Here is a 72,089-nt window from a genome sequence, read left to right as displayed (position 1 = left end):
TCACAGAATTGGAGAAAAACTACTTTAAATTTTATATTGAACCAAAAACAAGCCCACATAGCCAAGAAAATGATAAGCAAAATGAACAAAGCTGGAGGCATCACACTATCTGACTTCAACCCATATTACAAGTCTACAGTAACCAAAACATCATGGTACTGTTACCAAATCAGATATATAGACCAATGGAACAGAACAGAAGTCTCAGAAATAATTCTACACATCTACAACCATCTGATCTTTGAAAACCCTAACAAAAACAAGTGACAGGGAAAGGATTCCTATTTAATAAATGGTGTTGGGAAAATGGCCTAGCCATATACAGAAAACAGAAACTCAATCTCTTTCTTATACCTTTTACAAAAATTAACACAAGATGGATTAAAGACTTAAATTTAATACCTAAAACCATAAAAACCCTAGAAGAAAACCTAGACAATACCATTCAGGACATAGGCATGGGCAAAGACTTCATAACTAAAACAACAAAAGCAACAGCAACAAAAGCCAAAATTGACAAATGGGATCTAATTAAACTAAAGAGCTTCTGCACAGCAAAATAGAGTATCATCAGAGTGAACATGCAACCTAGAGAACTGGAGAAAACTTTTGCAATCTATCCATCTGACAAAGGGCTAATAACCAGAATCTACAAGGAAATTATGGAAATTTACAAGAAAAGAAAGACAACCCCATCAAAAAGTGGGTGAAGGATATGAACAGACAGTTCTCAAAAGAAGATATTTGTGCAGCCACGAAACACATGAAAAAAGCTAATTATCACTGGTCATTAGAGAAATGCAACTTAAAACCACAATGAGATACCATCTCACACCAGTTAGAATGGCAATTATTAAAAAGTAGGAAACAATAAATGCTGGAGAGGATGTGGAGAAATAGGAACACTTTTACACTGTTGGTGGAACTGTAAACTGGTTCAACCATTGTGGAAGGCAGTGTGGCAATTCCTCAAGGATCTAGAACCAAAACTACCATTTTACCCAGCAATCCCATTACTGGGTATATGTGCAAAGGATTATAAATCATTGTACTATAAAGACACTTGCACACATATGTTTATTGCAGCACTTCTCACAACAGCAAAGACTTGGAACCAACCCAAATGCCCATCAGTGACAGACTGGATAAAGAAAATGTGCAACATACACACCATGGAATACTATGCAGCCATAAAAAAGGATGAGTTCATGTCCTTTGCGGGGACATGGATGAAGCTGGAAACCACCTTTCTCAGTAAACTAACACAGGAACGGAAAACCAAACACCACATGTTCTCACTCATAAGTGGGAGTTGATCAATGAGAACACATGGACACAGGGAGGGGAACATCACACACCAGGGCCTGTTGGGGAGTGCAGGGCTAGGGGAGGGATAGCATTAGGAGAAATACCTAATGTAGATGATGGGTTGATGTGTGCAGCAAGCCACCATGGTACGTGTATACTTATGTAACAAGCCTGCACGTTCGGCACATGTACTTAAAGTATAATTTTAAAAAAATGTGAAAGAATTCTGTGACCAAATGTGTGGTTTTATTCCTCCACAAACCAAGCAAGCAATGAGTTTCCCAACACAAACCTGTTGGGTGTCCTCTCATTCAATTCTGAGACAATCTACCTAGAGATAGCCTCAGATTGTACAGGTTGACACACAGACCCACAATATGGCCCCCAAGTTCTAATGCCAATTGCAAGCACTAGGATGTTTTACCTGTGCTTCTGACACACCAGCTATAAATTGGATTTCATATGACTTTTATTCGGGTTCAATTAATTTGCTACATCACCTCACAAGACTCAGGGGAACATGCACATTTATGGATTGATTAAAACAGGATATTAGAAAGGATGCAGATAAAGAGATACATGGGATAAGAAACGGGGGAAGAGGCAGGGAGCTTCCATGCCTTGCATGGGCATGTTGCCCACCATGTGTTCAGCTAATCAGAAGCTCTCTGAACCCTGTACTTTTGGGTTTTGATGGAGGTTTCCGTTATTGTTTAAACTGATGGCCTGCCATTGATGATCAAATTAACCTTCAACCCCTCTTCCTTCCCTGAAGGTTGGGGTTGGGGTTGAAAGTCAGAACCCTTAGGCGTGCCCAAGATGGCCGAATAGGAATAGCTCCAGCCTCCAGCTCCCAGCATGAGCGACACAGAAGATGGGTGATTTCTGCATTTTCAAATGAGGTACCGGGTTCATCTCACTGGGGCATGTCAGACAGTTGGTACTGGTCCACGGGTGCAACCCAAACAGCAAGAGCTGAAGCAGGGTGAGGCATCGCCTCACCTGGGAAGCACAAGGGGGAAGGGAATTCCTTTTCCTAGCCAAAGGAAATTGAGACACACAACACCTGAAAATTGGGTAACTCCCACCCTAATACTGCACTTTACCAAGGGTCTTAGCAAATGGCACACCAGGAGATTATATCCCACACCTGACCCAGAGGGTCCCACACCCACAGAGCCTCCCTCATTGCTAGCACAGCAGTCTGAGATCTAACTGCAAGGCAGCAGGGAGGCTCGGGGAAGGAGGCCTGCCTGTCTCTGTAGACTCCACCTCTGGGAACAGGACATAGCTAAGCAAAAAGCAGCAGAAACCTCTGCTGATGTAAAAGTCCCTGTCTGACAGCTTTGAAGAGAGCAGTGGTTCTCCCAATATGGAAGTTGAGATCTGAGAACGGACAGACTGCCTGCTCAAGTGGGTCCCTGGTCCCTGAGTAACCTAACTGGGAGACATCCCCCACTAGGTGCAGACTGACATCTCACACCTCACATGACTGGGTGCACCTCTGAGATGAAGCTTCCAGAGCAAGAATCACACAGCAACACTTGCTGTTCAGCAATACTCTATCTTCTGCAGCCTCCACTGCTGATACCCAGGCAAACAGGGTCTGGAGTGGACCTCAAGCAAACTCCAACAGATCTGCAGCTGAGGGTCCTGACTGGTAGAAGGAAAACTAACAAACAGAAAGGACACCCACACCAAAACCTCATCAGTACATCAAAATCATCAAAGACCAAAGGCAGATAAACCACAAAGAAGGGTAAAAAGCAGTGCAGAAAAGCTGGAAATTCAAAAAATCAGAGCACATCTCCCCCTCGAAAAGAATGCAGCTCATCACCAGCAATGGAACAAAGGTGGATGGAGAATGACTTTGATGAGTTGAAAGAAGACGGCTTCAGTCGATCAAACTTCTCAGAGCTAAAGGAGGAACTATGTAACCAGCGCAAAGAAACTATAAACCTTGAAAAGAGATGTGACGAATGGCTAACTAGAATAACCAATGTAGAGAAGTCCCTAAAAGAACTGATAGAGATGAAAACCATAACATGAGAACTACATGACAAATGCACAAGCTTCAGTAACCAACTTGATCAACTGGAGGAAAGAGTACCAGTGATTGAATATCATATGAATGAAATGAAGTGAGAAGAGAAGTGTAGAGAAAAAAGAGTAAAAAGAAATGAACAAAGCCTCCAAGAAATATGGGATTATGTGAAAAGACCAAATCTACGCCTGATTGGTGTGCCTGAAAGTGACAGGGAAAATGGAACCAAGTTGGAAAACACTCTGTAGGATATCATCCAGGAGAACTTCCCCAATCTACTAAGGCAGGACAACATTCAAATTCAGGAAATACAGAGAACACCATAAAGATACTCCTCGAGAAGAGCAACTGCAAGACACATAAATGTCAGATTCACCGAAGTTGAAATGAAGGGAAAAATGTTAAGAGCAGCCAGAGAGAAAGGTCTCACAATGTTAAGAGCAGCCAGAGAGAAAGGTCCCACAAAGGGAAGCCCATCAGACTAACAGTAGATCTCTCGGCAGAAACTCTCCAAGGCAGAAGAGAGTTTCTCAGGACTAAGAAACTCAATCAAAATCGCTCAACTACATGGAAACTGAACAACCTGCTCCTGAATGACTACAGAGTACATAATGACATGAAGGCAGAAATAAAGATATTCTTTGAAACAAATGAGAACAAAGATACAACATACCAGAATCTCTGGGACACATTTAAAGCAGTGTGTAGAGGGAAATTTATAGCACTAAATGCCCACAGGAGAAAGCAGGAAAGATCTAAAATTGACACCCTAACATCACAATTAAAAGAACTAGAGAAGCAAGAGAAAACACATTCAAAAGCTGGCAGAAGGCAAAAATAACTAAGATCAGAGCAGAACTGAAGAAGACAGAGACATAAAAAAACCCTCCAAAAAATCGATGAATCCAGGAGCTGGTTTTTTGAAAAGATGAACAATATAAATAGACCGCTAGCAAGACTAATAAAGAAGAAAAGAGAGAAGAATCAAATAGACGCAATAAAAAATGATAAAGGGGAATATCATCACCAACCCCACAGAAATACAAACTACCATCAGAGAATACTATCAACATCTCTACACAAATAAACTAGAAAATCTAGAAGAAATGGATAAATTCCTGGACACATACACTCCCCCAAGACTAAACCAGGAAGAAGTTGAATCTCTGAATAGGCCAATAGCAGGCTCTGAAATTGAGGCAATAATTAATAGCCTACCAACCAAAAAAAGTCCAGGACCAGATGGATTCACAGCCGAATTCTACCAGAGGTACAAGGATTGGTACCATTCCTTCTGGAAGTATTCCAATCAATAGAAAAAGAGGGAATCCCCTCTAACTCATTTTACGAGGTCAACATCATCCTGATAACAAAGCCTGGCAGAGATACAACAAAAAAAGAGAATTTTAGACCAATATCCCTGAAGAACATAGATGCAAAAATCCTCAATAAAATACTGGCAAACCGGATTCAGCAACACATCAAAAAGCTTATCCACCATGATCAAGTGGGCTTCATCCCTGGGATGCAAGGCTGGTTCCACATACGCAAATCAATAAATGTGATCCAACATATAAACAGAACCAAAGATGAAAACCACATGATTATCTCAATAGATGCAGAAAAGGCCTTTGACAAAATTCAACAGCCCTTCATGCTAAAAACGCTCAATAAATTCGGTATTGATGGAACGTATCTCAAAATCATAAGAGCTATTTATGACAAACCCACAGCCAATATCATATTGAATGGGCAAATACTGGAAGCATTCCCTTTGGAAACTGGCACAAGACAGGGATGCCCTCTCTCACCACTCCTATTCAACATAGTGTTGGAAGTTCTGGCTAGGGCAATCAGGCAAGAGAAAGAAATCAAGGGTATTCAGTTAGGAAAAGAAGAAGTCAAATTGTCCCTCTTTGCAGATGACATGATTGTATCTTTAGAAAACCCCATCATCTCAGCCCAAAATCTCCTTAAGCTGATAAGCAACTTCAGCAAAGTCTCAGGATACAAAATCAATGTGAAAAATGACAAGCATTCTTATACATCAATAACAGACAAAGAGAGAGCCAAATCATGAATGAACTCCCATTCACAATTGCCTCAAAGAGAATAAAATACCTAGGAATCCAACTTACAAGGGATGTCAAGGACCTCTTCAAGGAGAACTACAAACCACTGCCCAGTGAAATAAAAGAGGACACAAACAAATGGAAGAACATACCATGCTCATGGATAGGAACAATCAATATTGTGAAAATGGCCATACTGCCCAAGGTAATTTATAGATTCAATGTCATCCTCATTAAGCTACCAATGACTTTCTTCACAGAATTGGCAAAAACTGCTTTAAATTTCATATAGAACCAAAAAAGACCCCGCATTGCCAAGACAATCCTAAGTCAAAAGAACAAAGCTGGAGACATCATGCTATCTGACTTCAAACTATAATACAAGGCTACAGTAACCAAAACAGTATGGTACTGGTACCAAAACAGAGATATAGACCAATGGGACAAAACAGAGCCCTCAGAAATAATACCACACATCTACAGCCATCTGATCTTTGACAAACCCGACAAAAACAAGAAATGGGGAAAGGATTCCCTATTCAATAAATGGTGCTGGGAAAATTGGCTAGCCATAAGTAGAAAGCTGAAACTCGATCCTTTCCTTACTCCTTATACGAAAATTAATTCAAGATGGATTAGAGACTTAAATGTTAGACCTAAAACCATAAAAACTCTAGAAGAAAACCTAGGTAATACCATTCAAGACATATGCATGGGCAAAGACTTCATGTCTAAAACATCAAAAGCAACGGCAACAAAAGCCAAAATTGACAAATGGGATCTCATTAAACTAAAGAGCTTCTGCACAGCAAAAGAAACTATCATCAGAGTGAACAGGCAACCTACAGAATGGGAAAAATTTTTGCAATCTACTCATCTGACAAAGGGCTAATATCAAGAACCTACAAAGAACTCAAACAAATTTACAAGAAAAAAACAACCCCATCAAAAAGTGGGCAAAGGATATGAACAGACATTTCTCAAAAGAAGACATCATGCAGCCAACAGACACATGAAGAAATGCTCATCATCACTGGCCATCAGAGAAATGCAAATCAAAACCACAATGAGATACCATCTCACACCAGTTAGAATGGCAATCGTTAAAAAATCAGTAAACACCAGGTGCTGGAGAGGATGTGGAGAAATAGGAACACTTTTACACTGTTGGTGGGACTGGAAACTAGTTCAACCATTATGGAAAACAGTATGGTGATTCCTCAAGGATCTAGAACTAGAAATACCATTTGACCCGGCCATCCCATTACTGGGGATATACCCAAAGGATTATAAGTCATGCTGCTATAAAGACACATACACACATATCTTTACTGTGGCACTATTCACAATAGCAAAGGCTTGGAATCAACCCAAATGTCCATCAGTGACAGACTGATTTAAGAAAATGTGGCACATATACACTACGGAATTCTCTGCAGCCATAAAAAAGGATGAGTTTGTGTCCTTTGTAGGGACATGGATGCAGCTGGAAATCATCATTCTCAGCAAACTATCACAAGAACAGAAAACCAACCACCGCATCTTCTCACTCATAGGTGGGAATTGAACAATGAGATCACTTGGACACAGGGCGGGGAACATCACACATCAGGGCCTGTTAGGGGGTGGGGGAGCTGGGGTAGGGATAGCATTAGGAGAAATACCTGATGTAAATGATGAATTGATGGGTGCAACAAACCAACATGGCACATGTATACCTATGTATCAAACCTGCACGTTGTGCACATGTACCCTAGAACTTATAGTACAATAATAAAAAAAGAAATTAATTCTGGACAAAAAAAGACTATAACCTTCCTAAGAATACAGTTGAGTCTTCTTCAGTAGGCTCTTGGAAATAGACTAAAAACTACTTTTCAATGTGTATGGTCTAATGGAATGGTTCAGCAGTGTAGAGTTAAAAACATTTAGGTAATTTCTTCCCTAAATATGGAGTGCTTCCTTGAAATTCAGAAGTTCTTCTAATTAACCATCAGCAATTTAGAAAAGTGTGTAAAAAATACTTATGTCGACTACTCATGAATTAGTATGTTATGGTCTTTGAACTTTAAATCATATCATCTGATGTCTCAAGGCAGAAACCTGTAACCTATGATATGGTTAGAGGTGATTCTATCATATGTGCCTTCAATCTAATTACACACAGTAGCTCATGAAGACTAACAGGAAGACAGGGATCATGCTTAACACAGGCATCTTACACCCACCTTCAGCATCACTGACTTACATGCATGCTCCCTACTACATCAGTCACAGAAACCTGACAGTCTTTTGCCATTTTATTATTCAGTCATTCAAGGGTTCACTGCAGAAAGCGTTTAAATTGCAATTATTCTTTAAGAGCCAGAGAAATCAGAATTTAACAAAATCCAAGGATAGTCATTTACGTCTCCAAACAGGAAAAAAAAAAAAAATCAAGCAGGTTGCCCACTCATTTTTTAGGAACCATGAAATCTCAACTCAGATATTATAACTGGAGGGAAACTGATTGTTATGAAAAATCATATCTTTGTATTATATCCAACAGAACATGAAAACACAGAAATCAACCTTGAAACAGATTTTAATGTATCTGATTTGCATTTACTATTTTCTATAATAGAAAAAGATGGGTGTAGAATTTATGGAATTCACCCAAAATCTCACAAATTATGTTAGATCTGATACTAGAACCTCCTTCAGTACTCAGCATATTTCACACAAAGTAGTATTACAAATGTATTATGTATTTATTAAAAGCAGAAATTAGAAAATAATCTGAAAATTGTTCGCTCTTGGTTATAGTCACAAGTAAGAAAATGCTTTCATATTTGATGATTCAATACAGCTTTGACCCAATTTGTTTCTGTATCTGATAGTGTTTAAGTCTTCCAGTCAGGCATATGGGGTAGGAACAACTTTTCAAGGAAAGCCTGCATTTGAATTGTGTTTTAAAGGGGCAGTAATGTTCTCTCTTTTTATTATCAAAAGTATAATATTGTGAAAAACAGAAAACACATAATTTTGCCTCTTAATGGATAGCATACCTCCTTCTGGCATTTTAAATTGCTCTAATTTTGGCAGAATTTTCTCCTGGAAATCAGGACCATCTCTGCATTCATCCCAGTCTTTGACTGAGACAGTTCCTGGAGATCAATTTCCAGGTCAGGCACTAAAAGATACAAAGGTTATTGATTAAAACGGGCAAACAAGAAAGACAAAAAAGGAAATGATAGTATTCTTTTCCTCAGTGTTATGAAATAAAAGCCTGTGGACTACCGTGCTAATAAATGTCATGTAAAGATGTCACACCTTTATTTTCCTGTATTATAAAATCTTATATTAAATGACAATCTGAGGATAAATCACACCACACCTACATTTCCCATATTTTACCATTGTGTATTATGAACAGTGAATATCGACTAAGAAATCTGAAGTCTCCCTGAAGTCTGGATAGAATTTTAATCATAAATGAAATGTAATTTTCTAAAGGATTAGAACAATGTATTGGCCTGCTTATGAGAAATCTTACAATTGGACACTCATTCCTTGTTGAGGTAACTTGAAAATTATTTGGATAAAGTTAATTAACGTTATGCTTAGGTTCAAGGGCCCTATATGTAACTTTGTATAAATAAGTCACATTTAGAATAATGTACCAAAATAACAGGAAAGTAACTGTATTCCAGTGAAGGCATAGGAAATTGAGTGCAAAGAAATTAGTGGTCATCATTGACAGTCATATTCTGGAAACCTCTTAACAATGAATTGCTAAAATAATCCATGTCCCAAATTCTGCCAATGTTTAGTGTGAAAATGATATCCACTGAGTAAACAACTTCTGATTCAGGATAAACTTATGGTACTCTGAGTTTTCTAATTATGAAAGTGCTTCAGCAACTTTTAAAAGCCCCTTCAAAATCATACTAATATAGCTACCTGTATGCCAGTGTCTTGAATTAGCCACCTTTTACCAAACATCTTGAAAAAATACCAATCAAAGGATACCACTCAAAGAGTGGCTGTCATTTATTGAGCTCTTTTCTGGAGTTGCTATTCTGCTTCATTGAACTGTGTTTTGTCCTGAGCCCAATACTGAAGTACCTTACGGTACACACACATTCGAATAATAAGTATCTTAAGCAAAACCACTGACCTTTTCTTATTACAACATGGATAACACAAACCTTGGGACAAAATATGAATTTTGTCTCCATGAGTCAAGTGTTCTTGGTAAACCTCAATCCCTGAGCCTCAATTTTCTTATTTATAAAATGGGGCTAACATTCCTATGCAAATGGGCTTTATTCAGGGTGTTACAAAGTAGGATGACTTGGCACTCTATATGCTATTAAAGGGTGTTTATAGCACTGTTGACGCAATGACTTAGAAGATCATAAAACAACATTCTAAGAAGAACACATTAAACTAGTGAAATACTGCATATGTTTATACATAAAATTAAACTGCTTAGTCTGATTTAGCAAGGACTGTATTTTCAAGCATACAAAATATATCATGAAGAAAAAGAAAAGATTCATTATATCCAGGGACTGCATGAAGCTGCAAACTATACTGTTCACTTTTCCAGCCAACTTTCAGCAAGTGTTTGAGATCCTTTCCTAATGTTTTCTTTCCTCCCGTTACTGGTCATGACGTAAGGCATGATGCACATGTAGGTCTCCTCCCCACTGTAGACATTCTTTCTTTCCCTTCCCAGCACCTTGAATCTCAGCTGCACCCTGATCTCTCTCCTGACCAGGTGTAGGATCCTAATTTTCAGTTGGTGGTTCTTCTTGTTGGGGGTCCTCATCACTGTGCTCCTGGGATCATGGTTGTGTGTGTACAAATAAAAAGTTTTGTTGTCAATATATGTCAATAATGTAAATATATAGAATACATAGATATTTCTGATCATAAGTAAGTCTAAAGACATTTCTCCAACACTATTCCATATACGTATTCTTCATAAAGTTATTCTTCCCACAGAGAGGTTACTCTAAGACAGAATTACCCTCAAGGGCTTTGGAAGGTGATTTAATCTATGTTGAGATGGATGTGTGCAATCTGTTATGAATAAGCATACAGAGGAAGTCATGGGCAAAATCTGGGGAACACAAGGTTATCCATCCAGGCAAAACCAGAAAGTACGCCAGGCACAGTGGCTCAGGCCTGTAATCCCAGCACTTTGGGAGGCCGAGGCATGTGCATTGCCTGAGCTCAGGAGTTTGAGACCAGCCTGGGAAACACGGTGAAACTCTGTCCCCCATCTCTACTAAAATACAAAATGAAATTAGCCGGGCATGGTGGTATGCACCTGTAGTCCCAGCTACTCGGGGAGATGAGGCAGGAGAATTGTTTGAACCCAGGAGGCAGAAGTTGAAGTAGCTGAGCCTGGGCAACAGAGCAAGACTTTGTCTCCAAACACACACACACACACACACACACACATACACACACACACACACAAACAACAACAACAACAACAGAACATAATCCTCTTGGATCAGTCTTTCCTTCATGAGATGCCATTTTTTTGTCAGCTTGGAAGACCTTTAACAGTGTATGTATACTAGTTCAACAACACTATCACAAAAAGAAATGTCTGTTAATAGAAAACAACAAATGTTAAAGCACTCACAAGCATAGGCCCAATCAGCTCAGGAGTTTGTAAACTTCATCTTGGTCTAGGCCTACATGTTGATCTTCCTCACCAGATTATATTTCACTCTGCAAAGAGAATGCAAAATACTGTGATTGGGAAAATGCACTTGACAGGATAGCTATATTTGAGCACTTCCATGGCCAAATGTTAACTTGTTATTTTTTTAAAGTTTGGAAATACTTTGAAGGTAAGTCCCAGGGCAAGTATAAGTTTGTGTGCCTTCTGAATAGAATGCTTGCACAGTCACTTAAGGTGGCGAAGCTAGCAAAGTAATGCCTTAAGGCTCCTGGCAAGAGACACTGGATATCTCTGATGTGGTTTAAGGCATTTCTGGGACTCAGATACCTCCAACAGCACCTGCAACACGCGCCCCATTTTAACCCTATCCCCTCCGCGCCAAGGCGCTCCTGCCTCCCTAGTTGTAGCCCTGACAAAAAAGAAGGCCCATGGCTGTGGTGCCACATGAAAAGGATGAAGACCTCCAGGCCCTTCTCCCTCTGAGTCTCCCTCCCCCTGACAACCCTCTGGAAGCCCACTGGCTTCTCCTCACCCTCACTCACACTTCAACTCCCAGTTGGATTGGACTGTGGACCTACCTGCTGCTTCTCAGTAGGAGAGAAAGAATCCAGACCTCAGGAACTTGACCCCACAGCTCCGAGGCATTCACCACGTGGGCGAAGAGATAGAGTAGAAGACACCCAGTGAACACGTGCACTGAGGTGGGCGCCCAAAGAGCATGCGCAGTGAGATGTGTGCTTGCCTTAAGGGTTGTGGTGTCCCTCCTTGTCCCCCCCCACCCCGCTCTTTCCTCTATCCCTTCCTAGGACCCCACTAAGGACTTTGGAATCCGTCCTCCCTGTGTGGCTTTTTTTTCATGCCTCTGAGACTCAAATATCTCAATATCACCGTTCAAAACTCACTCCATGTTCACCTGACCCTCCTCCCTTCTACGGCCCTTGTTCCTCCCTTGTCCAGGCCCTCAAGGGAGCAAGTGCATGGTGGTGTCACTGATCTCTAGTAGAAGGATCAGGATCTCTATCAGGCCATGGACCAAGTGGCCCAACCCATAGGAAGTCTGCCCACTTTCCCTCACATTCACTCACACTCAACTTCTGGGAGAACTGATCTGTGGACCTATGTGTTATAGTTAGCAAGAAATAAGTCACAACATTTCCTTCCACAGCCCTGCAGGGACAGAAGGCAGACAGCAAGGCCCATGGGGAACAGGAATTTGCATAGGAAGGGACATGCACACTGAGCCAGAGACTTTCAGGGAACACCAGAGTTTTCCCTCTGTCACTGTGATAGCAGCAGCCACTGCCATCATACTGGCTGCAGCAGGGAGGCCCAGCCAGGGCTGCATGCTCTGTGGAGCCAGCAAAAGCCAGGGACAAGTGGGATCCCCACCTTTTACGAGTTGAGGAGGGAGCCTCTGGGTGCCTCTGCAGCCACCCAAACTGCAGCTGTGGACCCAGAATTCCCACTCCATGGAGCAGGCAGGAGCCCTGCCCTCCTGGGCGGGACTGCAGCCACCCAAATTGTGGCTGCAGCTCCAAGCCTCCCTGTGCTCTTGGGGGGACCATGAGCAGGCAGGATCCCTGCCCTCCTGGGTGCAGTTGTAGCCACTGGATCCATGGTTGTAGACCCAGGGGCTTGGGACAAGTGGGAGTCCCAACCCTTCAGAGTTGGCGGGTCAGGAGCTCCTTGGGTGCAGTTGAAACTCCCCTCCCAGGGGCAGGACCCAGATGTGCCTGCAACCTGCACTCTCTGAAACCCGGGAAGGTCCCCACTGTCCCTGCAGACTCAGAGGTATCTGCTCCCACTACTTGATCCCTCCCTGCTCCCAGCACCCACTCTGATTTCAGAGCAGGTTGTGGGCTGAGCCCCTGCACTGTCACAGCTCAGCTGGGCTTGCACATGGGCAGGTCAGCACTGGAATACCAGCCCTCTGCCACCCCATACCCTTCCAGAATTTCAGTGCCAAGAAACATGAGAGGGGAAGCCAAGAGAGTGCTGAGGGCAGCTGGGCAGTGGCCTGCAGGTGTGAGCAGTCTGAACACCATGGACTTCAGTGGGAGGCAAACAGGATCCAGAGCAGAAGGGGGTGGCCCTAGGTAAGTCCCCACCTTCAGGCCAGGGATGGGCCAGGCTGCCAATCCCAGAGACCAGAGTGTGGACTTGTGGTGCCTTTTCTGGGTACACTCATGGACCAATGTACATGCACTTTCTCCCCTCTGAGGTCCATAAATGCCTGGAACTCACCCAGAGCAGAGCAGAGGATGGAGAGACAATGGGACAACCAGCTGCAGAGAGGAGCTACCCTCTCCAGGGCCTCCTCTCTGCTGAAAGCTGCAGATGTTTGAAAGACCTGCCTGCAGAGAGGAGACACACTCTTCAGGGCCTCCTCTCTGCTGAGAGCTGAACACTTGAACTGACAACCTGCCTACAGAGGAGCTACTCACTGGAATCTCCTCTGAGCTGTTCTAACACTTAATAAAGCTCCTCTTTGTCTTGTTTACCCTCCACTTGCTTGCATGCTTTATTCTTCCTGGATGCATAACAAGAACTTGAACAAAGGCTCCACCAGCCACAGAGGTTTCCAGCCAGAAAAATTGACTCCCCAAAGATCCCATAACACCCGTACCCACATCCACAGGGCATTTTTTTAGTAAAAAGAAAGGGACTTAAGAGAGCTTTTCCTTCTTTGCCCAATCTCTTGCATTGAGAAACACTGGAAACACAAAGTCCCATGTCATCCTTATTGGAGGATGTATTTCTTTTGTGACAGAAATAAGGAATTTTATGTCTGTATTTACATATGCTTTTTTCTAAGGATGTTACTCTGTTGCCAAGGTGGAGGGCAGTAGGATGACCATACCATTCTATGCAGCCTCCAACTCCTGGGCTCAAACAATCTTCATGCTGCAGTCTCCCAAGTGGGTGGTACTACAAGTGTGGACACACCTGGGCAATTGATTCATTTATTTTTTAGAGAGTGGTCTCACTATGCTATCAATGCCAGTCTCAAATTCCTGGGCTCAAGCGATCCTCCCACCTTGGCCAATTTTTATACATGATTTGATTAATGACTTTTTTCTGTGGTTCTGGGTTTTCTGCCATGCTTCCAGTAATGTAACAATAAAAGATCTTACATGGCAGTAATCCTCCTGCATTTCTAAGGAGACTAACAATTATTACACGTCAGATTTTATGTCACCATTATGCTTAAATGACACATTGACCAAGATATAAAATGAAAGATTCTGAGATTTTGATATTTTTTTTTATTTTTTATTTTATTTATTTATTTTTTTTTAAATTTATTTATTATTATTATACTTTAAGTTGTAGGGTACATGTGCATAACGTGCAGGTTTGTTACATATGTATACTTGTGCCATGTTGGTGTGCTGCACCCATCAACTCGTCATTTACATCAGGTATAACTCCCAATGCAATCCCTCCCCCCTCCCCCCTCCCCATGATAGGCCCCGGTGTGTGATGTTCCCCTTCCTGAGTCCAAGTGATCTCATTGTTCAGTTCCCACCTATGAGTGAGAACATGCGGTGTTTGGTTTTCTGTTCTTGTGATAGTTTGCTAAGAATGATGGTTTCCAGCTGCATCCATGTCCCTACAAAGGACACAAACTCATCCTTTTTGATGGCTGCATAGTATTCCATGGTGTATATGTGCCACATTTTCTTAATCCAATCTGTCACTGATGGACATTTGGGTTGATTCCAAGTCTTTGCTATTGTGAATAGTGCTGCAATAAACATACGTGTGCATGTGTCTTTATAGCAGCATAATTTATAATCCTTTGGGTATATACCCAGTAATGGGATGGCTGGGTCATATGGTTCATCTAGTTCTAGATCCTTGAGGAATCGCCATACTGTTTTCCATAATGGTTGAACTAGTTTACAATCCCACCGATTTTGATATTTTTAACAAATCAACTTGATAAATACACAATCATGGAATATCAGGAAAATTCTCCCCGTGAAGCTCATGTAGGATAGGCAAGCCCCAAAGTTGGAGCTTATTCCAGGAGAGTTCCTGACTTTGCCTCAGAGAGAATTTAAGCATGAGCTGGTGATGTTAGACAACAATACTTTTACTGAATAGTACTGTTCCTTTCTGAACAGAGGTAACCCACAGGCAGTGAGTCAGCAGGCAGCAACCTATGGGCTCTTGACAACTGTATTTATACTCATTTATACCCACTTTCAATTCCATGTAAATGCAGGAGTGGGTTAATGCAAATTGAAGGGTGAATTATTTAGAACTGTCTAATAATGCAGGGGGCAGAGGAGGGTGAACTTCTGGTTCATTGCCATGGCAGTTGTAAACTATCATGGCGCTGGTGTGAGCATAATGTGCTAGTGAGCAATGAGGGCAGCTAAAGATTGTGATCATCTCTATCTGTGGGTTCATGTGGGTTCCTTCACCTTATCCTGTGGGGACCGTGATTTAAGTCCTATCAGGACCTGGAATTAAGTCCTGTGTGTTTTCTACTTCAAAACTACAAGAGAATGCAGGGTTTTCTTTCTCACTAAAATCAGGTGTCCCTTTAATCATCCCAAGCATATTTTTTATTGCATACAATCATTCAAAGTTTGCTTTTTCACAAATGCTTAGCCTAAATCTTCTATTGAGCTTCAGTTTCAGCTTAGGATGTTTAGGAAGACCCAGCAGCTAAATTCTATGCCAACAAGATTGGCATCCCCATACTACTTTGGCATCCCTATACTACTGGCATCCCTATACTACTTTGTGATTCTGATCATTCTTATGTGACCATCATATTTAACCAATAACACTTCATCAGTACTATAAACAAGCCATAACATTTGGAGTCATGGTTATCATGTGAACTTCCTCCTTCAATAATAGGTAATATTTTATGATGTAACTTTGAATAAAAATCTATTTATATGCTTAATATATTGATATACTGCTAGTCAGCGAAGGTACAAATGTATATTAATCATAGAGTAATAATCTGCCATAAGTAATGATGATTGTAAAAACTCCTAATATTATGTATAGAAACAAAGAATAGTCTTTCAGATGAGTAGTTAAGAAATAGATTGAGAGTTCAATAAAAAGAGAGCATACATAAGCTAGAAAATATCTGGAAGAATGTTATATTCTTCTTGATTAGACCCATGTTTATATAAATGTATACATTATAACATAAATATGTCTTTACATTGATACAAATTCTTGGTAAAGATAGTGAAAAACATTCATTTGTATCAAGTTTTTAATTTTGCTTGTTGAAAAATTACAAAACACAGAAAATCATAAACAAAAATTTCAGCAATGGGAGATTTATAAAAGTGCCCATTTAACTGCAGCATTATGAAGAATATCCATGGATATTCCTTGTTTATTCAAAAATAAGTGTTTTCTAATTTGATGGAGAAAGTTTCAATTCAAATTTTGCTTTATTTTTCATTCTGAAATTGCTAGAAGGTGCATAAGTGTTTCTATATCTTTATAGTTTGAACTGTTTTGGTGTTAATTTTTCATTTTATTCTTATATTTATTCATCATGTTATATCCATACTATTTTAAATTTTTTCATCTCAAAAGTTTTTGTGTGGACAAAGAATGTTAACTCTGTCACGTTATATAAAGAAGAATTTTTCTGTTGACATATTGTTTCAAAATTGTTGATGACTTTTATTATTTTTTCTTCTTAAAAACGTTTACTTAACTAATAATTATACTTATTTATGGGAACAGTGTGATAATTTGATATATGTATACAACTTAAGATATGAGTGAGTTATAAAAGGGACTGGATAGACATGCAACAAATGGTTTACCTCACACCGTGAAATTGTGGCTGTTAGTTTATATTCTGCTATTCCATATTTTACAATTTTCTATAAAAAGCACCTACTACTTTTTGATTAGAAAAGAAATAGTATTTTACATCAAGAAAATTAATATTAAATTCCTTTAGAGAGGATATACAATCACATATCTTTGATAAAATAAATAGTAATATGCTATTTACTTTATTATGGTGAACTTCTGGTTCATTGCCATGTCATTTATAAACTGTCATTATGCTGGTGGGAATGTCCCATGCTAATAAGCAATGAGGGCAGCCAGAAATCACCCTCACGGTCACCTGCTGGTTCCTGCCAGTTTCACTATCTGATCCTGTTTGGATCCGATCCTGTTTTAGTCAGTAGGGTTATGACCAGAAAACAAGTCCTGCTGGTCTCCTACCTCACATATATGTTTCTGTATTCACATGAGCCTTGGGCCAAGTTTCCCCTGACTGAAATCATGGTATCATAAAGCTGGATGATTTCTTGAGAGGATATAGTAAGATAAGAAAGTAATCCATACTTTTCAGTCTGTGAGTAAATAAATTAAATAATGGATGAAAAATGTATACAATAATGCAAAGCAGAATAATACATATTAAATTAATATGAGGTTGCAGCAATTTTTTCTTTATCAGGCCCAATAATAAATATTTCAGTCTTCGTAGGCCACGTAGTTTCCATGTCATGTTGTTGTATTTTTTAGAAATAATACTTTAAAATGTAAAAAGAAAAAAAAATGCTTATCTCAAGAGCTATGCAAAAACAAGCCATAGGCTGGATTAAGCTTTCCAGTCACAGATGGCTAGCCCCTGGATTATCTTTAATTCAAATACTTGAATACCGTATTTTTGTACCAGTAGTCAAAATATTAACAAAGGAGAGTTATACCCAAAGTAAGAATTTGAAAGTCTCAAGAGAAAGTCACTCTAGCCCTGAAAATGAGAAAAAGCCTAATAATCTGTAAGAATATAGGGGGTTTTTAAGATCATGATCTAAAAAAAGATCATCAAGGTAACAAGGCAGCCATAGAAACTTATACAAAAGGGTGACTAGTCCCTCTAAGGAGAGATGAGGCACACAAACTGCATCACCTCTGGCAGAGCATGTGTGGAAGAAGTGCCAGTCATAAAAGTGGGTAAGAAGGAAACAACTGAAAATGTAACAAATTCATAAAGGCCAAACACAGGCACTTGAGAGAGCTGGAATCCCTGGAAGTCTCAGAGACAAGTGGAATTCGCATCCACAGGCAGAGTGAGATACCTGTCTCAAAAAAATTTTTTCTGAGTTTATAACACTGGATTAAAAAGGAAGAACGAAAATAACAGATGCTGGTGAGTTTGTGTAGAAAAAGCAACACTTGCATCCTGTGAGTTGGAGTATAAATTAGTTCAACCATTGTGGAAAGGAGTGTGGCGATTCCTCAAAGACCTAAGAATAGAAATACCATTTTGACGCAGCAATCCCATTGCTGGGAATATACCCAAAGGAACACAAATCTTTCTATTATGAAGACACATGCACATGTATGGTCATTGTAGCACTATTCACAATAACAAAGACATGGAATTAACCTGAATGCTCATCAATAGTAGACTGGATAAAGAAAATGTGGTACATATACACCATGGAATACTATGCAGCCATTTTAAAAAGCGAGGTCATATCCTTTTCAGGAACATGAATGGAGCTGGAGGGCATTATTGTTAGCAAACTAATGCAAGAAATGAAAAATAAATACCACATAATCTCACTTATAAGTGGAAACTAGATGATGAGAACTCACAGACACATAGAGGGGAACAATATACACTGGGGCCTATTGGAGGGTGGCGGGTGGGAGGAGGGAGAAGATCAGAAAAATACTTAATGGGTACTGGGCTTAATACCTGAGTGATGAAATAATCTGTACAACAAACACCTGTGACACAAGTTTACCTAGGTAGCAAAAGTGCACCTGCACCTCTCAACCCAAAATAAAAGTTTCAAAAAAAATCACAAAAAATTGTGAAATATTCTGATCTTCCTACTGAGAAAAAAAATCAGTTCATTTCTTTTTATTAAGGAAGGAAGGAAGGAAGGAAGGAAGGAAGGAAGGAAGGAAGGAAGGAAGGAAGGAAGGAAGGAAGGAAGGAAGGGAGGGAGGGAGGGAGGGAGGGAGGGAGGGAGGGAGGGAAGGAAGGAAGGAAGGAAGGAAGGAGGGAAGGAAGGAAGGGAGGGAGGGAAGGAGGAAGGAAGGAAAAGAGGGAAGGAAGGAGGGAGGGAGGAGAGAAGGAGAAGAAAACAGAAAAGAAAAACAGGGCTGAAAAATGTGGCTGTCTCTATCCAATGAGCAGGCACTTTGAGCAACTTGAGTGAGAAGTAACATAAATCAGAGGGTCACAAACAGACTTTCAAAAGTTATTCTGGCTGGTTTTTCTGAGTGATTCAATCCTGCCATGGGCTCCATTGAATCTGTGTATTGTCCTGAAGGGCACCTCTTCCCTGGATTAACAGCCCAGCTGAGGACCAACAGAGACTGGTTAGTTTAGGAAAAAAAGGAAAAGAAAAATACAGAAGACCAATATTTCCCCCTCCCCCATGATATTGTTCTCCTTTTTACATTTCCCACTCAATCTACAGAAGGAGATTTGAACACCAAAATGTCAAAGCTAAGAGAGCTCTGAGAGATCATCCAATAGAGTGGTTTTTCAAAGAACTTTTAGCAACAGAACACTTTTGTAAAATGAAATTTTATCCAAAACCCTATTGCAGAAAATGGGGGGGATAGAATGATATTTTTATACAAATATATCACTTTAGTTTCAAGTTATCTTTCTATAAAGGCTGTCAAAGAGTTTGATTGAGGTTCTTTTGCAGAACCTAACAAATTATTCTGTGGATTTCTGCATAACACTTGAGTTCCATGTTAACTTCTGCATCTAATTTTTTGGTAGTATAATTGTTGTGGCACAGCTGCCAGAAGATCTTGATTTTTACAATATATTTATCAGTAATCCATATCTTGAAAACACCCCACTTTAAAAATAAGTAAGTTATAAGTAAAGGATAGAAGAAGATATAACCCCACAAATATGAATCAAATAAAAACTGGAGGTATTAAATTAATACCTCACAAGACACACTTTATAGTGGAGATTATTACAAAGGACAAAGTGGGACATTACATAATAATCATAGAGAGATGCATTGATTCATACGACAGAAACACCATGAGTATGTATGCACCTTCGAAATACATGAGGGAAAAACTGATACATCAGAAAGAAGAAATAGACACATACGCATTTATAGTAGAAGACTTCAACACTCCTCCCAGCAATTGGTAGGCAACGTGTACCAAAAAAACAAACAAACAAACAAACAAAAAAACCCAGGCTATATAAATAGAAAAGGCTTAAACAACATTATCAAACAACTTGGCCTAATTGATATTCATAGAACAACAGCAGAATCCACATTCTTCTCAAGTGCTCATGGAATGTTCACCAAGATAAACCATATTATGGGCCAAAAAACAAATTTCAACAAATTCAAAAGGAGTGAAATCTTATAAAGCATGTTTTGTGACCACAAAAGGATTGAAATAGAAATTAGTTGTAGAAAGATACCTGGAATCCATGAAATATTAGAAATTAAACTACACTTTTAAGTAATGCAGGGATAAAAGAAATTGTAGGGAAAATTTTAAAATGAAAACAGAACATATCAAACTTTGCAAGATGAAACTAAAGCATAGGGGAAAATGTATACCATTCAATACTCACATCAGAAAGGAAGAAAAGTCTTAAATTGGCCGGGAGCGGTCAGACACAGTGACTCACACCTGTAATCCCAGCACTTTGGCAGGCTGAGATAAGAGGATTGCTTGAAGTCAGGAGGTCAAGACCAGGCTGGTCAACATAGGGAAACCCTATCTCTAATTTATTTTTTAAAAAAGCATCATAGAACTAAATGTAAAAGCTAATGTTACAACACTTCTAGAAGAAAATGTATGAGGATCTGTGGCATCATGTTAGACAAAGATAGGATACAAAAAGCACAAATTATGAAATAAAAAATTCATACTGTTTTTAAATTTATATACATATGTCCTATCATTATTCAGTGACTACTTACTTCTCAAAGCATTATACAAACCAAATGAAGAGGTCACTAGAGGTATGATTGCCTAGAGAAATTTCCATGCAGATTTTTCCTACAAGCTCATGATGACTAAACTCTACTTAGGTTCCACATTACCCTTTAAGGAGAGCTGAATATTCATTACGCTTAAAAAAACAAAAAACAAAAAACAAAACAAAAACAAACAAACAAACAAACAAAACAAGAAAAAGCTATGCCCTCCCCCAAGCCCCACAGACTCAATCCTTGAGTCCCTGAAGAGCTGAAGAGATAATCCAAAGATCAGCCAAGGGGTCAAAGGTAGCCTTGACGTTGTATCTCTGGAACACGCTCCAGGAAAATGTGGAAACAGCAAATATTAACGGCAAAAAAATAACAGCTAGAATTGATTGGAAACTTACTATATGCCAGGAACTGTTCTGACAACTGTACTTGTCTTCACATAGTCAGTGCTCTAAACTGCCTGCAAGAAGTAGACGACTTTACTAGTACTATTTCCGAAGAACTGATGGAGAAAGGCGGCAAGAGATGTTAAGTAACATTTTCAGTGTCACCCAGCAGTGAGCAGTGGAGCCATGTGGTTCAGAGGCATCATGAACCAGTAGGGTACACCCAGCAGGACATACATTCGTTAGGCAGGAGCTGGCCAACGCTCCCAATATGGCCTCCCACTGTGCGATGTTTCCCTCTAGGGTTCCTTATCCAGTCCAAACAATTCATTTGCGTCTTTGGCTTAGGGGAACTGTCAGAAGGCAATCAGTTCAGGGTAGTCATTGACACCAGCTGCTCCACTTCAAAAGCATGGATGACATCCCCAGGTGTTATGCCTGGGATGTTCAGGAGCTGGGTCGCCCCTGCTGTCCCATAGTCGCAGCTGTGTTAGGTGTGATCTTCGGTTTAGTATTCAGTGTGATTTCAACCTTGGCCGCAGGGTATGACTGTGGGCTCCTCATAGGCAGAGAGACCCACCATCTGTGCTGTAATTGAGTACCTCTGATTCAGTGTCATACTGTGAGACTAGGGACACAGTGCTGACACAGTGCTGATCTTACTTTTGCTGTGTATGCAAGCACTCAACCACTTGGATCAATTTGGACTCATTTTCTTCTTACTGGCCAAATATATGGATATGTGACAAGGCAAACTAACAACAGCACTGGTGAACCTTGTAGCCCTGTTAGCCACAACAAGGCTGTTTAGGAACTGCTTGAGCAATTGACACACTATTTTACTGAATCGTGTGTAGTGTTGCCTGGCCAGAATATTGACTAATTCCTTCTGGCATCACACAGAGCAAGAAGCACAGTTTTCAGCATGTACCATTGACTTAGGTTTGGCCTTTTCACAGTTGGGTATTCACAAACAGACTTTAGAATTCATTCTACATCTGATACAATTAATTAACATATTTATTACATCAAATAAGTTTTGGAAGTCAAATGCATTTTAAAAAGTAACTTGGTATTTTTACTTGCATTTCAAAAACAGTTATTACTTAATTATAGATGTAGTTGTAAAGGTAAATTGAATGAAAAAAATAAATTTTGAAGAAAAAGCAGAAATATAACTAGTAAACTAAATTTGTCTGCAATGTAATGCTTGCTTCCTATATTATTTCATTTATTCTTCACAGCAAGTATTTAGTGTAAATATTCTAATTTCTACTTTAGAAATGAGGAGATGGTCCCACAGGATATATGTATCTTGTCCACCATCTCAAGGCCAGTGTGCGAGAGGCAGGATAGAAACCCATGGCTATTTCATGAGATAGCCTATAAAAAGACAGTGTAGCTAAGACCCGAGTCCTCTCTCATCAGCAAGTTGCCCCGGTTACTTTCCCCTGTCTACTACCTAGGCCCTCATTCTTTCATCCAGCTCTGCAGCCTAGGAACTTCTCACATACTTTGTGGCAAATGGGATCCCCTACATTTAATCTCACTTTTTATTTGAATCCTAGCTTTTCAGTCCTTTTGGATAAGAAAATATTTTACAATCTCTGTAATAGAGAGAAATAATTGCTGATTATAATTTCCTTCCCCTCCTTAAGCAGTATGGATTGTGAGTAGGCCTGCAGAATTCTCTCTGTGTATATGAAGATACAAATGGAGCTCAGAGTTGAAATTCCTGTATTACGTATAGTAAGAGGGGTATCAGGCTGGATCTAGGAAGCTTCAGGGGCTTCTGAATGAGATGTGGTGACTGTCAGACTGATGGAGTTTTCTGTAGATGAAAAATAAGGTTTGCATGTAATACTATACAGCCATAAAAAAGAATGAGATCATGTCCTTTGCAGGGCATGGATGAAGCTGGAAGTCATCATCCTCAGCAAACTAATATAGGAGCAAAGAACAAAACACTGCATGTTCTCACTCATAAGTGGGAGTTTTCACTCATTAGGTAGGGGAGCGAGAGCATTAGGACAAATATCTAATGCATGCAGGGCTTAAAACCTAGATGACGGGTTGATAGGTGCAGCAAACCACATGGCACATGTATACCTATGTGACAAATCGGCACATTCTGCACATGTATCCGGAAACTTAAAGTAAAATTTAAAGAAAAATGAAAAATGATTTAAAGAGGAAGCAGAATTTCTTTTAGAAATACAGAAGAGGAAGCTTAGCAGTCTAACTACATTAGAGAAGGCTTCATAGAGAAGGTAACACCTGAGCAGAATAAGGGAGAGTAAATGGGAGTTACTCAAGTAAAGAAAGAGGGGTAAGCACATTCCAGGCAGAGAAGACAATATATATACAGACAGGGAGGAATAAAATAGCATTGTGTGTGGATGGGAAGTATGAGCAGTCCTTGACAATAGAATGTAAAATGAAAGGTGGAAAGTGGCGGTGATTGAAACTAGAAAGTTCATAGGAGGGTGGGAAAGAGAGGAAATTTTGTATGTCGTGTTGAAAACTTGGAATATATCATACAGAGATATAAAATCAGTGCTAAGTTTTGAGTGATGGGGTTCAGGACACACCACCCCAGAATATGGGGGTATTTAGAAAACAGTAGAAACAGGAAGGTAACTCTCACCTTCCCTCAACTCTTCTCTCCTGAAGCAGGTCATAAAACCCTCATTTGACAGGTGCTGTCTCTATACCCAGAGGAAGTGAACATCTGTGTATCTCTAAAAACAGAAGGTCACTGACAGCAATCTAAACAAACAAGCATAGCTGAGTTCTCCCCAGTTAACTATCATTAGATCATGTGTTTTTATCCAATTATACTTCATCACTATCCACTTCTCTATCAAACCTAGAATAAATATATACGTTTTCCTGTTTCTTTGTGTTTTCCTTTTCCTATGTAAAACTTATATTAAATAAATGTGCATGCTTTTCTAAAAAAAAAAAAAAAAAGAAAAGAAAATGAGGTTTGGTGCTTCTCCTTCCCTGGATTTTAATAACTTTTAAGGAAAGGTCAGATGTGTTTTCAGGAGATGTTGTGGCATTTTCCATAGGAATTGAGGCATCAGTTCTTCTCTCCGTGTTCCCACAAACTATTTCAAATGACTTTAGTATTCAAGTTATATTGTTCTGTAGTACAGTAAAATAGGTATGTTATCATTACTTTTTAAAATGTTTTTGTACCAATGGTTTCATCTCGGAACGCCTGTTAGCCCTATGTGTCATATTTTGGAAAACCCCTCCTTCAATAAAAGAAAAAAGTCTTTTATCTTTAACAATGAAAAAATATACATTTTATATATTACCACAGATTTATATAAAAAATGAGATTACCACTAAAGTCAACATATACAACACCAGTTCTACATTCAATGCTATCAGAAGCATTTGCTTTGAGAAAGCGCACTGTGAACTTAGAACTTGAATCCCCATATCTGCTTTTTACTAGAGTCATTTATTGTTAATTTTATGAAAACTCTTAGTCACCTTTTTAAAGGATTAAATGAGGTCAGAAACAATGAAACGTAGCTCAGAGAAGTGGCTAATGGATAACACATACTCTATAAATGTGACTTATTATTATTCCTGTTTTTCTTAAAGAACTCAATAAATGGAGCTATTGTCGTAACTATACACACCTTTGGTTACTCAACCCATTCACAACCGCATACCACAGATCAAAATCATGTAGGCAGGCCCAGCACGGTGGGTCGCACCTGTTATTCCAGGATGTTTGGAGGCCAAGGAGGGAGGATCACTTGAGCTCACGAGTTCAAGATCAGCCTGGGGAACATAGCGAGAACTCATCTCTTTAAAAACTTATGTAGGCAAATTAATAGAATGGCTACTTTTAACTTTTTTTTATACAGAGGTTAATATCAGTACAGAAAAAGGAGAGGTAGTTTTCAGAGTGACGGCATCATTAGAGGCATTACTGGAGGAAAGACAGCCACCTTATAATATTGGGAGCCGAAAGCCTGAGGATTGTGACCAACTCAGCATTCCACTGGAGGCTACATGATCAAACAGCAAACTGTACCTGCCACCAGAAAGTATGCTGAGGGAAGTCACTCCCTGGTGCCATGCTCCTTGAGGTTATCTAATGGAGCATCTGGAGCCTACTGTTCAAAGAATGCAGTCATGGAGGCCTGCACTAAGTCAAGCAGCTGACTGACAACCACTCCCTTCTCCTTATCTCCTTTACTCAATAAATATGAAGGGTCTAGAAGCTCAGGGTCCTTGTTCACTAAAAGCAAGGAGCCCCTGATCCCTTCTTCAAAACATACTGTTTTGTCTTCGTCTTTATGCCCATGTTCATCCTTCTTTGTTCAGTTCGGCAAGGTCTGCAGCATTATAAAGTTCAAAGGCATGGGAACCTAGAGCTGCCCCTTCTGTCTTTCTTTTAAGTAGGGTCCAAAGGTAAAAAGGAGATTCAATCCAGAAACAAAAAAACATGGTAAAGGCTATCCCCAAGTTATTCAGTCTTGTAGAGATTTCAGTTCCAGAGAATAGAAAGAGGACTTATATCCCAATTCATTTCATGAAGCTAGTGTAACCCAGATACCAAAGTCCAACGAAGAGAATACAGATGCCCCTGACTTGTGATGCTTCCACTTAAAAATTTTCAGCTTTACAATGGCAGATAAAAGAAATGCATTCAGTGGAAACAGTACTTTGAGTAGCCATATAACCATTATGTTTTTCACTTCCAGGATCGTATTCAATAAATTACATGAGATATTCAAAGTCATGATAAAGTAGACTTTGTGTTAGATGATTTTGCACAACTATAGGCTAATGTAAGTGTTCTGGGCACATTTAAGGTAGGCCAAGCTAAGCTATGATGTTTGCTAAGTTAGGTATACTGAATGCCTTTTCACCTTACAAAATTTTTAATAAATGATCAATTTATTGGGACATAATCCTATGATAACTTGAGGAGCAGCTGTACATAAAATAAAAATATAGGCTAATGTCACTTCTGAGAACACACATACAAATCCTAAACCAATTAATGATACATAGATTATTCAAAAAAGATAATGTGTCATGATCCAATGTTCCCCCTAGGAATGCAACGTTGGTTGAAACATAGCAACTTACCAATGTAATTCACAATGTTAACAGATTAATAAAGGAAAAAGTCCTGTAATAATCTACATGGATGCATTACAAGTGCTTCATGAAACTCAACATATATTCAAGATAAATAGTCTTAGCAAAGGGAAAATAGAATGGAACTTCTTATTCTAATAAAATATATCTATTTTAAAAAGCACAGCAAACATGGTAATGTGTTAAAAAAAATAATTTCCAATACCTACTAGGCATGAGAGAAGGATGGCCACAATTACTGGTCCTAATCAGCATTGTATTGGGTGGGTCTGTCCGATATTGTAAAATAGGAAAAAGGAAAAAGTATACTGTTTGAAATGTCAAAAACAAGCTGTTGTTATTCAAAGATGATATGATTGTATATGTTGAAAATCAGAAAGGATTTAGAGATAAATTTGGAATAAGGATATTTAGCAAGGTTACTTCATAGAAAACCAATATACAAATATGAAACCTGTTGGTTGAATGGAAGAAAAAAGTGTTTTCTCTGTTCTTGCCCTACAACCAGTAACATGAACGACTTCTGTGACCAAATACATGGGGAGCTTCTCTCCACACACCAAGCAAGCAATCAGTTTTGCAGCATACACCAGCTGGGTATCTTCTCATTCAACTCCAATAAGATGTACCTGGAGATAGCATCAGATTGCACAGGTTGAGGGCTCAGTCCCACAAGAGGGCCCTGCCAGTTGCCTCAAGCCCTAGGTTGTTTTACTGTGTTTGTGACCTACCAGCTATAAATTGAATTTCCCATGACTCCTACTTGGGTTCAATTAACTTGCTAAAGCATCTCACAACTCAGGGAAACATATACGTTTATGGGTTGATTAAAATAGGATATTAGGGCCGGGAGCGGTGGCTCACACCTGTAATCCCAGCACTTTGGGAGGCTGAGGCAGGCAAATCATGAGGTCAGGAGATGGAGACCATCCTGGCCAACATGGTGAAATCCTGTCTCTACTAAAAATACAAATATTAGCCAGGTGTGGTGGCACGTGCCTGTAGTACCAGCTACTTGGATGGCAGAGGCAGGAGAATCACTTGGACCTGGGAATTGGAGGTTGCAGTGAGCCAAGATCACACCACTGCACCATTGCTCTCCAGCATGTCGACAGAGTGAGACTCCATCTCAAAAAACAAAACAAAACAAAACAAAAAACAAAAACAATACAACAACAACAAAAACAAAAACAGGATATTAGAGAGGACGCAGCTAAAGAGATGCAAAGGGTAAGGAATGGGTTAAGGGGCAGGGAGCCATGCCCTCTATGGAAATGCTGTCCTCTGTGTGCACAGCTACCCAGAAGCTCTCTGAACCCTGTCCTTTTGGGTTTTCATGGAGGTTTCCATGATGTAGAAGTGATCAATTAAACCACCAGCTGGCCATTGGTAATCAACTTAACCTTCAGCCCCTCTCCCTTCCTGAAGGTTTGGGGTGAGACTAAAAGTCCCAGCCCTCTAATCTCCCATCATAAAGCTACCAAGGGGCTGCCAGGCATCAGTCAACTCATTAGCATACAAAGAGACATCACTTTGTGGAGATTCTAAAAATATTAAGAGTTGTATGCCAGTATAGAGGGTAGAGGACCAAATATATATTTATGTATTTCATAATATCACAAGTGTGTATACCAGTGTAATCAGAATACAAATTTTCAAAAATGATACTTTTCCTATTTTTTTTTCTTTTTTTAATTTATTTATTATTATTATTATACTTTAAGTTCTAGGGTACATGTGCATAACGTGCAGGTTTGTTACATATGTATACTTGTGCCATGTTGCTGTGCAGCACCCATCACTTGTCAGCACCCATCAACTCATCATTTACATCAGGTATAACTCCCAATGCAATCCTCCCCCCGCCCCGTTCCCCATGATAGGACCCGGTGTGTGATGTTCCCCTTCCCGAGTCCAAGTGATCTCATTGTTCAGTTCCAACCTATGAGTGAGAACATGCGGTGTTTGGTTTTCTGCTCTTGTGATAGTTTGCTAAGAATGATGGTTTCCAGCTGCATCCATGTCCCTACAAAGGACACAAACTCATCCTTTTTTATGGCTGCATAGTATTCCACGGTGTATATGTGCCACATTTTCTTAATCCAGTCTGTCACTGATGGACATTTGGGGTGATTCCAAGTCTTTGCTATTGTGAATAGTGCCGCAGTAAACATACGTGTGCATGTGTCTTTATAGCAGCATGATTTATAATCCTTTGGGTATATACCCAGTAATGGGATGGCTGGGTCATATGGTACATCTAGTGCTAGATCCTTGAGGAATCGCCATACTGTTTTCCATAATGGTTGAACTAGTTTACAGTCCCACCAACAGTGTAAAAGTGTTCCTATCTCTCCACAAATCCTCTCCAGCACCTGTTGTTTCCTGACTTTTTAATGATTGCCATTCTAACTGGTGTGAGATGGTATCTCATTGTGGTTTTGATTTGCATTTCTCTGATGGCCAGTGATGATGAGCATTTTTTCATGTGTCTGTAGGCTGTATGAATGTCTTCTTTTGAAAAATGTCTGTTCATATCCTTTGCCCACTTTTTCATGGGGTTGTTTGTTTTTTTCTTGTAAATTTGTTTGAGTTCTTTGTAGGTTCTGGATATTAGCCCTTTGTCAGATGAGTAGATTGCAAAAATTTTCTCCCATTCTGTAGGTTGCCTGTTCACTCTGATGGTAGTTTCTTTTGCTGTGCAGAAGCACTTTAGTTTAATGAGATCCCATTTGTCAATTTTGGCTTTTACTGCTGTTGCTTTTGGTGTTTTAGACATGAAGTCTTTGCCCATGCCTATGTCCTGAATGGTACTACCTAGGTTTTCCTCTAGGGTTTTTATGGTATTAGGCATAAAATTTAAGTCTCTAATCCATCTTGAATTAATTTTCATATAAGGAGTAAGGAAAGGATCGAGTTTCAGCTTTCTACTTATGGCTAGCCAATTTTCCCAGCACCATGTATTAAATAGGGAATCCTTTCCCCATTTCTTGTTTTTGTCAGGTTTGTCAAAGATCAGATGGCTGTAGATGTGTGGTATTATTTCTGAGGACTCTGTTCTGTTCCATTGGTCTATATCTCTGTTTTGGTACCAGTACCATGCTGTTTTGGTTACTGTAGCCTTGTAGTATAGTTTGAAGTCAGGTAGTGTGATGCCTCCAGCTTTGTTCTTTTGACTTAGGATTGTCTTGGAGATGCAGGGTCTTTTTTGGTTCCATATGAACTTTAAAGCAGTTTTTTCCAAATCTGTGAAGAAACTCATTGGTAGCTTGATGGGGATGGCCTTGAATCTATAAATAACCTTGGGCAGTATGGCCATTTTCACTATATTGATTCTTCCTATCCATGAGCATGGTATGTTCTTCCATTTGTTTGTGTCCTCTTTTATTTCACTGAGCAGTGGTTTGTAGTTCTCCTTGAAGAGGTCCTTTACATCCCTTGTAAGTTGGATTCCTAGGTATTTTATTCTCTTTGAAGCAATTGTGAATGGAAGTTCATTCATGATTTGGCTCTCTGTTTGTCTGTTACTGGTGTATACGAATGCTTGTGATTTTTGCACATTACTTTTGTATCCTGAGACTTTGGTGAAGTTGCTTATCAGCTTAAGGAGATTTTGGGCTGAGACAATGGGGTTTTCTAAATATACAATCATGTCATCTGCAAAGAGGGACAATTTGACTTCTTCTTTTCCTAACTGAATACCCTTTATTTCTTTCTCTTGCCTGATTGCCCTAGCCAGAACTTTCAACACTATGTTGAATAGGAGTTGTGAGAGAGGGCATCCCTGTCTTGTGCCAGTTTTCAAAGGGAATTTTTCCAGTTTTTGCCCATTCAGTATGATATTGGCTGTGGGTTTGTCATAAACAGCTCTTATTATTTTGAGGTATGTTCCATCAATACCGAATTTATTGAGCGTTTTTAGCATGAAGGACTGTTGAATTTTGTCAAAAGCCTTTTCTGCATCTATTGAGATAATCATGTGGTTCTTGTCCTTGGTTCTGTTTATATGCTGGATTATGTTTATTGATTTGCGAATGTTGAACCAGCCTTGCATCCCAGGGATGAAGCCCACTTGATCATGGTGGATATGCTGTTTGATGTGCTGCTGAATCCGGTTTGCCAGTATTTTATTGAGGAATTTTGCATCGATGTTCATCAGGGATATTGGTCTAAAATTCTCTTTTTTTGTTGTGTCTCTGCCAGGCTTTGGTATCAGGATGATGTTGGCCTCATAACATGAGTTAGGGAGGATTCCCTCTTTTTCTATTGATTGGAAGAGTTTCAGAAGGAATGGTACCAGCTCCTCCTTGTACCTCTGGTAGAATTCAGCTGTGAATCCATCTGGTCCTGGACTTTTTTTGGTTGGTAGGCTATTAATTATTGCCTCAATTTCAGAGCCTGCTATTGGTCTATTCAGGGATTCAACTTCTTCTGGGTTTAGTCTTGGAAGAGTGTAAGTGTCCAGGAAATTATCAATTTCTTCTAGATTTTCCAGTTTATTTGCGTAGAGGTGTTTATAGTATTCTCTGATGGTAGTTTGTATTTCTGTGGGGTCGGTGGTGATACCCCCTTTATCATTTTTTATTGCGTCTATTTGATTCTTCTCTCTTTTCTTCTTTATTAGTCTTGCTAGCGGTCTGTCAATTTTGTTGATCTTTTCAAAAAAACCAACTCCTGGATTCATTGATTTTTTGGAGGGTTTTTGTGTCTCTATCTCCTTGAGTTCTGCTCTGATCTTAGTTATTTCTTGCCTTCTGCTAGCTTTTGAATGGGTTTGCTCTTGCTTCTCTAGTTCTTTTAATTGTGATGTGAGGGTGTCAATTTTAGATCTTTCCTGCTTTCTCTTGTGGGCATTTAGTGCTATAAATTTCCCTCTACACACTGCTTTAAATGTGTCCCAGAGATTCTGGTATGTTGTATCTTTGTTCTCATTGGTTTCAAAGAACATCTTTATTTCTGCCTTCATTTCGTTATGTACCCAGTAGTCATTCAGGAGCAGGTTGTTCAGTTTCCATGTAGTTGAGCAGTTTTGATTGAGTTTCTTAGTCCTGAGTTCTAGTTTGATTGCACTGTGGTCTGAGAGACAGTTTGTTATAATTTCTGTTCTTGTACATTTGCTGAGGAGTGCTTTACTTCCAATTATGTGGTCAATTTTGGAATAAGTGCGATGTGGTGCTGAGAAGAATGTATATTCTGTTGATTTGGGGTGGAGAGTTCTATAGATATCTATTAGGTCTGCTTGCTGCAGAGATGAGTTCAATTCCTGGATATCCTTATTAACTTTCTGTCTCGTTGATCTGTCTAATGTTGACAGTGGAGTGTTGAAGTCTCCCATTATTATTGTATGGGAGTCTAAGTCTCTTTGTAAGTCTCTAAGGACTTGCTTTATGAATCTGGGTGCTCCTGTATTGGGTGCATATATATTTAGGATAGTTAGCTCTTCCTGTTGAATTGATCCTCTTACCATTATATAATGGCCTTCTTTGTCTCTTTTGATCTTTGATGGTTTAACGTCTGTTTTATCAGAGACTAGTATTGCAACCCCCGCTTTTTTTTGTTCTCCATTTGCTTGGTAAATCTTCCTCCATCTCTTTATTTTGAGCCTATGTATGTCTCTGTATGGGAAATGGGTCTCCTGAATACAGCAGACTGATGGGTCTTGACTCTATCCAGTTTGCCAGTCTGTGTCTTTTAATTGGAGCATTTAGTCCATTTACATTTAAGGTTAATATTGTTATGTGTGAACTTGATCCTGCCATTATGATATTAACTGGTTATTTTGCTCGTTAGTTGATGCAGTTTCTTCTTAGCCTCGATGGTCTTTACATTTTGGCATGTTTTTGCAATGGCTGGTACCAGTTGTTCCTTTCCATGTTTAGTGCTTCCTTCAGGGTCTCTTGTGAGGCAGGCCTGGTGGTGACAAAATCTCTAAGCATTTGCTTATCTGTAAAGGATTTTATTTCTCCTTCACTTATGAAACTTAGTTTGGCTGGATATGAAATTCTGGATTTAAAATTCTTTTCTTTAAGAATGTTGAATATTGGCCCCCACTCTCTTCTGGCTTGTAGAATTTCTGCCGAGAGACCTGCTGTTAGTCTGATGGGCTTCCCTTTGTGGGTGACCCAACCTTTCTCTCTGGCTGCCCTTAAGATTTTTTCCTTCATTTCAACTTTGGTGAATCTGGCAATTATGTGTCTTGGAGTTGCTCTTCTCGAGGAATATCTTTGTGGCGTTCTCTGTATTTCCTGGATTTGAATGTTGGCCTGTCCTACTAGGTTGGGGAAGTTCTCCTGGATGATATCCTGAAGAGTGTTTTCCAACTTGGTTCCATTTTCCCCCCTCACTTTTCAGGCACCCCAATCAGACGTAGATTTGGTCTTTTTACATAATCCCATACTTCTTGCAGGCTTTCTTCATTTCTTTTTCTTCTTTTTTCTTTTGGTTTCTCTTCTCGCTTCATTTCATTCATTTGATCCTCAATCGCTGATACTCTTTCTTCCAGTTGATCGAGTCGGTTACTGAAGCTTGTGCATTTGTCACGTATTTCTCGTGTCATGGTTTTCATCTCTTTCTTTTCGTTTATGACCTTCTCTGCATTAATTACTCTAGTCATCAATTCTTCCACTTTTTTTTTCAAGATTTTTAATTTCTTTGTGCTGGGTACGTAATTCTTACTTTAGCTCTTAGAAGTTTGATGGACTGAAGACTTCTTCTCTCATCTCGTCAAAGTCATTCTCCGTCCAGCTTTGATCCGTTGCTGGCGATGAGCTGCGCTCCTTTGCCGGGGGAGATGCGCTCTTATTTTTTGAATTTCCAGCTTTTCTGCCCTGCTTTTTCACCATCTCTGTGGTTTTATCTGCCTCTGGTCTTTGATGATGATGGTGATGTACTGATGGGGTTTTGGTGTAGGTGTCCTTCCTGTTTGATAGTTTTCCTTCTAACAGTCAGGACCCTCAGCTGTAGGTCTGTTGGAGATTGCTTGAGGTCCACTCCAGACCCTGTTTGCCTGGATGTCAGCAGCAGAGGCTGCAGAAGATAGAATATTGCTGAACAGCAAGTGTACCTGTCTGATTCTTGCTTTGGAGGCTTCCCCTTAGGGGTGTACTCCACCCTGTGAGGTGTGGGGTGTCAGACTGCCCCTAGTGTAGGATGTCTCCCAGTTAGGCTACTCAGGGGTCAGGGACCCACTTGAGCAGGCAGTCTGTCCCTTCTCAGATGTCAACCTCTGTGTTGGGAGATCCACTGCTCTCTTCAAAGCTGTCAGACAGAGTCGTTTGCGTCTGCAGAGGTTTCTGCTGCTTTTGTTGTTGTTTACTGTGCCCTGTCCCCAGAGGTGGAGTCTACAGAGACATGCAGGTTTCCTTGAGCTGCTGTGAGCTCCACCCAGTTCGAGCTTCCCAGCGGCTTTGTTTACCTACCTAAGCCTCAGCAATGGTGGGCGCCCCTCCCCCAGCCTCGCTGCTGCCTTGCCGCGAGATTGCAGACTTCTGTGCTAGCAATGAGGGAGGCTCCGTGGGCATGGGACCCTCCCGACCAGGTGTGGGTATAATCTCCTGGTGTGCCTGCTTGCTTAAAGCACAGTATTGGGGTGGGAGTTACTCGATTTTCCAGGTGTTGTGTGTCTCAGTTCCCCTGGCTAGGAAAAAGGATTCCCTTTCCCCTTTCGCTTCCCAGGTGAGGCGATGCCTCGCCCTGCTTCAGCTCCCGCTGGTCGGGCTGCAGCAGCCGACCAGCACCAATTGTCTGGCACTCCCTAGTGAGATGAACCCAGTACCTCAGTTGAAAATGCAGAAATCACCGGTCTTCTGTGTCACTCGCGCTGGGAGTTGGAGACTGGAGCTGTTCCTATTCGGCCATCTTGCTCCGCCCCCTACTTTTCCTATTTTTTTAAAACAGAGTCTCACTCTGTCACCCAGGGTGGAGTTGCAGTGGCCTGAACATAACTACCTCCATCCTTGATCTCCTGAGTTCAAGAGATCCTCTCACTTTAACCTCAAGAGTAGCTAGGACTAACGCTACATGTGTACATGCATACATTCATGCATTCATTCATTTATTTTTGGAGTGAGGGGATCTCACTATGTTGCCCAAGCTGGTGTCAGTTTCCTGAGCTCAAGAAATCCTCCTGCCTCAGCATCCCAAAGTGCTGAGATTACAGGCTTGAGATACCACACTAGGCCAACATTTTCAATAGTTTCAAATATTTCGGAATAAAATGAACAAAAGATGTGCAAGACTTCTTTGGAGAAAGCTGCAAAAGTTTATTTCGATATTTTTAAGTCAAATATCTTAGATAAAAACAGTTCGTGTTGTTTCAGCTTGTCTTCGTTGAAACCTGTGGTTGTCTGTCACCTATAATAGAAACATAACAGGAGGGAATATTAGTAGCAGAACTGTATTCAGATGACATTAAAGGTATGCGAAGGACACGAAAGTTTTGGTTTTATACCATGGGCTGAAACCAGAAGCCTAAGAATAACCTGATGGCTAACATTCAGTTAAACCTCTGCACAAACTTGAAGATAGTCTTCCAAGCATATACATTAGCAACATTTTTAAAACACCCTGCTTTCTGTCGTTCAAGGAAACCAAAAACTGTCTAACTTCAGAACACATTAAATCAAGTGACCTATTAAAAGGTGTCTGAAAGTGAAAAGCAAACATTGTATATAGTTTTAATAAAAATATAACCAACACACAACAAACCTAAGAAATAAAAGGAATTTACAAACAATGTATAATGTAATGTAATGTTTTGGCTTGAAATAATAGCCTGGATGTTCAACAAGCTCCTGGGAAGCAGTTAATGTTACATTAGGAATTGCGTAAGTGCAGTGAATGGAAAGCCCAGTACTGCATTTGTTTTTTCTCTGTTGCACACAAGTGCAAAAATATTGCTTGGGGCTAGTTTGCCTTCTGTGGTCTTTCAGGTATGGTAACCATTTGTCCAAGATTTTCACCTGATATCCTGATATCAATATGAAGAGTCTCTCTTTTTACACTTGAAAGTATTCCCATTGGTAAAATAAATTACATGGTCAGATTCAGTTTATTCTATCACTATTATTTTTAACATCAAAATGGGAAAGAGGCGTATACCATGAACAGTGGGGCAAAAAAAAAAAAAAGAAAGAAAGAAAAAGAAATGGAGGGAGAGGAAAATAGAAAAGGAGAGCCAAATATCTAGAAAAGCCAAATAATTGTTTCTAAAAGTTAAGCATTTTTGAGGGATAAGTGGTAAGTTTCAGAAGTTCTTCCACAGTCTTTATGATGTTTAGATATTCAGGTATTACTGGAATAGATTAACTAATGTGTGTGTCTCTAGCATATCAATCATTCATTCATATTTTGAAAATATTAGAGTTCAAGAATGTATTCACTTTCAATTATACCATATATTCAGTATCTGTTAGGGTCTTGTTCATATTCCATGCTGAGCATTTTCCATTTTCCATTCTCCATTTTCTTACTGTATTCACAGATACTTTTCAAAAGAACAATCTTTTAAATTTATTACTTTTGGATTACATTTCCTCTTACTAATGATTCATAGCTGTCTCCTATTAAGTACCTCTTTCCTTTTCCCTTAGATTTATTCTATTGTTCTTTATTATTTTCATTTTTTATTATTTTCCTTTCTCATGTAATTTGCTAACTATTTTAACAAGATAATCATTTAAGACTATAAGATTCCTAAGAATGCAACTGAGGCTTGTTCAACGGGCTCCTGGAAATAATTGAAAATTATCTTTCAATGTAAATAGTCTAATGGAATGGTTCAGCAGTGTAGAGTAAAAACATTTAGGTAATTTCTTCCATAAACATGGAATGCTTCCTATAAATTCAGAAGTTCTTCTGATTAACAGTTGCCAATTTGAAAAATGTGTGGAAAAGATACTTTCATCAAGCAAGTTGCCCACTCATTTTCTCTTTCTTTCCTTCTTTCCTTCCTCCCTCCCTCCCTCCCTCCCTCCTTCCTTCCTTCCTTCCTTCCTTCCTTCCTTCCTTCCTTCCTTCCTTCCTTCCTTCCTTCCTTCCTTCCTTCCTTTCTTCTTTCTTCTTTTTTTTTTTTTGACAGAGTCTCACTCTGTCGGCAGACTGGAGTGCAGTGGTGCGATTTTGGCTCACTGTAACCTCTGCCTCCCGGGTTCAAGCCATATTCCTGCCTCAGCCTCCCGAGTAGTTGGGACTACAGGCGTGCACTACCATGCCCAGCTAATTTTTGTATTTTTAGTAGAGATGGGGTTTCACCATGTTTGCCAGGATGGTCTCGATCTCTTGACTTTGTGACCTTGTGATCTGCCGGCCTTGACCTACCAAAGAGCTGGGATTACAGGTGTGAGCCACCGTGCCTGGCCTGCCCACTCATTTTCTTAGGAACCATGAAATCTCAACTCAGATATTATAACTGGACTGAAACTGATTGTTATGAAAAACAAATCATATCTTTGTATTCCATCCAATAGAACATGAGGATACAGAAATCAACTTTGAAACAGATTTTAATATATCTGATTTGCATTTACTATTTTCAATAACAGCAAAAGATGGATGTAGAATTTATGGAATTCAGAATCTCACAAATAATGTTAGAGCTGGTACTAGAATCTGCTTAAGTTGCTCAAGATATTTCACACAAACTGGTATTAGAAATGCATTATGTATTTTTTAAAAGCAGAAATGAGAAAAGAATCTGAAAATTGTTAGTTGTTGGGTATAATCAGAAGTAAGAATATGCTTTCATATTTGATGATTCGATATGGCTTTGACACAATTTGTGTCTGTATCTGACAGTGTTTAAGTCTCGTAGTCAGGCAACTGGAGTCTGAACAACCTTTCAAAGAAAGTCTGCATTTGAACTCTGATTTTAAAGGGGTAGTAATGTTCTCTCTTACTATCGAAAGTATAATATTGTGGAAAACAGAAAGCATATAAGTTTGCATCTTAATAGATAGCATACCTCCTTCTGGCATTTTAAATTGTCTGATTTTGGCAGAATCTTCTCCTGGTCATCAGGACCATGTCTGCATTCATCCCCAGTCTTTGACTGAGACAGCTCCTGGAGATCAGCTTTCAGGTCAGGCACTTAAAAATACAAAGGCTATCAACTGAAGAAGGCAAACAAGAAAGATAATGATAATATCCTTTTCCTCAGTGTTATGAAATAAAAGGCTGTAGGCTACTGTGGCAATAAATGTGATGCAAAGATGCCCCACCTTTGTTTTCCTGTATTATGAAATCTTATCTTAAATGACAATCTGAGGAAAAATCAGACCACACTTATATTTCCTATACTTTACCATGGTGTATTATAAACAGTGAGTATCAGCTATCCAGGAAATCTGAAGACTGCCCAATGGATAGCATTTTAATCATAACGTAAATGTAATTTTCTGAAAGATTAGATGAATGTATTGGTAAGCCTATGACAAATCTTACAGTCCTGACACTCATCACCTGTTGAGGTAACTTGAACATTTTTTGGTTAAAATTAAACAAACTTAGGTCCAAAGGCCCTATATGTAACTTTCCATAAATGAATCGCATTCAGAAAAAAAGTACCAAATATAACAGCAAAATCACTGTCTTCCACAAGAGTACAGGAACTTGAGTGAAAAAAAAATTAATGGGTATTGTTGACAGTCATATTCTGGAACCCCCTTAACAGTGAATTGCTAAAATAATCCATGACCCAAGTTCTGTCAGTGTTTAACTTCAGAATGCTATTTGTTGAGGAAATAATTTCTGTTTCGTGATAATCTTATCGTACTTTGAGTTTTCTAATTATAAAAGTTTAAACAACTATTAAAAAGTCTCTTAAAAATATACTAATACAGCTACCTGTATGCCAATGTCCTGAACTATCCAGCTTTTACCAAACATACTGTCAAAAATGCAGAGCAAAGGAAACAGTGGCTGTCATTCATTGAGGTCTTTTCTGGAGTTGCTATCCTGCTTCACGGAACTGTGTTTTGTCCTGAGCCAATACTGAAGTACCTTGCAGTACAGACACATTCAAGCATGAACATTTTAAGCAAAATCATTCATGTTTTCTAACACAGATGGTAGGAAGAACACAAACCTTGGAATGAAACATGAATTCCTTCTCCATGAGTCAAGTGTTCTTGGTAAGCCCCCATTTCAGAGCCTCAGTTTTCTTATTTATAAAATGGGACTAATATCCTTATGCAAATGGACTTTATTCAGGGTGTTACAAGGTAGGGTGACTTGGCATTCTACATGCTATTAAAGGGTGCATACAATACTGTGGACACCACAGCTGAGAAGATCAGACAACATTCTAAGAAGATCAAACTAGTGAAATTTTGTACACCGCATTAAACAGTTTCATCTGATTTAGCAAGGACTGTATTTTCAAGCATGCAAAATAAACCTGCAAGAAAAAGAGAAGATTCATTGTATCCAGGGACTGCATGAAGCTGCAAACTATACTCTTCACTTTTCCAGCCAACTTTCAGCAAGTGTTTGAGATCCTTTCCTAATGTTTTCTTTCCTCCTGTTACTGGTTTATGGCAAAATGCATGACGCACATATAGGCCTCTTCTGCCCACCACCCCCCCCGCCCACCATAGATAATATTCCTTCCCTTCCCAGCACCTTGAATATCAGTTGCACCCCTGATCTTCTCTCTCCTGACCAGGAGTAGGATCCCGACTTTCAGTTGGTGGTTCCTCTTGCTGAGGTTTCTCGTCACTGGGCTCCTGGAACCGAGGTGTGTGTGTGCAGATAAAAAGTTTTGTTATCAATACATTTAAATAATATAAATATACATAATACATAGATATTTCTGATCATGAGTCTAAAGACATTTCTCCAATACTCTTCCACATACTTATACTTCATAAAGTTACTCTTCCCACAGAGAAGTTACTCTAAGACAGTTACCCTCAAGGGCCTTGGAAGCTGTTTTAATCTATGTTGGGATGAATATGCGTAATCTTTTGCAAATAAGCATGAGAAGGAAATCATGGGAAAAAAATCTGGGGAACACACTATCATCCATCCAGACAACAAAAGAACTTAATTCTCTTGGATTAGTCTTTCCTTCAAGTGATGCCATGATCATTTTTATAGCATGGGAGACCTTTATCGGTGAATCTATACTGGTTCAACAACAATTACAAAACATATTTTTGTAACAACAAGTTACAAAAATAACTTTTTGCTAATAGAAAACATCAAAGGTTAAGACACTCACCGGCAGAGGCCCAATCAGCTCAGGAGGTGGTACACTTCTCCTTGGTCTAGGCCTATATGTTCATCTTCCTCGCCAAATCATATTTCACACTGCAAACAGAATACTGTGAATTGGTAAATGCACTTGAAAGGACAGCTGTATTTGACCACTTCCATGACCAAATGTTAACTTGTCATTTTTTAAAAGTTGATAAATACTTTCAATCTAAGTCTCAGGGTAAGTGTAAGTGTGTGCCTTCCGAATGCTTGCAAAGCCACTTAAGTTGGTCAAGCTAGATGAGCAATGCCTTATAGCTTCTGGCAAAAGACACAGGATATTTCCGATGAGGTTTGGTTTCACAACCGAACTCTCCTCCATGGAGGCATTTAGGAAAATACAGCCAGAGAATTAAAACTACAGTGACCACGGCTTTTGTCATACACCCATTTGCTAGGCCCGTTGCCCGCCTAAAATCAAGTTTTGTTGGAATGCAGAGCCCCGCCCATTCAAATCTTCACAGTGGAGTTGAGAAGTTGCCACACAGCACTGGGCCCTCTTCACTGTACACCTCTGCCAGGCGCTCTGCAGACTTCAAGGCCACAGTCACCAACCCGCAGTGCTCCCAGTTCCCTTCCTTAATGCCCACCCCTCTCCTTCTTGGGTCGCCATGGAGGAGTCTGGAATCTGTCCTCTGTCAAGGGTTTCAGAGACTCAGATACCTGCCTCAGCATCCCCAGCACTCACCCCATCTTCATCTGACCCCTATCAATTACTCAGCCCACCTTCTTCCCTCGTTCTGACCCCACCACAACAAGGCCCACATTGGTGCCATCTCTCGAGGAGAAGGACGAGCACCTTGAGACCCTTTGGCCTCTGAGGCCACGTACCACCCTGCCCCACACTCCAGACGGCTGCTGGCTCCTCCTCACTGTCATTCACACTTTAAGCCCTGGGAGGACTGGCCTGCGGACCTACCGGCTGCGTCTCAGCAGAACAGAAAAAGTCCTGACAGCAGGAATGCGACCCTCACACCTTCACAGCTCCCTGGCGTTCACCACATGGGCAAAGGGGCCTACAGGAAGATGCCCAGTGAACATGCGCAGCGAGGTCAGTGCCTGCCCAGTGGGCTGTGGCGCCCCTCCTCGCCCCACCCCGTCTCGCGCTGCGCAGTCCTCTGCCCTCTCCCAGGTTCCCACTGAAGACTTCGGAATGTGTCTTCTGTGGGCGGTTTCATATGCCTCTAGGACTCAAATACCACAAATAGTTTCCCCCTTCAAAGCTCACTCCATGTTCTCTAGGTCCTCCTCCCCTCTATGGCCCTCCTTCCTCCCCTGTCTGGGATCCCCACGACAGAAACGCCATGGCTGCATCTCGCCGCCTGTTAGGAGGACGGGAACCTCAAGGCCCTTCCCGGTCAGAGGCCATAGACCGCACCCGCGGGCTCCTCCTCACACTCTCACACGTCAAATCTGGGAAGACTGATCTGCGGACCTACTGCCTGACTCCTAGCCAACAGCATAGAAGGAAGTCACGATGTCTCCTTGCGCAGCTCTGCAGGGACAGAAGGCAGACAGCAAGGCACATGGACAAGAGACTTGGGCAGCAAGGTGCGTACACACTGAGTCAGGCACATGCAAGGCCAGCTGGGGTTTTCCCTCTCTCCCTCGGCCCGCATCCCTAAAGTGTTTGTAGTAGAAGGAAAGGGACTAAGAGGCTTTGTTCTCTCTCTTGCCCTACCGTTCTCATGCATCCAGAAACACTGGGAACACATAGGTGACAGTCCCATGTCACCATTAGTGGAGGATGTGGTTCATTTTCCTTTCTATATAATTTTGAAAAATGACTCCAATGAAGTGGATTGTATAAATTCATGCAGTTTCCCTTTGAAGGGCAGCAGATCAATGTGTTAGTGGCTACAGGAGGACATGGGGGAAGAAGGTGAGTTCTCCCTTAGCTTGGGGAATTATCCCATTTAGAGGGAGCAGTTGGTAGTTCAGGAGAGAGGAATGATCACTGCAGGAGCAAAACCCCTGAGAAGGTGAGAAGCATGGGATCCTGAGCTGAGGTGAGGGACTGGCATCAGTTAGGAGCATTGTATGCAGAAGGGCGATGGAGAATGCCACGGCAAGCATGGGCAGACTGGGTTTGGGAAGCTCTAAGAGTTCCCAGCAGATCGCTTCTCTCCTCTGAATGCATCATTATGGGAGGTCATTCAAATGGAAGAGAGTTTGTAGCATTGTGTGGGTGTTTATATAACTATAGAGAAAGTTTCTGTCATCTCAGAGAATACATCCATCATCATTAACAGAATATTCCTAGAAATATGAATGTTGAAGGTGCTTCTAGTGAGCTCTCAGACAGGAATGGGGAACACGTTATTGGAAACGTAGACACACAATCCTTGTAAGAAAGTGGCAGAGAATTTGGCTAGATTGCATTCTCTTAGATGCAGAGTAGAACTTGTAAGTGACGAAATTGCATATGTAGCTAAGAACATTTCTAAGCAAAGTATTGAAGTTGTGGCCTGGTTTCTCCTCGCTGCTGGTTGCAAAATGCAAGGGAGGAGAAATAAATCAACGACAGAACTGCTGAGCAAAAAGGAATCAGCCCTTGATTATTTAGAAGACTCTCAGCCTATCCAGATAGCAAGCTCTGGAAATAGGGCCAAGGGTGTAGTGGGACAACTGATTGCTAAAGAAATTAGGTATGTGAGTCATGGATCCAGTCAACCATCTCAGCAGAATGCAGGGAAGGAGATGCCTTTATCCAGGAAAGATCTATGGAGGACCCAGGGACTGTTGGCATGGACGCCATGAATTGCATCAGAGGCCAGCATGTTTTGGGGATTTTATACCAAAAGAAGCACAGCCAGCCTGGAATGAAAGGAACAGAAATGGGACAAAATAAAGGAAGAGTGACTTTGAGGCTAGAGCTACAGATGCAGAGGCTGGCAAGCTGCCACTGCCTCTGTAGGCCCAGAGAGCAGCGACCTGGGGGACAGGAATCCAGACACTTCCTCCTGAGCTCCAGATGGCAGAGCCACCTCCTCGATTTCAGGGAACAGGGCTTCTGCCCAGGGTCGAGGGAGCAAGGCTAACACTCAGGTCCAAGAGGGCAAAACTGCCACCACAGTAGGCCCAGAGGACACAGCATCAAGCCAAAGAGGACCATTCTGAAGCTTTAAAATCTCATGGAATTTGCCCTGCTAGGTTTCAGACTTGCTTGTTCCCCATGACTGCTTTTCTTCTTCCATCTTCTCCATTTTGGAATGGGAATGTTTCTCCTATGCCTGCACCTTCAGGCTGCTTGAAAGCAGATAACGTCTTGTCTGGTTTCACAAGTTCACAGATGGAAAAAATTTTGTCCCAGGATACAACATACTCTGAATCTCACCCTTTCCTGATTTTGATTATATTTGAATGATATTTGGGATTTAAAGTTGATGCTAGAAAGAATTTTGAGGATGTTGAGATGAAGTGAATGCATTTTAGATGTGAGAAGACATGAATTTTGAGGTGCCAGATGGTGGATTTTTACGTGTTAAATCATGCCCCCTTCAGAAATTTATTCAGGCATAAATCATAGATACTGTACTGTTCCAGACCACCACAATAAACAAGTCACACACATATTTTTTGGTTTCCTAGTGCATATAAACGTGATGTTTATTGTATGTTCTCACTCATAAGTGGGAACTAAGCTATGTGGATGCAAAGGCATAAGAATGATACAATTGACTTTGAGGACTCAGGAGAAAGGGTGGGATGGGGGTGAGGGATAAAGGACTACAAATTGGGTTCAGTGTATACTGCTCGGGTGATGGGTGCACCAAAATCTCACAAATCAGCACTAGAGAACTTACTCGTATAGCAAAATACCACCTGTTTCCCAAAAACCTATTGAAATAAAATATTTTAAAAATAATAAAATAAAATAAAAGTGATGTTTACACTACACTACAATCTGTTAACTGTGCAATAGTATTATGTCAAAAAAAGTACAATGTATCAAGCTTTTTGTGTATGTTTGCTACCTTAATTGGAAAATACTGTATTGCTAAAACATGCTAAAGATCACCTGAGCCTTCAGTGAGTTTTAACTTTTGGACTGGTAGGGGGTGTTGTCTGGATGTACATGGCTGCTGACTGACTAGGGTGCTGGTTTTTGAAAGTCGGGTGGCTGTGGCAATTTATTTTCTTTTTTATTTACTTTTTAACAAGCCAATACTACATGGAGGGCTATGGCAATTTCTTAAAATAAGACAACAATGAAATTTCCTCCACTGATGGACCCTTCCTTTCAAGAAAGATTTCTCCACAACAGGCAATGCTGTTGATAGCATTTTACCTACAGTAGAACTCCTTTATAAATTACAGTCAGATCTCTCAAATCCTGCCATTACCTAATCAACTCATCCTTTGCTGTCATTTCCACAGTGTTCAAAGCATCTTCACCGTGAGTAGATTTCACCACAAGAAACTACTCTCTTCATTCATCCATAAGAAGCAACTCCTCCCAGGTTAAAGTTTTATCATGAGATGGCAGCAGTTGAGTCACCTCTTCATGCTCCACCCTTGTTCTCTTTCTGTTTCCACCATGTTGGCAGGTACTTCATCCACTGGAGCCGTGAACCCCTCACAACCATCCATGAGGGAATACACGCTCTGCTGTCGTTATGTGGGGTGTTCTCTATGTATCACTCAGATCCAATTAGGCCATGGTGCCATTCAGTTCATCTATATATGTTGCTGACTTTTTTCCATTGGTTCTGTCTGATTTGATTATGTATTTTAAAGCTTACTAGTTGAGTTCTGTGCAAAAAAAAGAGGTAATATAGTAGGTCTGAAACTACTATCCTTAGAAAGGCCAGCTTGCAAGACAGGCCCTTGCCTGGCATCTGTGAACTTGATTTTGGGAGGTTTCCCACCATTCTCCATCTGATAAGAGTGGTTTACTCTTCCAAAACTGTTTGTTCAAGCAATGTGTTTTATGCTGAACATCAGCCTCCCTTCTAGGAATCTGAAATGTTATTGCCTGCTAGGCAGAGAGTGCCTATGTGACCAGTCCCCAGTAAAAAACTGGGGCACTCAGTTTCTAATGAGCTTCCCTGTAAAATGTAGATAACATTTTACACATATTATCATGGTTCATTGCTGGAGAGACAAATTGTGTGACTCCATTGGGAAGGGACTCTTGGCAGCTTTTGCTGGTTCCCACCAGACTTTGCCCAGTTGTCTTTCCCCATTACTGATTTAGCTCAGTATTCTTTTGCTGTAATAAGTCTTAATCATGAGCACACCTATACATTGGGTCCTCATAGGAAATCACTGGAAGTGAGGGTGGTCTTGGGGATCCCTGACACACTGGCAGCAACAGTGTGATTCACCAGCAAGACCCTGACTCACTAAAATATGATGAAAGCCTTCTTTGAATAAAGAATGAAGAAGCAGACATGATGAAGCTGTGCTGGGAGACTGTGGATTTGCCCCTAATAGGAAGCAGCAGCCAAGCTATTGTCTGTTGTGAAAAATACATGTACTCACAGCATTTCACAGTAATCCCTCCAACGGCAAGAGAGTTGGCCCACTGGATCCCTGAGCCGCTGTTCTATGCTGAATAATGCGGTGGCGGGGGTTGGGGGGGGGCAGCGGGGGGAAGGTGCAGCCAGGTGCTGCCTTTGGCTTTTGTTTTCTCCTTCAGGCAGCAGGAGAAAGTACTCAAATGTTGCCAAGCTGAGTTTTGAGTAGGCAAAAATCCTGAAAGTTTGATTACTCTTTCCTCCAAGTGGGAGAGAAAACATCGGTTTTCTGGGCTGGAGTAAAGACTTAGATAAAGGAAAAAAATGGAGGGGGCAAACAGGCCAGGTGCAGTGGCTCACACCTACAATCCCAGCAAATTGGGAGTCTGAGGCAGGACAATCACTTGAAGCCAGTAGTTTGATACCAGCCTGGACAACATAGTGAGACCTCACATCTGCAAAATTTTAAAAATTAGCTGAGCATGGTAGCACTCATATGTAGTCCCAGCTACTCAGGAGGCTGAGGTGGGAGGATCACTGAACCGCAGAAGGTTGAGGCTGCAGTGAGCTGTTATCATGCCACTACCCTCCAATCTGAGCGAGGCAGCAAAGCTCTGTCTCAAAAAAATAAATTCATTGGTGATGTAATAAAAGACCAATGATACTAATATTTTCTGAGCTAAATGATGAGAAGATGGTATCAATTTACTCAGATCCAGAGTCAGAGGAAATGGACAATGGGGAAATAGAGTGGAGTGTGGAGGGGAGGTGAAGGTGTGCAGGGCAGGGAGAGAGGTCTGGGGCAGACAGGGGCAAGGAATAATGGGGAAGAGCAGAGAGCAGAAGTTCAGAGATGTGAGAATAGAAGCTCACACTTCTGGATACTTACTCTAAGCCATATGTTTTAGTGTTTCTCTCTCTCTCTCTCTCCCCATTTATATATATATATATATATAATATATTATAATATATTATATATATATTATATATATTATATATATTATAATATATATATATTATATATATATACACACACACTCTCACACACTGTATTTTAAATTATATATATATGTGTGTGTATATATATATCAGTCACTTAGTGCTCACAGCAACACTGTCAGATGTGTGTTACTAATGTTATCATCTCTTATTATAGAACAGGAAACTGAGACACATTAAGAGACTAGGGAACTTGCCCAAAGTCACCTTGCCAGCGAGGGCAGAGTCAGATTGGTACCCAGGCTGGTGAGGGGTATACAGACACATGCAATCCGACCCTGACACTCTAAAATGTGCCGCAGTGTGGAATGGTCCTCCAGATCACAAGACAGGTGAAAGTGTCCAGCAGTATTTATGAGATGACATTATCTGTGTGTGGATTGAACATGAGGTCTCTTGAGTGTATTCGATAATACAGGGTGATGAGTCAATACCAGGAAAGCACAAATGCAATCTCTGGTCCATATTAAGCTTTCTGTGTTTGCTACCATGGATTTTAGCAGCAACATCCCTGTCACTGTCATTATGGGAAATAGCTTTGGTATATTAAACAAAACAACAGATGCAGTTTATTATTATTATTATATTTTAAGTTCTGGGATACATGTGCAGAATGTGCAGTTTTGTCACATACACGTGCCATGGTGGTTTGCTGCACCTATCAGCCTATCACCTACATTAGGTATTTCTCCTAATGCTATCCCTCCCCTAGCCCCCCACCCCCCGACAGGCCCCAGTGTCTGATGTTCCTCTTCCCGTGTCCAGGTGTTCTCTTTGTTCAACTCCCACATATGAATGAGAACATGCAGTGTTTTATTTTCTGTTCCTGAGTTAGTTTGCTGAGAATGATGGTCTCCAGCTTCATCCATGTCCCTGCAAAGGACATGAACTCATCTTTTTTTATGGATGCATAGTATTCCATAGTGTATATGTGCCCCCTTGTCTTTATCCAGTCTATCATTGATGGACATTTGGGTTGGTTCCAAGTCTTTGCTATTGTGAACAGTGCTGCAATAAACATACATGTGCATGTGTCTTTATAGTAGAATGATTTATAACCCTTTGAGTATATACCCAATAATAGGATTGCTGGCTTAAATGGCATTCCTGATTCTAGATCCTTGAGGAATCACCATACTGTCTTCCACAATGGTTGAAATAATTTACACTCCCTCAAACAGTGTAAAAGTGTTCCTGTTTCTCCACATCCTCTCCAGAATCTGTTGTTTCCTGAGTTTTTAATGATCACCATTCTAACTGGCATGAGATGGTATCTCATTGTGGTTTTGATTTGCATTTCTCTAATGACCAATGATCATGAGCGTTTTTATGTATCTGTTGACTGCATAAATGTCTTCTTTTGAGAAGTGTCTGTTTATGTCTTTTGCCCACATTTTGATGGGGTTGTTTGTCTTTTTCTTATAAATTTGTTTAAGTTCTTTGTAGATTCTGGATGTTAGTCCTTTGTCAGATGGATGGATTACAAAAATCTTCTCCCATTCTCTAGATTGCCTGTTCACTCTGATGATGGTTTCTTTTGCTGTGCAGAAGCTCTTTAGTTTAATTAGATCCCATTTGTCAATTTTGGCTTTTGTTGCCATTGCTTTTGGTGTTTTATTCATGAAGTCTTTGCCCATACCTATGTCCGGAATGGTATTGCCTAGGTCTTATTCTAGGGTTTTTATGATTTTAGGTCTTATATTTAAGTCTTTAATCCATCCTGAATTAATTTTTGTGTAAGGTTCAACAAGGGATCCAGTTTCAGTTTTCTGCATATGGCTAGCCAGTTTTACCAACACCATTTGTTAAATAGGGAATCCTATCTGCACTGCTTGTTTTTGTCAGGTGTGTCAAAGATCAGATGGTTGTAGACGTGTGACGTTATTTCTGAGGCCTCTGTTCTGTTCCATTGGTCTATACAGCTCTTTTGGTACCAGTTCCATGCTATTTTGGTTACTGTATCCTTGTGGTATAGTTTGAAGTCAGATAGGGTGATGCCTCCAGCTTTGTTCTTTTTGCTTGGGATTGTCTTGGCTATACAGGCTCTTTTTTGGTCCCATATGAAATTTAAAATAGTTTTTTCTAATTCTGTGAAGAAAGACAATGGTAACTTGATGGGGATAACATTGAATCTATACATTACTTTGGGCAGTATGGCCATTTTCACCATATTGATTCTTCCTATCCATGAGCATGGAATGTTTTTCCATTTGTTTGTATCCTCTCTTATTTCCTTGAGCAGCGGTCTGTAGTTCCCCTTGAAGAGGTCCTTCACATCCCATGTAAGTTGCATTCCTGGGTATTTTATTCTCTTTGTAGCCATGGGAATGGGAGTTCACTTATTATTTGGCTCTCTGTTTGCCTATTATTAGTGCATAGGAATGTTTGTGATTTTTGCACATTGATTTTGTATCCTGAGATTTTACCGAAGTTGCTTATCAGCTTAAGGAGATTTTGGGCTGAGACCATAGGGTATTCTAAATATATAATCATGTCATCTGCAAACAGAAAATTTGACTTCCTCTCTTTTTATTTGAATACCCTTTATTTCTTTCTATTGCCTGATCGCCCTGGCCAGAACTTCCAATATTATGTTGAATAGGAATGGTGAGAGAGAGCATTTTTGTCTTGTGCCAGAATAAAACCGATTTCTTTGAGAAATTGCCAAGCTGCTTTACACAATGGCTGAACTACCCACTGGCAGTGTATAAGCAAGCATTCCCTTTTCTCTGCAACCTTGTCAGCATCTGTTATTTTTTGACTTTTATTATAGCCATTCTGTCTGGTGTGAGATGGTATCTTAATGTGATTTTTCATTTGCACTTCTCTAAATGATTAGTGATGTGCATTTTTTCATGTTTGTTGGCTGTATGAATGTCTTCCTTTGAAAAGTGTCTATTCAGATCCTTTGCCCACTTTTAATGGGGTTGTTTGTTTTTCACTTGTAAATTTGTTTAAGTTCCTTATACATTCTGGATAGTACACCTTTGTCAGGTGCGTCGTTTGCAAATATTTTCTCCCATTCTTTAAGTTGTCTGCTTCTTGATTATTTCTTTCATTGTGCAGAAGCTCTTTAGTGCAATTAGGTTCCACTTGTCAACTTGTGTTTCTGTTGAAATTGCTTTTGGAATCTTCGTCATTCAATAAAGTTTCATGATACAAAATCAGTGTACAAAAATTAGTAGCATTTCTATACACCAATAACGTCCGAGCTGAAAGCCAAATCAAAATGCAATTCCATTCACAATAACCACAAAAAATCATAGGAATACAGCTAATCTGGGAGGTGAAATATCTCTAAAACAAAAATTACAAAACACAGCTGAAGGAAATCAGAAATGACATAAACGAATGGAAAAACATTCCGTGTTCACTGGTAGGAGTATTGGTATTGTTAAAATGGCCATAATACCCAAAGCAATTTACAGATTCAATGCAATCCTATCAAACTACCAATTACATGTTTTACAGAATTAGAACAAAGTATTCTAAAATTCATATGGAACCAAAACAGAGGTGGAATAGCCAAAGCAATTATAAGCAAAAAGAACAAAGCTGGAGGTATCACACTATCTGAATTCAAACTATACTACAAGGATACAGTAACCAGAACAGCATGGTACTGGTACAAAAACAGACACATGGACCAATAAAACAAGTTATGGAGCCCAGAAATAAAGTCACACACCTACAACCATCTAATCTTCAACAAAGCTGACAATGACAAGCAATGAGGAAAGGACTCCTTATTCAATAAATGATGTTGGGATAATGGGCTAGCCATATGCCAAAGATTGAAACTGGACCCCTTCTTGGCACCATATGCAAAAGTCAACACAAGGTGGACTAAGGACTTAAATATGAAACCTAAAACTATGAAAATCCTAGAAGAAAACCTAGGAAATGTCGTTCTTGATATAGGCCCTGGCAAAGATTTCATGACAAAGTTTGGATTTCTTTTTCAGACAGTTTGCTCTTTCATTGTAGACACAATACTAATTTTTGTACATTGATGTTGTATCTTGCAGCTTTTCTAAATATACTGATTAATTCTAATAGTTTTTTGGTGGAGTCTTTATGGTGTTCTATGTATATGATAGTATTATCTACAAACAGGAATTATTGGACTTCCTCCATTGTAATTTAAATGCCTTGTATTTCCTTTTCTTACCTAAATGCTCTGACTAGAACATACAGTACTATGTTGAATCAAGTGATGAAAATGGGTATCCTTGTCTTGTTCCATATCTCAGAAAAAAAGGTTTCAATTTTTTTCCCATTCAGTATGGTGTTATCTGTAAATTGGTCATTTATGGCCTTTATGGTATTGAGGTATGTTTCTACTGTACCTAGTTTTTTTAGGGTTTTTATTATAAAGATATGTTGAACTTTAATGCTTTTTCAGCATCTTGAAATGATGTCATCGTTTTTGTCCTTCTGTTAATGTGATATATCAGATTTATTGATTTTCTTTTTTTAATATACTTTAAGTTCTGGGTTACATGTGCAGAACGTGCAGTTTTGTTGCAATGTTATACATGTGCCATGGTGGTCTGCTGCACCCATCATCCTGTCACCTACATTAGGTATATCTCCTAATGTCATCCCTCCCCTAGCCTCCCACCCCCCCCCATAGGCCCCAGTGTGTGATGTTCCCCTCCCTGTGTCCATGTGTTCTTACTGTTCAACTCCTACTTATGAGTGAGAACATGTGGTGCTTTGTTTTCTGATCTTGTGATAGTTTGCTGAGAATGATGGTTTCCAGCTTCATCCATGTCCCTGCAAAGGACATGAACTCATCCTTTCTTATGGCTGCATAGTATTCCATGGTGTATATATGCCACAATTTCTTTATCCAGTCTATCATCAATGGGCATTTGGGTTGGTTCCAACTCTTTGCTATTGTAAATAGTGCCAAAATAAACATACATGTACAAGTGTTTTTATAATAGAATGATTTCTAATCCTTTGGGTATATGCCCAGTAATGGAATTGCTGGGTCAAATGGTATTTCTAGTTCTAGATCCCTGAGGAATCGCCACATGGTCTTCCACAATGGTTGAACTAATTTACACTCCCACCAACACTGTAAAAGCAATCCTATTTTTCCACAACTTCTCCAGCATCTGTTGTTTCCTGACTTTTTAATGATTGCCATTCTAAGTGGTTTGAGATGGTATCTCATCATGGTTTTAGTTTGATGATGAGACCAGTGATGATGAGCATTTTTTTATATGTCTGTTGCTTGAATAAATGTCTTCTTTTGAGAAGTGTCTGTTCATATTCTTTGCTCATTTTTGATGGGGTTGTTTGTTTATTTTCTTGTAAATTTGTTTAAGTTCCTTGTAGATTCTGGCTATTAGCCCTTTGTCAGAAGGATAGATTGCAAACATTTTCTCCCATTCTGTAGGTTACCTGTTCACTCTGATGGTAGTTTATTTTGCTGTGCAGAAGCTCTTTAGTTTAGTTAGATCCCATTAGTCTATTTTAGCTTTTGTTGCCATTGCTTTTGGTGTTTTAGACATGAAGTCTTTGCCTATCCCAGTGTCAAGAATGATATTGCCCAGGTTTTCTTCTGGAATTTTTATGGTTGTAGTTCTTATGTATAAGTCTTTGAAACATCTTGAGTTGATTTTACTATAAGGTGTAAGGAAGGGGTCCAGTTTCAGCTTTCTGCATATGGCCAGCTGATTTTCACAACACCATTTATTAAATAGGGAATCCCTTCCCCATTGCTTGTGTGTGTCAGGTTTGTCAAAGATCAGGTGGTGGTAGATGTGTGGTGTTATTTCTGAGGCCTCTGTTTTGTTCTATTGGTCTACATATCTGTTTTGGTACCAGTACCATGCTGTTTTGGTAACTGTAGCCTTGGAGTAAAGTTTGAAGTCAGGTAGCATGATGCCTCCAGCTTTGTTCTTCTTGCCCTGAATTGTCTTGGCTATGCGGGCTCCTTTTTGGTTCCATATGAACTTTAAAGTGGTTTTTTCCAGTTCTGTGAAGAAAGTCATTGGTAGCTTGATGCAGATGACATTGAATATATAAATTACTTTGGGCCAGAAGGCCATTTTCACGATATTGATTCTTCCTATCTATGAGCATGGAACCTTTTTCCATTTGTTTGTGTCCTCTCTTATCTCCTTAAGCAGTGGTTTGTAGTTCTTAAAGAGGTCCTGCACATCCCTTGTAAGCTGGATTCCTGGGTATTTTATTCTCTTGATAGCAATTGTGAATGTGAGTTCACTCATGATTTGGCTCTCTGTTTGTCTGTTATTGGTGTATAGGAATGCCTGTGATTTTTGCACATTGATTTTGTATCCTGAGATTTTGCCAAAGTTGCTTATCAACTTAAGAAGGTTTTGGGCTAGGACAATGGGTTTTTCTAAATATACAATCATGTCATCTGCAAACAGGGACAATTTGACTTCCTCTCTTCCTATTTCAATATGCTTTATTGCTTTCTCTTGCCTGATTGCCCTGGCCAGAACTTCCAATACTATGTTGAATAGGAGTGGTGAGAGAGCGTATCCTTGTCTTGTGCTGGTTTTCAAAAGGAATGCTTCCAGTTTTTGCCCATTCAGTATGATATTGGCTGTGGGTTTGTCATAAATAACTCTTATTATTTTGAGATGCATTCCATCGATACCTAGTTTATTGAGAGTTTTTGGCATGAAATGCTGAATTTTGTCAAAAGTCTTTACTGCATCTATTGAGTTAATCATGCGGTTTTTGTCTTTGGTTATGTTTATGTGATGGATTACGTTTATTGATTTGCACATGTTGAACCAGCCTTGCAACCCAGGGATGAAGCCGACTTGATTGTGGTGGATAGGCTTTTTGATGTGCTGCTGGATTCGGTTTGCCAGTATTTTATTGGGGATTTTCTCATCAATGTTTATCACGGATATCGGACTAAAATTCTCCTCTTTCTTGTGCCTCTGCCGGGCTTTGGTATCAGGATGATGCTGGCCTCATAAAATGTGTTACATAGGATTCCTTCTTTTTATGTGTATTGGAACAGTTTCAGAAGGAATGGTACCAGCTCCTCTCTGTACCTCCGGTAGAATTTAGAGGTGATTCCATCTGGTCCTGGACTTTTTTTGGTTGGCAGGCTATTAATTATTGCCTTAATTTTAGAACATATTATTAGTCTATTGAAGCATTCAAATGCTTCCTGATTTTGACTTGTGAGGGTCTATGTGTCCAGGAATTTATACTTTTCTTCAAGATTTTCTAGCTTATTTGTGCAGAGGTGTTTATAGCATTCTCTAATGGTAGTTTGTATTTCTGTGGAACGGTGATGATATCCCCTTTATCATTTGTATTGCATTTATTTGATTCTTCTCTCTTTTCTTCTTTATTAGTCTTGCTAGTGGTCTATCTATTTTGTTTATCATTTCAAAAAAATCAGCTCCTGGATTCATTGATTTTTGAAGGGTATTTTGTGTCTCTGTTGCCTTCAGTTCTGCTATGATCTTAGTTATATCTTGTCTTCTGCTCGCTTTTGAATTTGTTTGCAGTTGTTTCTCTAGTTCTTTTAACTGTGATGTAAGGGTGTCCATTTTAGATATCTCCTGCTTTCTCTTGTGGGCATTTAGTGCTATAAATTTCCCTCTACACAATGATTTAAATGTGTCCCAGAGATTCTGCTTCATTGTGTCTTTCTTCTCATTGGTTGCAAAGAACATCTTTATTTCTGCCTTCATTTCATAATATACCCAGTAGTCATTCAAGAACAGGTTGTTCAATTTCCACGTAGTTGTGTGGTTTTGAGTGAGTTTCTTAATCCTGAGTTCTAACTTGATTGCACTGTAGTCTGACAGACAGTTTGTTGTGGTTTCTGTCAGTTTACATTTGCAGAGGAATGTATTTTTTTTTTATACTTAAGTTCTAGGGTACATGTAAACAACGTGCAGGTTTGTTACATATGTATACATGTGCCATGTTGCTGTGCTACACCCATTAACTCGTCATTCACATTAGGTATGCCTCCTAATGGTATCCCTCCCCCCTCCCCCGTCACCACAAAAGGCCCCAGTGTGTGATGTTCCCCTTCCTGTGTCCAAGTGATCTCATTGTTCAATTCCCACCTATGAGTGAGAACATGCGGTGTTTGGTTTTCTGTTCTTGTGATAGTTTGCTGAGAATGATGGTTTCCAGCTACATCCATGTCCCTACAAAGGACATGAACTCATCCTTTTTTATGGCTGCATAGTATTCCATGGTGAATATGTGCCACATTTTTTCAATCCAGTCTGTCACTGATGGACATTTGGGTTGATTCCAAGTCATTGCTATTGTGAATAGTGCTGCAATAAACATACGTGTGCATGTGTCTTTTTGCAGCATGATTTATAATCCTTTGGGTATATACCCAGTAATGAGATGGCTGGGTCAAATGGTATTTCTAGTTTTAGATCCTTGAGGAATCACCACACTGTTTTCCATAATGGTTGAACTAGTTTCCAATCCCACCAACAGTGTAAAAGTGTTCCTATTTCTCCACATCCTCTCCAGCACCTGTTGTTTCCTGATTTTTTAATGATTGTCATTCTAACTGGTGTGAGATGGTATCTCATTGTGGTTTTGATTTGCATTTCTCTGATGGCCAGTGATGATGAGCATTTTTTCATGTGTCTGTTGGCTGTATGAATGTCTTCTTTTGAGAAGTGTCTGTTCATATCCTTTGCCCACTTTTTGATGGGGTTGTTTGTTTTTTTCTTGTAAATTTGATTGCGCTCTTTACAGGTTCTGGATATTAGCCCTTTGTCAGCTGAGTAGATTGCAAAATTTTTCTCCCATTCTGTAGGTTGCCTGTTCACTCTGATGGTAGTTTCTTTGCTGTGCAGGAGCTCTTTAGTTTAGTTAGATCTCATTTGTCAATTTTGGCTTCTGTTGTCATTGCTTTTGGTGTTTTAGACATGAAGTCCTTACCCATGCCTATGTCCTGAATGGTATTACCTAGGTTTTCTTCTAGAGTTTTTATGGTTTTAGTTATAACATTTAAGTCTCTAATACATCTTGAATTAATTTTCGTATAAGGAGTAAGGAAAGGATCCAGTTTCAGGTTTCTACTTATGGCTAGCCAATTTTCCAAGAACCATCTATTAAATAGGGAATCCTTTCCCCATTTCTTGTTTTTGTCAGGTTTGTCAAAAATCAGATGGCTGTAGATGTGTGGTATTATTTCTGAGGGCTCCGTTCTGTCCCATTGGTCTATATCTCTGTTTTGGTAGCAGTACCATGCTGTTTTGGTTACTGTAGCCTTGTAGTATAGTTTGAAGTCAGGTAGCATGATGCCTCCAGCTTTGTCCTTTTGGCTTAAGATTGTCTTGGCAATGCAGGGTCTTTTTTGGTTCCATATGAACTTTAAAGCATTTTTTTCTAATTCTGTGAAGAAACCCATTGGTAGCTTAATAGGTGTGGCATTGAATCTATAAATTACCTTGGGCAGTATGGCCATTTTCAATGTTAATTCTTCCTATCCATAAGCATGGTATTTTCTTCCATTTGTTTGTGTCCTCTTTTATTTCACTGAGCAGTGGTTTGTAGTTCTGCTTGAAGAGGTCCTTTACATCCCTTGTAAGATGGATTCCTAGTTATTTTATTCTCTTTGAAGCTATTGTGAATGGGAGTTCATTCATGATTTGGCTCTATGTTTGTCTGTTACTGGTATATAAGAAAGCTTGTGATTTTTGCACATCGATTTTGTATCCTGAGACATTGTTGAAGTTGCTTATCAGCTTAAGGAGATTTTGGGCTGAGACAATGGGTTTTCTAAATATACAATCATGTCATCTGCAAACAGGGACAATTTGACTTCCTCTCTTCCTATTTCAATATGCTTTATTGCTTTCTCTTACCTGATTGCCCTGGCCAGAACTTCCAGTACTATGTTGAATAGGAGGGGTGAGAGAGCGTATCTTTGTCTTGTGCTGGTTTTCAAAAGGAATGCCTCCAGTTTTTGCCCATTCAGTATGAATTTGGCTGTGGGTTTGACATAAATAATTCTTTTTATTTTGAGATGCATTCCATCAATACCTAGTTTATTGAGAGATATGGCATGAAAGGCTGTTAAATTTTGTCAAAGGCCTTTTCTGCATCTATTGAGATAATCATGTGGTTCTTGTCTTTGGTTCTGTTTATATGCTGGATTACGTTTTTTGGTTTGCATATGTTGATCCAGCCTTGCATCCCAGGGATGAAGCCGACTTGATTGTGGTGGATAAGCTTTTTGATGTGCTACTGGATTCGGTTTGCCAGTACTTTATTTAGGATTTTTGCATCGATGTTCATCAAGGATATTGGTCTAAAATTCTCTTTTTTTGTTGTGTCTCTGCCAGGCTTTGGTATCAGGATGATGTTGGCCTCATAAAATGAGTTAGGGAAGATTCCCTCTTTATCTATTGATTGGAATAGTTTCAGAGGGAAGGGTACCACCTCCTCCTTGTACCTCTGGTAGAATTCAGCTGTGAATCCATCTGGTCCTGGACTTTTTTTGGTTGGTAGGTTATTAATTATTGCCTCAATTTCAGAGCCTGCTATTGGCCTATTCAGGGATACAATTTCTTCCTGGTTTAGTCTTGGAAGAGTGTAAGTATCAAGGAAATTATCCATTAATTCTGGTATTCCAGTTTATTTGCATAGTGGTGTTTATAGAATTCTCTGATGGTAGTTTGTATTTTTGTGGGATCAGTGGTGATATCCCCTTTATCATATTTTTATTGTATCTATTTGATTCTTCTCTCTTTTCTTCTTTGTTAGTCTTGCTAGTGGTCTATCCATTTTGTTGATCTTTTCAAAAACCCACCTCCTGGATGCATTGATTTTTTGGAGGGTTTTTTGTGTCTCTATCTCCTTCAGTTCTGCTCTGATCTTGGTTATTTCTTGCCTTCTGCCAGGTTTTGAATGTGTTTGCTCTTGCTTCTCTAGTTCTTTTAGTTGTGAAGTTAGGGTGTCAATTTTAGATCTTTCCAGCTTTCTCTTGTGGGCATTTAGTGCTCTAAATTTCCCACTACACACTGTTTTAAATGTGTCCCAGAGATTTTGCTTTGCTGTATCTTTGTTCTCATTGGTTTCAAAGAACATCTTTATTTCTGCCTTTGTTTCATTATGTACCCAGCAGTCATTCAGGAGCAGGATTGTTCAGTTTCCGTGTAGTTGCGCAGTTTTGATTGAGTTTCTTTTTTTTTTTTTTTTAATTTATTTATTATTATTATACTTTAAGTTGTAGGGTACATGTGCATAACATGCAGGTTTGTTACATATGTATACTTGTGCCATGTTGCTGTGCTGCACCCATCAACGCGTCATTTACATCAGGTATAACTCCCAATGCAATCCCTCCCCCCTCCCCCCTCCCCATGATAGGCCCCGGTGTGTGATGTTCCCCTTCCTGAGTCCGAGTGATCTCATTGTTCAGTTCCCACCTATGAGTGAGAACATGCGGTGTTTGGTTTTCTGTTCTTGTGATAGTTTGCTAAGAATGATGGATTCCAGCTGCATCCATGTCCCTACAAAGGACTCAAACTCATCCTTTTTTATGGCTGCATAGTATTCCATGGTGTATATGTGCCACATTTTCTTAATCCAATCTGTCACTGATGGACATTTGGGTTGATTCCAAGTCTTTGCTATTGTGAATAGTGCTGCAATAAACATACGTGTGCATGCGTCTTTATAGCAGCATAATTTATAATCCTTTGGGTATATACCCAGTAATGGGATGGCTGGGTCATATGGTACATCTAGTTCTAGATCCTTGAGGAATCGCCATACTGTTTTCCATAATGGTTGAACTAGTTTACAGTCCCACCAACAGTGTAAAAGTGTTCCTATTTCTCCACATCCTCTCCAGCACCTGTTGTTTCCTGACTTTTTAATGATTGCCATTCTAACTGGTGTGAGATGGTATCTCATTGTGGTTTTGATTTGCATTTCTCTGATGGCCAGTGATGATGAGCATTTTTTCATGTGTCTGTTGGCTGTATGAATGTCTTCTTTTGAGAGGTGTCTGTTCATATCCTTTGCCCACTTTTTGATGGGGTTGTTTGTTTTTTTCTTGTAAATTTGTTTGAGTTCTTTGTAGGTTCTGGATATTAGCCCTTTGTCAGATGAGTAGATTGCAAAAATTTTCTCCCATTCTGTAGGTTGCCTGTTCACTCTGATGGTAGTGTCTTTTGCTGTGCAGAAGCTCTTTAGTTTAATGAGATCCCATTTGTCAATTTTGGCTTTTGCTGCCGTTGCTTTTGGTGTTTTAGACATGAAGTCTTTGCCCATGCCTATGTCCTGAATGGTACTACCTAGGTTTTCCTCTAGGATTTTGATGGTATTAGGTCTAACATTTAAGTCTCTAATCCATCTTGAATTAATTTTCGTATAAGGAGTAAGGAAAGGATCCAGTTTCAGCTTTCTACTTATGGCTAGCCAATTTTCCCAGCACCATTTATTAAATAGGGAATCCTTTCCCCATTTCTTGTTTCTCTCAGGTTTGTCAAAGATCAGATGGCTGTAGATGTGTGGTATTATTTCTGAGGACTCTGTTCTGTTCCATTGGTCTATATCTCTGTTTTGGTACCAGTACCATGCTGTTTTGGTTACTGTAGCCTTGTAGTATAGTTTGAAGTCAGGTAGCGTGATGCCTCCAGCTTTGTTCTTTTGACTTAGGATTGTCTTGGAGATGCGGGCTCTTTTTTGGTTCCATATGAACTTTAAAGTAGTTTTTTCCAATTCTGTGAAGAAAGTCATTGGTAGCTTGATGGGGATGGCATTGAATCTATAAATTACCTTGGGCAGTATGGCCATTTTCACGATATTGATTCTTCCTATCCATGAGCATGGTATGTTCTTCCATTTGTTTGTGTCCTCTTTTATTTCACTGAGCAGTGGTTTGTAGTTCTCCTTGAAGAGGTCCTTTACATCCCTTGTAAGTTGGATTCCTAGGTATTTTATTCTCTTTCAAGCAATTGTGAATGGAAGTTCATTCCTGATTTGGCTCTCTGTTTGTCTGTTACTGGTGTATAAGAATGCTTGTGATTTTTGCACATTAATTTTGTATCCTGAGACTTTGCTGAAGTTGCTTATCAGCTTAAGGAGATTTTGGACTGAGACAATGGGGTTTTCTAAATATACAATCATGTCATCTGCAAACAGGGACAATTTGACTTCTTCTTTTCCTAACTGAATACCCTCGATTTCTTTCTCTTGCCTGATTGCCCTAGCCAGAACTTCCAACACTATGTTGAATAGGAGTGGTGAGAGAGGGCATCCCTGTCTTGTGCCAGTTTTCAAAGGGAATTTTTCCAGTTTTTGCCCATTCAGTATGATATTGGCTGTGGGTTTGTCATAAATAGCTGTTATTATTTTGAGGTACGTTCCATCAATACCGAATTTATTGAGCGTTTTTAGCATGAAGGGCTGTTGAATTTTGTCAAAAGCCTTTTCTGCATCTATTGAGATAATCATGTGGTTCTTGTCTTTGGTTCTGTTTATATGCTGGATTATGTTTATTGATTTGCAAATGTTGAACCAGCCTTGCATCCCAGGGATGAAGCCCACTTGATCATGGTGGATAAGCTTTTTGATGTGTTGCTGAATCCGGTTTGCCAGTATTTTATTGAGGATTTTTGCATCGATGTTCATCAGGGATATTGGTCTAAAATTCTCTTTTTTTGTTGTGTCTCTGCCAGGCTTTGGTATCAGGATGATGTTGGCCTCATAAAATGAGTTAGGGAGGATTCCCTCTTTTTCTATTGATTGGAATAGTTTCAGAAGGAATGGTACCAACTCCTCCTTGTACCTCTGGTAGAATTCAGCTGTGAATCCATCTGGTCCTGGACTTTTTTTGGTTGGTAGGCTATTAATTGTTGCCTCAATTTCAGAGCCTGCTATTGGTCTATTCAGGGATTCAACTTGTTCCTGGTTTAGTCTTGGAAGAGTGTAAGTGTCCAGGAAATTATCCATTTCTTCTAGATTTTCCAGTTTATTTGCGTAGAGGTGTTTATAGTATTCTCTGATGGTAGTTTGTATTTCTGTGGGGTCGGTGGTGATATCCCCTTTATCATTTTTAATTGCGTCGATTTGATTCTTCTCTCTTTTCTTCTTTATTAGTCTGGCTAGTGGTCTGTCAATTTTGTTGATCTTTTCAAAAAACCAACTCCTGGATTTATTGATTTTTTGGAGGGTTTTTTGTGTCTCTATCTCCTTCAGTTCTGCTCTGATCTTAGTTATTTCTTGCCTTCTGCTAGCTTTCGAATGTGTTTGCTCTTGCTTCTCTAGTTCTTTTAATTGCGATGTTAGAGTGTCAATTTTAGATCTTTCCTGCTTTCTCTTGTGGGCAGTTAGTGCTATAAATTTCCCTCTACACACTGCTTTAAATGTGTCCCAGAGATTCTGGTATGTTGTATCTTTGTTCTCATTGGTTTCAAAGAACATCTTTATTTCTGCCTTCATTTCGTTATGTACCCAGCAGTCATTCAGGAGCAGGTTGTTCAGTTTCCATGTAGTCGTGCGGTTTTGATTGAGTTTCTTAGTCCTGAGTTCTAGTTTGATTGCACTGTGGTCTGAGAGACAGTTTGTTATAATTTCTGTTCTTGTACATTTGCTGAGGAGTGCTTTACTTCCAATTATGTGGTCAATTTTGGAATAAGTGTGATGTGGTGCTGAGAAGAATGTATATTCTGTTGATTTGGGGTGGAGAGTTCTATAGATGTCTATTAGGTCATCTTGGTGCAGAGTTGAGTTCAATTCCAGGATATCCTTGTTAACTTTCTGTGTCGTTGATCTGTCTAATGTTGACAGTGGGGTGTTAAAGTCTCCCATTATTATTGTATGGAGTCTACATCTCTTTTTAAGTCTCTAATGACTTGCTTTATGTATCTGGGTGCTCCTCTATTGGGTGCACATATATTTAGGATAGTTGGCTCTTCCTGATGAATCGATCCCCTTACCATTATGTAATGGCCTTCTTTGTCTCTTTTGATCTTTGATGGTTTAAAGTCTGTTTTATCAGAGACTAGGATTGCAACCCCTGCTTTTTTTTTGTTCTCCATTTGCTTGGTAGATCTTCCTCCATCCCTTTATTTTGAGCCTATGTGTTTCTCTGCCTGTGAGATGGGTCTCCTGAATACAGCAAACCGATGGTCTTGACCCTTTATCCAATTTGCCATTCTGTGTCTTTTAATTGGACCATTTAGTCCATTTACATTTAAGGTTAATATTGTTATGTGTGAACTTGATCCTGTCATTATGATATTAACTGGTTATTTTGCTCATCAGTTGATGCAGTTTCTTCCTAGCATCGATGGACTTTACATTTTGGCCTGTTTTCGCAATGGCTGGTACCGGTTGTTCCTTTCCATGTTTAGTGCTTCCTTCAGGATCTCTTGTGGTGACAAAATCTCTAAGCATTTGCTTATCTGTAAAGGATTTTATTTCTCCTTCACTTATGTAGCATAGTTTGGCTGGATATGAAATTCTGGGTTTACAATTCTTTTCTTTAAGAATGTTGAATATTGGCCCCCACTCTCTTCTGGCTTGGAGAGTTTCTGCCGAGAGATCTGCTGTTAGTCTGATGGGCTTCCCTTTGTGGGTAACTCGACCTTTCTCTCTGGCTGCCCTTAACAGTTTTTCCTTCATTTCAGCTTTGGTGAATCTGACAATTATGTGTCTTGGAGTTGCTCTTCTCGAGGAGTATCTTTGTGGCATTCTCTGTGTTTCCTGAATTTGACTGTTGATCTGCCTAACAAGGTGGGGAAATTCTCCTGGATGATATCCTGAAGAGTGTTTTCCAACTTGGTTCCATTTTCCCCGTCACTTTCCAGCACACCAATCAGACATAGATTTTGTCTTTTCACGTAATCCCATATTTCTTGGAGGCTTTGTTCATTTCTTTTTACTCTTTTTTCTCTACACTTCTCTTCTCACTTCATTTCATTCATTTTATCTTCAATCGCTGATACTCTTTCTTCCAGTTCATCCACTCAGTTACTGAAGGTTGTGCATTTGTCACATAGTTCTCGTGTCATGGTTTTCATCTCTATCAGTTCTTTTAAGGTCTTCTCTGCATTGATTATTCTAGTTATCCATTCATCCATTCTTTTTTCAGGGCTTTTAGTTTCTTTGCACTGGTTACGTAGTTCCTCCTTTATCCCTGAGAAGTTTGATTGACTGAAGCCTTCTTCTCTCAACTCGTCAAAGTCATTCTTCATCCAGCTTTGTTCCATTGCTGGCAATGAGCTGCGTTCCTTTGGAGGGGGAGATGCACACGATTTTTTGAATTTCCAGTTTTTCTGAACTGCTTTTACTCCATCTTTGTGGTTTTGTCTGCCTTTGGTCTTTGATGATGGTGACGTACTGATGGGGTTTTGGTTTGGGTGTCCTTTCTGTTTGTTAGTTTTCCTTCTACCAGTCAGGACCCTCAGCTGTAGGTCTGTTGGAATTTGCTTGAGGTCCACTCCAGACCCTGTTTGCCTGGGTATCAGCAGCAGAGGCTGCAGAAGATAGAATATTGCTGAACATCGAGAGTTGCTGTCTGATTCTTGCTCTGGAAGCTTCGTCTCAAGGGTGTACCCAGCCCTGTGAGGTGTGAGGTGTCAGTTGATCTGCACCTAGTGGGGAATGTCTCCCAGTTAGGCTACTCAGGGGTCAGGGACCCACTTGAGCAGGCAGTCTGTCCATTCTCAGATCTCAACTCCATGCTGGGAGAACCACTGCTCTCTTCAAAGCTGTCAGACAGGGACTTTTACATCTGCAGAGGTTTCAGCTGCTTTTTGTTTAGCTATACCCTGTCCCCAGAGGTGGAGCCTACAAAGGCAGGCAGAGCTTCTTGAGATGCAGTGGGCTCCACCCAATTTGAGCCTCCCTGTGGCTTTGTTTACATACTTAAGCCTCAGCAATGGTGGGTGCCTCTCCCCCAGCCTCACTGCCACCTTGCAGTTAGATCTCAGACTGCTGTGCTAGCAAGGAGGGAGGCTCTGTGGGCGTGGGACCCTCAGGGCCAGGTGTGGGATATAATCTCCTGGTGTGCCATTTTCTAAGACCCTCAGTAAAGTGTAGTATTAGAGTGGGAATTACCCGATTTTCTGGGTGCTTGTGCCTCAATTTCCCTTGGCTAGGAAAAGGAATTCCCTTCTCCCTTGCACTTCCCAGGTGAGGTGATGCCTCACCCTGCTTCAGCTCTCATTGGTCGGGCTGCACCCATGGACCAGCATTGACTGTCCAACACGCCCCAGTGAGATGAACCCAGTACCTCAGTTGAAAATGCAGAAATCACCTGTCTTCTTTGTGGCTCATGCTGGGAGCTGGAGGCTGAAGCTGTTCCTATTCGGCCATCTTGGGCACCCCCCACTGAGGAATGTTTTACTTCCAATTATGAGGTCAATTTTAGAATAAGTGTGACTTGGTTCTGAAAAAAATGTATATGCTTTTGATTTGGGGTGGAGAATTCTGCAGATGTCTATTAGGTTGCCTTGGTGGAGAGCTGAGTTCATGTCCTGGATATCCTTGTTAACTTCCTGTCTGGTTGATCTGTCTAATATTGACAGTGGGGTATTAATGTTTCCCATTATTATTGTGTAGGAGTCTAAATGTCTTTGTAGGTCTCTAAGAACTTGCTTTAATTATCACGGTGCTCCTGTATTGGGTGCATATATGTTTAGGATAGTTAGCTCTTCTTGGTGAATTGATCCCTTTACCATTATGTAATGGCCTTTGTCTCTTTTGATGTTTGTTGGTTTAAAATCTGTTTTATCAGAGACCAGTATTGCAAATCCTGTTATTATTATTATTATTATTTTGCTTTCCATTGCTTGGTAGATCTTCCTCCATCCCCATATTTTGAGCCTATGTGTGTGTTTCCACGTGAGATGGGTCTCCTGCATACAGCACACTGATTGGTCTTGACTCTTTATCCAATTTGAGAGTCTGTGTCTTTTAATTGGGGCATTTAGCCCATTTATATTTATAGTTAACATTGTTAGGTGTGAATTTGATCCTGTCATTATGATGTTAGCTGGTTATTTTGCCCGTTATTGATGCAGCTTCTTCATAGCATTGATGGTCTTTACAATTTCGCATGTTTTTGCAGTGGCTCCTACTGGTTGTTCCTTTCCATGTTTAGTGCTTCCTTCAGGAGGTCTTGTAAGGCAGTCATGGTGGTGACAAAGCTCTCAGCATTTGCTTGCCTGTAAGGGTTATGTTTCTCCTTCACTTATGAAGCATAGTTTGGCTGGATATGTAATTTTGGGCTGAAAATTCTTTTCTTAAGAATGTTGAATAGTGGCCCCCACTCTCTTCTGGCTTATAGGGTTTCTGCAGAGATATCCACTGTTAGTCTGATGAGCTTCCCTTTGTGTATAACCCGACCTTTCTCTCTGACTGCCCTTAATATTTTTTCCTTCATTTCAGTCTTGGTGAATCTGACAATTACGTGTCTTCAGGTCGCTCTTCTCAAGCAGTATTTTTGTGGTGTTCTCTGTATTTCCTGAGTGGAATGGTGGCCTGTCTTGCTAGGTTGGGGAAGTTATCCTGGATGATATCCTGAAGAGTGCTCTCCAACTTGGTTTCATTCTCCCAATTATTTTCAGGTACACCAATCAAATGTAGATTTGGTCTTTTCACATAGTCCCATATTTCTTTGAAGCTTTGCTTGTTTCTTTCCACTGTTTTTTCTGTATTCTTGTCTTCTCACTTTATTTTATTAATTTGATCGTCAGTCACTGATATCCTTTCTTCTGCTTTATCTAATTGGCTATTGAAGCTTGTGTATGCTTCATGAAGTTCTTTTTTTTTATTATTATTATACTTTAATTTCTAGGGTACATGTGCATAATGTGAAGGTTTGTTACATACGTATACTTGTGCCATATTGGTGTGCTGCACCCATCAACTCGTCAGCACCCATCAACTCGTCATTTACATCAGGTATAACTCCCAATGCAATCCCTCCTCCCTCCCCCCACCCCGTGATAGGCCCCAGTGTGTGATGTTCCCCTCCCCGAGTCCAAGTGATCTCATTGTTCAGTTCCCACCTATGAGTGAGAACATGCGGTGTTTGGTTTTCTGTTCTTGCGATAGTTTGCTGGGAATGATGGTTTCCAGCTGCACCCATGTCCCTACAAAGGACACAAACTCATCCTTTTTTATGGCTGCATAGTATTCCATGGTGTATATGTGCCACATTTTCTTAATCCAGTCTGTCACTGATGGACATTTGGGTTGATTCCAAGTCTTTGTTATTGTGAATAGTGTCGCAATAAACATACGTGTGCATGTGTCTTTATAGCAGCATGATTTATAATCTTTTGGGTATATACCCAGTAATGGGATGGCTGGGTCATATGGTACATTTAGTTCTAGATCCTTGAGGAATCGCCAAACTGTTTTCCATAATGGTTGAACTAGTTTCCAATCCCACCAACAGTGTAAAAGTGTTCCTATCACTCCACACATCCTCTCCAGCACCTGTTGTTTCCTGACTTGTTAATGATTGCCATTCTAACTGGTGTGAGATGGTATCTCATTGTGGTTTTGATTTGCATTTCTCTGATGGCCAGTGATGATGAGCATTTTTTCATGTGTCTGTTGGCTGTACGAATGTCCTCTTTTGAGAAATGTCTGTTCATATACTTTGCCCACTTTTTGATTGGGTTGTTTGTTTTTTTCTTATAAATTTGTTTGGGTTCTTTGTAGGTTCTGGATATTAGCCCTTTGTCAGATGAGTAGATTGCAAAAATTTTCTCCCATTCTGTAGGTTGCCTGTTCACTCTGATGGTAGTTTCTTTTGCTGTGCAGAAGCTCTTTAGTTTAATTAGATCCCATTTGTCAATTTTGGCTTTTGTTGCCATTGCTTGTGGTGTTTTAGATATGAAGTCCTTGCCCATGCCTATGACCTGAATGGTATTACCTAGGTTTTCTTCTAGGGTTTTTATGGTATTAGGTCTAACATTTAAGTCTCTAATCCATCTTGCATTAATTTTCATATAAGGAGTAAGGAAAGAATCCAATTTCAGCTTTCTACTTATGGCTAGCCAATTTTCCCAGCCCCATCTATTAAATAGGGAATCCTTTCCCCATTTCTTGTTTTTCTCAGGTTTGTCAAAGATCAGATGGCTGTAGATGTGTGGTATTACTTCTGAGGACTCTTTCTGTTCCATTGGTCTATATCTCTGTTTTGGTTACGAGTACCATGCTGTTTTGGTTACTGTAGCCTTGTAGTATAGTTTGAAGTCAGGTAGCATGATGCCTCCAGCTTTGTTCTTTTGACTTAGGATTGTCTTGGCAAGAGAAAGATATAAAGGGTATTCAGTTAGGAAAAGAAGAAGTAATATTGTCCCTGTTTGCAGATGACATGATTGTATATTTAGAAAACCCCATTGTCTCAGCCCAATATCTCCTTAAGCTGATAAGAAACTTCAGCAAAGTCTCAGTATACAAAATTAATGTGCAAAAATCACAAGCATTCTTATACACCAGTAACAGACAAACAGAGAGCCAAATCATGAATGAACTTCCATTCACAATTGCTTCAAAGAGAATAAAATACCAGGGTTCCAACTTACAAGGGATGTAAAGGACCTCTTCAAGGAGAACTACAAACCACTGCTCAGTGAAATAAAAGAGGACATAAAGAAATGGAAGAACATACCATGTTCATGGATAGGAAGAATCAGTATCGTGAAAATGGCCATAATGCCCAAGGTAATTTATAGATTCAATGCCATCCCCATCAAGCTACCAATGACTTTCTTCACAGAATTGGAAAAAACTGCTTTAAAGTTCATATGGAACCAGAAAACAGCCTGCATCTCCAAGAAGTTCTTGTATTGTGGTTTTCAGCTCCATGAGGTCATCTAAGGTCTTCTCTACACTGTTTATTCTAGTTAGCCATCCGTTTAACCTTTTTTCAAGGTTTTTAGCTTCCTTGCATTGGGTTAGAACGTGCTCCTTTAGCTCAGAGAAGTTTTTTATTACCGACCTTCTGAAACATACTTCTGTCAACTCGTCAACCTCATTCTCCATCCAGTTTTGTTCCCTTGCTGGTGAGGAGTTGTGTTCCTTTGAGGAGGAGGCATTCTGGTATTTGGAATTTTCAGCCTTTCTGCTCTCATTTCTCCCCTTCTTTGTGGTTTTATCTACCTTTGGTCTTGGATGATGGTGACCTACTGATGGGGTTTTGGTGTAGACGTCCTTTTTGTTGACGTTGATGTAGATGCTATTGCTTTCTGTTTCTTACTTTTCCTTCTAACAGGCCCCTCAGCTGCAGGTCTGTTGCAGTTTGCTGGAGGTCCACTCCAGACCCTGTTTGCTGGGTATCATCAGCAGAGGCTGCAGTACAGCAAATATTGCAGAACAGCAAATATTGCTTCCTGATCCTTCCTCTGGAAGCTTCATCCCAAAGGGGCACCCACCTGTATGAGGTTCTGTTGGTCCCTACTGGGAGTTGTCTCCCAGTGAGGCTACAGGGGGATCAGGTACTCACTTGAGGAAGCAGTCTGTCTGTTATCAGAGCTGAAACACCGTGCTGGGAGAACCACTGCTTTCTTCAGAGCTGTCAGGCAGGGAGGTTTAAGTCTGGAGAAGCTGTCTGCTGCGTTTTTTTCAGATATGCCCTGAGCCCAGAGGTGGATTCTAGAGAGGCACTAGGCCTTGCTGAGCTGCAGTGGGCTTTACCCCATTCGAGTTTCCCTGCCACTTTGTTTACACTGTGAGCATAGAACCGCCTACTCAAGCCTCAGCAATGGTGGGCACGTCTCCCCCCGCCAAGCTCCCGCATCGCAGGTAGATCTCAGATTATGGTGCTAGCAGTGAGCAAGGCTCCGTGGACATGGGACCTGCCGAGCCAGGCATGGCAGGGGATCTCTTGGTCTGCTGGTTGTGAAGACCATGGGATAAGCACAGTATTTGGGCAGGAGTGTACTTTTCCTCCAGGTACTGTCACTCACAGCTTCTTTTGGCTAGGAAAGGGAAATCCCTTGATCCCTTGTGCTTCCTGGATGAAGCAATGCCACTCCCTGCTTCAGCTCACCATCCGTTGGCTGCACCCACTGTCCAATGAGTCCCAATGAGATGAACCAGGCACTGCAGTTGGAAATGCAGAAATCACCCATCTTCTGCATCGATCTAGTGGGGAGTTGTAGACCACAGCTGTTCCTATTTGGCCATCTTGAAAGCCACTGGATCTAAGTCATTTTTAAGTCAGGTGGGATGATATCTCATTGTAGTTTTGATTTGCATTTCTCTAATCAATGATGTTGAGTACATTTTAATATGTCTTTTTGCCATTTGCATGTTATTTTTGAGAAATGTCTATTCAAATCTTTTGCCCACTTTTTAATTGGCTTGCTAGATTTTTTCTTGTACAGTTCTTTGAGCTTTTCCTATATTCTCATTATTAATCCCTTGTCAGATAGGTAGTTAGCAAATATTTTCTCCCAATCTGTGGGGTATCTCTTCATTTTGTTGATAATTTCCTTTCTTGTTCGGAAGCTTTTTAACTTGATGTTATCCCACTTGTCCATTTTTGCTTCAGTTGCATGTATTTGTGAGGTATTACTCAAGAAATTTTTGCCATGACCAATATCCTATAAAGTTTTTCTGAAGTTTCCTTGTAGTAATTTTATAGTTTGAGGTTGTAGATTAAAGTCTTTAATTGATTTTGATTTGGTTTTTGTATATGATGAGAAATAGGGGCCTTGTTTCATTCTTCTGCATATGCATATTTAGTTTTCATAGCATAATTTATTGAAGAAATTGTCTTTTTCCCCAGTGTATATTATTTGATCCTTTGTCAAAAATGAGTTCAGTGTAAATGTGAGGATTTTTTTCCGGGTCCTGTATTCTGTTCCATTAGTCTGTGTAACTACAAGTCTGCAGTGAAATTTAAAGACAGGCAATATGATTTCTCCAGTTTTGTTCTTTTTACTTAGGATGGCTTTGGCTACTCTGGGTCTTTTTAGGTTATATGTACATTTTAGAATTGTTTTTTCTATTTCAATGGAGACTGTCATTGGTAATTTGATAGAGATTGCATTGAATCTGTAGAGTGTTTTGGATATCATGGACATTTTAACAATATTGGTTCTTCCAATCTATAAATATGAAACATATTTCCTTTTTTTGGTGCCCTCTTCAATTTCTTTCATCAGTGTTTTATACTTTTTTGTTTGTTTGTTTGTTTTTTCAGACAGAGTCTCACTCTGTAGCCCAGGTTGGGGTGCAGTGGCATGATCTCAGCTCACTGCAACCTCCAGGTCCCAGTTCAAGCAATTATCCTGCCTTAGCCTTCCAAGTAGCTGGAATTACAAGCGTGTGCCACCATGCCCAGCTAATCTTTGTATTTTTAGTAGAGACGAGGTTTCATTATGTTGGCCATGCTGGTCTTGAACTCCTGACCTCAGATCCACCTGCCTCAGCCTCCCAAAGTGCTGGGATTACAGGCATGAGCCACTGTGCCCCAGCCTGTTTTATAGTTTTTATTTTAGAGATCTTTCACATCTTGTTAATTCCTAGGTATTTAATTTTATGTGGCTATTGTAAATGGGACTAATTTATAAATTTCTTTTTCAGATTGTTTATTGTTTTCATACAGAAATGCTACCAATTTTTGTATGTTGATTTTGTATCCTGCAACTTTACAGAATTTGTTTATCAGTTCTAATAATTTTTTTTATGGTGTCTTCAGGTTTTACCAAACACAAGATTATATTATATACAAACCAGTATAATTTGACTTATTCCTTTCTAATTTGGATGTCATTTATAATTCTCTTGTCTGACTGCTCTAGCTAGGACTTCCAGTACCACGTTGAATAACAGGGCTGAGAGTGGGCATCGTTGTCTTGTTCCAGATCTTGGAGGAAAGGCTTTCATCTTTTTTCCATTCGACATGATACTAGCTGTGTGTCCATCATACATTGCTTTTATTATGTTGAGGTATGTTTCTTCTATACACAGTTTTTTGAAAATTTTTATTATGAAGGGATGTTAAATTTTATCAAAAGATTTTTTTACCTCAGTTGAAACTATCATGTGCTTTTTATCCTTTATTCTGCTGATATGATGTATCACATTGATTGATTTGCATGTGTTGAATCATTCTTGCATCCCAAGGAGAAATCCCACTTGGTCACAATGAATAATCTTTTTAATGTATTGTTGAATTCCATTCATTAACATTTTGTTGAGAATTTTTGCGTCAATATTCATCAGACATATTGGCCTACAGTTTTCTTTTTTTGATGTATCTTTACCTGGTTTGGGTATCAAGCTAATACTGACCTAACAGAAGTTTGAAAGTATTCCTTTCTTTTTTATTTTTTGGAATAAATTCGAATTGATTGCTCTTAGTTTTTATTTAAATGTTTGGTAGAACTCTGCTGTGAAACCATCATGTCTCAAGCTTTTCTTTACTAGGAGACTTTATATTATGGCTTAGATTTTGTACTTGCTATTGGTAGAATTCAGCTGTAAATTTCTTCTGGTCCTGGGTTTTGTTTAGTTGGTAGGCTAATAATTACTGTTTCAATTTCGGAACTTTTTCGTTATTATTATACTTTAAGTTATAGGGTACATGAGCACAGCATGCAGGTTTGTTACATAGGTATACATGTGCCATGTTGGTTTGCTGCACCCATTAACTCATCATTTACATTGGGTATTTCTCCTAATGCTATCCCTCCCCTAGTCCCCCACCCCATGACAGGCCCCATTGTGTGATGTTCCCCTCCCTGTGCCCAACTGTTCTCTTTCTTCAATTCCCACCTATGAGTGAGAACATACAGTGTTTGGTTTTCTGTCCTTGTGATAGTTTGCTCAGAATGATGGTTTCCAGTTGCATCCATGCCCCTGCAAAGGACATGAATTCATCTTTTTCTGGCTGCATAGTGTTCCATGGTGTATATGTGCCACATTTTCTTAATCCAGTCTATCATTGATGGACATTTGGGTTGGTTCCAAATGTTTGCTATTGTGAATAGTGCTGCAATAAACATACGTGTGCATGTGTCTTTATAGTAGCCTGATTTATAATCCTTTGGGTATATACACAGTAATAGGATCACTGGGTCAAATGGTATTTCTATTTCTATCTTTGAGGAATTGTCACACTGTCTTCCATAATGGTTGAACTAATTTACACTTCCACCAACAGTGTAAAAGCATTCCTATTTCTCCACATCTTTCCCAGCATCTGTTGTTTCCTAACATTTTAATAATCACCATTCTAATTGGTGTGAGATGGTATCTCATTGTGGTTTTGATTTGCATTCCTTTGATGACCAGTGATGATGAGCATTTTTTGATGTGTCTGTTGGCTGCATAAATGTCGTCTCTTAAGAAGTGTCTGTTCATATCCCTTGCCCATTTTCGATGGGGTTGTTTGTTTTTTTCTTGTAAAATTGATTGAGTTCTTTGTAGGTTCTGGATATCAGCCCTTTGTCAGATGGGTAGATGGCAAACATTTTCTCCCATTCTGTAGCTTGCCTGTTTTCTCTGATGGTAACTTCTTTTGCTGTACAGAAGCTCTTTAGTTTCATTAGATGCCATTTGTCTATTTTGGTTTTTGTTGCCATTGTTTTTGGTGTTTTAGTCATGAAATCCGTGCCCATGTCTATGTCCTGAATGGTATTGCCTAGGTTTTATTCTAGGGTTTGAATGGTTTCAGGGCTACATTTAAGTCTTTAATCCATCTTGAATTAATTTTTGTATAAGGTGTAAGGAAGGGATCCAGTTTCAGCTTTCTACATATGGCTAGACAGTTTTCCCAGCACCATTTATTAAATAGGGAATC

The 72,089-nt window shown here is 39.9% G+C and overlaps 2 pseudogenes; both read right to left on the bottom strand.

The window, feature by feature from the left end:
- Window positions 1-3,382: 3,382 nt before the first annotated feature.
- On the bottom strand, window positions 3,383-11,143 carry LOC105465841 (X antigen family member 3-like; annotated as a pseudogene).
- A 23,762-nt stretch (window positions 11,144-34,905) lies between these two features.
- LOC105465840 (X antigen family member 3-like) lies at window positions 34,906-39,891 on the bottom strand (annotated as a pseudogene).
- Window positions 39,892-72,089: the final 32,198 nt, after the last annotated feature.

The sequence above is a fragment of the Macaca nemestrina genome, chromosome X (assembly GCF_043159975.1).
Source record: "Macaca nemestrina isolate mMacNem1 chromosome X, mMacNem.hap1, whole genome shotgun sequence".
Lineage (NCBI taxonomy): Eukaryota > Metazoa > Chordata > Mammalia > Primates > Cercopithecidae > Macaca > Macaca nemestrina.
The sequence above is the reverse complement of the archived record's forward strand: the minus strand, read 5'-3'. Positions and strand labels throughout refer to the sequence as shown.